This window comes from Lolium perenne, chromosome 2 (genome assembly GCF_019359855.2).
Source record: "Lolium perenne isolate Kyuss_39 chromosome 2, Kyuss_2.0, whole genome shotgun sequence".
Lineage (NCBI taxonomy): Eukaryota > Viridiplantae > Streptophyta > Magnoliopsida > Poales > Poaceae > Lolium > Lolium perenne.
The window spans coordinates 37,999,441-38,071,529 of NC_067245.2; the positions used below are offsets into that span (position 1 = coordinate 37,999,441).

Sequence of the window (72,089 nt, forward strand, 5' to 3'; positions counted from 1 at the left end):
GTGGACTCCCCCTATGGGGGCCGGCCACCCCCCTACATGGAAAGGGGGAATCCCACCCCAAGTGGGATTCCCACCTTGGGTAGGTTTCCCTATCACATGGAAGGTTTTGGGTTCGGGTCTTATTCGGAGACTTGTAGTCCAACACTTGGGGCTTCCACCTATATAATGAGGGGCCAAGGGGAGGGGGCTGGCCACCCAAGAACCACCAAGGTGGCCGCACCCCTAGTGGCCGGCGCCCCCCTCTCCCAAACCCTAGCGGCCTCTCTCCTCCACCACATCCCGCACGCTTAGCGAAGCTCCGCCGGATTTCTCCACCACCACCGACACCACGCCGTCGTGCTGTCGGATTCAAGAGGAGCTACTACTTCCGCTGCCCGCTGGAACGGGAGGTGGACGTCGTCTTCATCAACAACCGAACGTGTGACCGAGTACGGAGGTGCTGCCCGTTCGTGGCGCCGTGATCAAGATCTTCTACGCGCTTTTGCAAGCGGCAAGTGAACGTCTACCGTAGCAACAAGAGCCTCATCTTGTAGGCTTTGGAATCTCTTCAAGGGTGAGACTCGATAATCCCCTCGTTGCTACCGTCTTCTAGATTGCATCTTGGCTTGGATTTCGTGTTCGCGGTAGGAAATTTTTTGTTTTCTATGCAACGTTATCCTACAGTGGTATCAGAGCCAGGTCTATGCATAGATGGTTGCACGAGTAGAACACAATGGTTTGTGGGCGTTGATGCTTATGTTTTCTTTAGTTTGAGTACTTTGCATCTTTGTGGCATAGTGGGATGAAGCGGCTCGGGCTAACTTTACATGACCGCGTTCATGAGATTTGCTCCACGCTCGACATGCAACTTGTATTGCATAAGTGGCTTTGCGGGTGTCTGTCTCTCCTACTATAGTGAAGATTCAATTTACTCTTCTATTGACAACACTAGTATCACCGTTGTGGTTCATGTTCGTAGGTAGATTAGATCTCTCTCGAAAACCCTAAACCACGTGAAATATGCAAACCAAATTAGAGACATCTAACTTGTTTTTGCAGGGTTTGGTGATGTGATATGGCCATAATGTGATGATGAATATGTATGAGATGATCATTATTGTATTGTGGCAACCGGCAGGAGCCTTATGGTTGTCTTTAAAATTCATGTTGAGTAGTATTTCAAAGAAGTTGTAATAGTTGCTACATGGGAGAACAATCATGAAGACGGCGCCATTGACCTTGACGCTATGCCGACGATGATGGAGATCATGCCCGATGATGATGGAGATCATGTCCGTGCTTTGGAGATGAAGATCAAAGGCGTAAAGACAAAAGGGCCATATCATATCACATATGAACTGCATGTGATGTTAATCCTTTTATGCATCTTATTTTGCTTAGATCGCGACGGTAGCATTATAAGATGATCCCTCACTAAAATCTCAAGATAATAAAGTGTTCATCCTTAGTAGCACCGTTGCCAAGACTTGTCGTTTCGAAGCATCTCGTGATGATCGGGTGTGATAGAATCAACAAGTGCATACAACGGGTGCAAGACAGTTTTGCACATGCGGATACTAAGGTGGCCTTGACGAGCCTAGCATGTACAGACATGGTCTCGGAACACGTGATACCGAAAGGTAGAGCATGAATCATATGGTTGATATGATGAACACTTTGAGTGTTCGCCATTGAAATCACACCTTGTCTCGTGATGATCGGACTTAGGTGCGATGGATTTGGTTCGTGTGATCACTAAGACAATGCGAGGGATATTGTTTTGAGTGGGAGTTCACCTAGATTTTTAATTATGTTGAATTAAAATTTGAACTCAATTTGTCATAAACTTAGTCTAAACTTTTGCAAATATATGTTGTAGAGATGGCGTCCCCAATCAATTTTAACCAGTTCCTAGAGAAAGAAAAGCTTAAGAGCAACGGTAGCAACTTCACCGACTGGTTCCGTCATGTGAGGATTTTCCTCGCTGGCGGAAATCTGCAATATGTGCTTGATGCACCGCTAGGTGACCCTCCTGCAGAAACTGAAATCGATGAAGTAAAGAATGTTTACGCGACTCGAAAAACTCGGTACTCTCAAGTTCAGTGTGCCATCCTATGCAATCTGGAAGTCGATCTTCAAAAACGTTTTGAGCACCACGATCCACATGAGTTGATAAAAGAGTTGAAGACTATTTTTGAAACTCATGCGGCCGTGGAATGCTATAAAGCATCGAAACACTTCTTCAGTTGCATGATGGAAGAAGGTAGCTCCGTTAGTGAGCACATGCTCGTTATGACCGGGCATGCAAAGAAACTCGGTGACTTGGAAATAGTTATTCCTAACAGACTGGGGATTAATCGTATCCTTCAATCACTGCCACCTAGTTACAAGAACTTTGTGATGAACTACAATATGCAGAACATGAACAAAGAGTTACCTGAACTCTTCTCCATGCTTAAAGCTGCTGAGATTGAGATCAAGAAAGAGCACCAAGTGTTGATGGTCAACAAGACCACCAGTTTCAAGAAACAGGGCAAGTCTAAAGGCAAATTCAAGAAGGGTGGCAAGAAAGCTGCCACGCCTCCTGTGAAACCTAAGACTGGCCCTAAACCTGATGCTGAATGCTATTACTGCAAGGAGAAGGGACACTGGAAGCGTAATTGCTCCAAGTATTTGGCGGATCTGAAGAGCGGCCTTGTCAAGAAGAAGAAAGAAGGTATATCTGATATACATGTTATAGATGTTTATCTTACTGGTTCTCGTACTAGTACCTGGGTATTTGATACTGGTTCGGTTGCTCATATTTGTAACTCGAAACAGGAACTAAAGAATAAATGAAGACTACTAAAGGATGAAGTGACGATGCGCGTTGGAAATGGATCCAAAGTCGATGTGATCGCTGTCGGCACACTTCCTCTACATCTACCTTCGGGATTAGTTTTAAGCCTAAATAATTGTTATTTTGTACCCGCGTTGAGCATGAACATTATATCTGGATCTTGTTTAATGCAAGACGGTTATTCATTCAAGTCTGAGAATAATGGTTGTTCTATTTTTATGAATAATATCTTTTATGGTCGAGCACCTGAAAAGAATGGCTTATTTCTGTTAGATCTCGATAGTAGTGATACACATATACATAACATTGATGCTAAGCGAATTAAATTGAATGATAATTCTACTTATATGTGGCACTGTCTTGGTCATATTGGAGTGAAACGCATGAAGAAACTCCATACTGATGGATTACTTGAATCACTTGACTTTGAGTCACTTGATAGATGCGAAGCATGTCTAATGGGAAAAATGACTAAGACTCCATTCTCTGGTATTATGGAGCGAGCTACTGACTTATTGGAAATCATACATACCGATGTGTGCGGACCAATGAGCGTAGCATCACGCGGTGGTTATCGTTATGTTCTAACCTTCACAGATGATCTGACTAGATATGGGTATATCTATTTCATGAAACATAAATCTGAAACTTTTGAGAAGTTTAAGGAATTCCAAAGTGAAGTAGAAAATTAACGTAACAAGAAGATCAAATTTCTATGATCTGATCGAGGAGGTGAATATCTGAGTTATGAGTTTGGCATGCATTTAAAGAAATGCGGAATACTTTCACAATTGACACCGCCGGGAACACCACAACGTAACGGTGTGTCCGAACGTCGTAATCGAACTCTCTTAGATATGGTTCGTTCTATGATGTCTCTTACTGATTTGCCGTTATCATTTTGGAGTTATGCATTAGAGACATCCGCATTCACTTTAAATAGAGCACCATCAAAATCCGTTGAAACGACACCGTATGAATTATGGTTTAAAAAGAAACCTAAGCTGTTGATACGTCCAATTTGCATCACTATTTTATATCATAATTTGCTGTTATTCATTGATATATTTCATGTTTGGACATAATACTTATGTTATTTTATCTATTTTGCATGTTTCATGATTATTGGAGGATCGAGCACCGGAGCCAGATTCTGCTGGAAAAAGCACCGTCAGAATGCAATATTTTGGAAGATCAACAGTCGAAGGAAATTATACCAAAAATCCTATTTTTCCAGATGACGAAGGAAGCCAGAAGGGGAAGCTGAGGGGGCCTGAGGTGGGCCCACCCCATAGGCTGGCGCGGCCCAGGGCCTGGCCGCGCCGCCCAGTGAGGAGGGGGGGCCACAGCCCCTCTTGCCTCCTTTTCTTCGCGTACGCCTTCATCCCGAAGACCTAAGCCACAGAGGGTACCTCGCGAAGAGTTACAGCCGCCTCTGCGGGGCGGAGAACACCAGAGAGAAAAGCGCTCTCCGGCGGCTGAGATCCGCCGGGGAAATTCCCTCCCGGAGGGGGAAATCGACGCCATCGTCACCGTCATCGAGCTGGACATCATCTCCATCATCATCACCACCATCTCCACCATCATCACCGCCGTCTCCACCGCTGCACATCGTCACCGCCGTAGCAATTTGGGTTTGATCTTGATTGTTTGATAGGGGAAACTCTCCCGGTATTGATTTCTACTTGTTGTTGATGCTATTGACTGAAACCGTTGAACCAAGGTTTACGTTCAGATTGTTATTCATCATCATATCACCTCTGATCATGTTCCATATGATGTCTCGTGAGTAGTTCGTTTAGTTCTTGAGGACATGGGTGAAGTCTAAATGTTAGTAGTGAACCATGGTTGAGTAATATTCAATGTTATGATATTTAAGTTGTGGTGTTATTCTTCTAGTGGTGTCATGTGAACGTCGACTACATGACACTTCACCTTTATGAGCCTAGGGGAATGCATCTTGTACTCGTTTGCCAATTGCGGGGTTGCCGGAGTGACAGAAACCTGAGCCGCCGTTGGTATATCGATGCAGGAGGGATAGCAGGATCTCAGAGTTTAAGGTTGTGGTTAGATTTATCTTAATTACTTTCTTGTAGTTGCGGATGCTTGCAAGGGGTATAATCACAAGTATGTATTAGTCCTAGGAAGGGCGGTACATTAGCATAGGTTCACCCACACAACACTTATCAAAACAATGAAGATTAATTAGCCGTATGTAGCGAAAGCACTAGACTAAAATCCCGTGTGTCCTCAGGAACGTTTGGTCATTATAAGTAAACAAACCGGCTTGTCCTTTGTGCTAAAAAGGATTGGGCCACTCGCTGCAATTGTTACTCTCGCACTTTACTTACTCGTACTTTATTCATCTGTTACATCAAAACCCCCTGAATACTTGTCTGTGAGCTTTTACAGTGAATCCTTCATCGAAACTGCTTGTCAACACCTTCTGCTCCTCGTTGGGATTGACATTCTTACTTATCGAAGATACTACGATACACCCCCTATACTTGTGGGTCATCAAGACTATTTTCTGGCGCCGTTGCCGGGGAGTGAAGCGCTATTGGTAAGTGGAATTGGTAAGGGAAACTTTTACTGTTAGTGCTGATTTTATTTCTGCCTGCTGCTATAATTCATTATGGAGAGATCTTCTCTCGAATATTTGTTTGGAAAATCTACTACTACTGCAAAGGTAGTGGATAAGGCGCCAGGTGAGGAAGAGATACCATACAAAATACCTATGAAAATTATTGAACGTGTAGTGGATAACCGTTATACAGGGGATGGAACTGTCCACCCTGGAGATCATTTACTATTTTTACATGAATTATGCGGTTTATTCAAGTGTGCAGGTATTGCTATGGATGAAGTGAGGAAGAAACTATTCTCTATATCGCTGTCTGGTAAAGCGGCGCATTGGTATAAATTCTTGGATAATGGGGATTCTCTTGAATGGAATGATATTGTGCCCCGGTTTTATTCTAAGTTCTATCCTCCAAGTGAAATTCATAAGGATCGGAACCGCATATATAATTTTTGGCCTCATGATGGAGAGAGTATAGCCCAAGCGTGGGGGAGATTGAAGTCTTTAATGCTCAAATGCCCCATTCATGAGCTTCCTGGTAATGTTATTATTGATAATTTCTATGCAAGACTTTCTTTCGAAGACAAGACCTTGCTGGATACTTCTTGTTCTGGATCATTCACGCGCAATAAGGAAGAGTTTAAAAGGGACCTTCTTAATCGGATCCAGGAAAATACTGAAGGATGGGAAATCGACAAAGAAAGAGAATCAGGTATAAATTATGATTACAAATGCATTGAAGCTTTTATGGATACTGATAAATTTCGTAATATGAGTGCTACTTATGGTCTTGATTCTCAAGTTGCTGCAAATCTTTATAAAGCTTTTGCCTCTCATTATGAATTGCCTAAGAAGAATTTTGATAAGTATCATGAACCGTATAAAGATAAAATTGATTCATCTATTAATAAATGCGTTGTAGTTGAAACTGTTGATCATGTTATTCCTGAAGCCTATATTGAAAAAACTCCTTTCCCTGCTAAAATGAAGGAGTACTCTATTATAAATAGTGCAGTTCATAAAAGTGAAAAGAAACCTATAGAACCTGAAGAACAAATAAAAGTTGAACCTGTTGTTGCAATAGTTAAAGATCTTGTGACTGAAAATGTGGAGGATGGTCATATTATTTTCTGTGAAGATGCTTCTAATATTGTTTCACATCCTAATAAACCCAAACAAGTTAGTGTTCCTATGCTATCTGTTAGAATTGGTGATCATTGCTATTATGGTTTATGTGATATTGGTGCAAGTGTTAGTGCTATTCCTTATGAGCTTTACACGGAGATTATGCACGAAATTGATTCTTGTAAACTTGAAGATATTGATGTGGTTATTCAGCTGGCTAATAGAGAAACTATTTCTCCAATTGGTATTGTTCGAGATGTGGAAGTTCTATGTGGTAAGATTAAATATCATGCCGACTTTTTGGTACTTGGTTCTGCTGCTAGTGATTATTGTCCTATCATTTTTGGTAGACCTTTTCTAAACACTTGTGGAGCTATTATAGATTGCAAGAAAGAGAAAATTTTGACTAAATTTGCTGGTGAATCTTATGAGTTTAACTTCTCTAAATTTACCAAAACTCCTTATAAAGCTGATTTGCCTAATGATGATTTTAAATTTGAAAAGTGTGCATCTATTGTTCTTGTTCCTAATAATCCTTTGCAGCAACATTTGGAGAATAGCGAGAGTGAAGTTTTTAGGAAAGAAAGAGATGAGCTTGAGGAAATTTTTCTTCGCCAACCTATACTTAAGCATGATTTACCGGTGGAAGATCTGGGTACAACACCGCCACCAAAGGAAGATCCTGTCTTTGATTTAAAACCTTTGCCTGATAATCTTAAATATGCTCATATTGATGATAAGAAAATATATCCTATTATTATTAGTTCTAAGCTTACAGAGTTTGAAGAAGAAAGGTTATTGGAAATATTGAAGAAACATCGAGATGCTATTGGCTACACTCTTGATGACTTGAAGGGGATTTCTCCCTCTATTTGCCAACACGCCATTAATATGGAAGATGATGCGAAGCCTGTTGTTGAACCTCAGCGTCGTCTAATTCCTAAGATGAAGGATATGGTAAGAAATGAGGTATTACGACTTCTTGAAGCTGGTATTATATATCCTATTGCTGATAGTAGATGGGTTAGTCCTGTGCATTGTGTTCCTAAGAAAGGAGGAATGACTGTTGTGCCTAATGATAATGATGAGGTCATACCTCAAAGAGTAGTTGTAGGTTATAGAATGTGCATTGATTTTCGTAAAGTTAATAAAGTTACTAAGAAAGATTATTATCCTTTGCCTTTTATTGATCAAATGTTAGAAAGGTTATCCAAAAATACTCACTTTTGCTTTCTTGATGGTTATTCTGGGTTTTCACAAATTGCTGTTAAAACTAAGGATCAAGAGAAAACCACTTTCACTTGTCCCTATGGAACCTATGCTTATAGACGTATGCCTTTTGGTTTATGTAATGCTCCTGCTACTTTTCAAAGATGCATGTCTGCTATTTTTCATGGCTTTTGCGAGAGTATTGTAGAGGTATTCATGGATGATTTTTCTGTCTATGGGAATTCTTTTGATAATTGTTTGCGGAACCTTGATAAAGTTTTGCAGAGATGTGAAGAAACTAACCTTGTTCTTAATTGGGAGAAATGCCACTTTATGGTTAATGAAGGAATTGTATTGGGACATAAAATTTCCGAGAGAGGTATTGAAGTTGATAGAGCTAAAGTTGAAGCAATTGAGAAGATGCCCTATCCTAGGGATGTTAAAGGTATTCGTAGTGTTCTTGGTCATGCTGGGTTTTATAGGAGGTTTATTAAAGACTTCTCTAAGATTTCAAAGCCTCTTACTAATCTTCTTCAAAAAGATGTACCTTTTGTTTTTGATGATGATTGTAAGGAAGCTTTTGAAACTCTAAAGAAAGCCTTAACAACTGCTCCTATAGTTGAACCTCCTGATTGGAACTTACCATTCGAAATTATGTGTGATGCTAGTGATTTTGCTGTAGGCGCTGTTCTTGGACAGCGAGTAAATAAGAAATTGAATGTTATTCATTATGCTAGTAAAACTCTTGATGCTGCTCAAAGAAATTATGCTACTACTGAAAAAGAATTGTTAGCTGTAGTCTTTGCTTGTGATAAGTTTAGATCTTATATTGTTGATTCAAAAGTTACTATTCATACTGATCATGTTGCAATCGGATACCTTATGCAAAAGAAAGATGCTAAGCCAAGGCTTATTAGATGGGTGCTTCGTTGCAAGAATTTGATTTACATATTGTAGATAGGAAAGGTGTTGATAATCCTGTTCTTGATAATTTGTCTAGATTGGAAAATATTTCTTATGATCCTGTTCCTCGTTAATGATAGTTTTCCAAATGAACAATTGGGTCGTAATAAAGGTGAGCTCGCGAGACAGTCTTTGGTATGCTTGATTATGCTAACTTTATCGTTTCCAAGTACTTGCCTCCGACCTTTTCAGCTCAGCAAAGGAGGAAATTCTTTTATGACATGAGGCATTATTTCTGGGATGACCCACACTTATATAAAGAAGGAGTGGATGGTATTCTGCGAAGATGTGTTCCTGAATATGAACAAGCAGGAGATATTGAGTAAATGTCATGGGAGTGCTTATGGAGGACATCACGCCGGAGATAGAACCGCGCAAAAGGTTCTACAATCAGGTTTTTATTGGCCAACTCTCTTCAAAGATGCAAGGAAGTTTATTTTATCTTGTGATGAATGCCAAAGGGTTGGTAATATCTCCAGACGCAATGAAATGCCTATGAATTATACTCTTGTTATTGAACCATTCGACTGTTGGGGATTTGACTTCATGGGACCTTTTCCCTCTTCAGAAGGTAACACTCATATACTTGTTGCTGTTGATTATGTTACTAAATGGGTGGAAGCCATACCTACAAAAAGTGCTGATGGTGAGACCTCTTTAAGAATGCTTTTAGATATTATTTTTCCTCGATTTGGAGTTCCTAGATATATTATGACTGATGGAGGTTCTCATTTTATTCATGGTGGTTTTAGAAAAACTCTTGCTAAATATGGCATTAATAATAGAATTGCTTCTGCTTATCATCCTCAAACTAGTGGGCAAGCAGAACTATCAAATAGAGAAATTAAATCTATCTTGCAAAAGACCGTTAATAAAACTAGAAAGAATTGGGCTAGTAAATTGAAGGAAGCATTATGGGCTTATAGAAATGCTTATAAAAACCCCATGGGAATGTCACCTTATAAAATGGTTTATGGGAAAGCTTGTCATTTACCCTTAGAACTAGGGCACAAAGCTTATTGGGCTGTTAGAGAATTAAATAAAGATCCTAAACTAGCTGGTAATAAGAGGTTGCTGCAATTGAGTTCTCTAGATGAATGGAGGAGTGAAGCTTATGAAAATGCTAAACTCTTTAAAGAGAAAGTTAAAAAATGGCATGATAGAAGGATTATCAAAAGAGAATTTAATATTGGGGATAAAGTCCTATTGTATCGGTCTCGTCTCAGATTCTTTGCAGGGAAATTGCTCTCGAAATGGGAAGGACCATATGTTGTTGAGGAGGTGTATCGTTCAGGAGCAATTAAAATTAGTTCTCTCCAAGGCAATGCCACGCAAGTGGTGAATGGACAAAGGCTCAAGCATTATATCTCAGGTGATTCTTACAATGTAGATGTTGATGTTATTCGAGTGGAAACACCGGAGGCTTTCATCAAAGGACAAATTGACAGTCCGCCAGAACTCGACTTTGAATAGGTAACAGTACTGGTAATGAAAAGTTCGTAATTTACTTTCCAAACAATATTTTTGCTGTTTTTGGAAAATATGAAAATTTACGAGATCGAAACGGAGTGGAAGAGACGCACGAGGGGGCGCCCCCATAGGCCGGCACGGGCCCTACCCTGGCCGCGCCGCCCTATGAGGAGGCCGCCTCGTCGCCTCTTTCCGACTCTGGTTCGAACTGGTACTTTCCTTTTGACATAAAAATTCATGTTATATAATCCCCCGGACCCCTGGAGGTCCGTATATCATTTTCTCGACGTGTTTTGTTTTGAGCTATTTCTGCCAGGTTCTGCTCTGGATCTAGATCCATCATGTCTTCGTCGGAAGCTCCGAAGGACAGCTCCTACAAGGATGTCGGCAACTTGTACATGGAGGAGTTGAGGATGCACCCCAAGGAGTTGCTGCTCGTTGAGGGAGAACTGCAGATCAAGGATGTCCAGGGTCCTAAAGGAAAAGGAAGCTTGGAAGACAGGATGGAGAAGCTAGAACAAGAGGTCTTCAAATACAAGAAGATGGCTGAGCGTGAGGTGGATATCTTCCACAAGATTGTGTCTGAACTCATTGCTGAACACGAGAAGGAAACTGCAAAGCTTTGGGGCGACATCCTCTCACTTCACGACACCACCAACAAACTCCAAGCACAACTCTATGATGTTCAGAATCAGAACTGTGAGTATGAAAACAGGTTTAAATACATAAGCCGTGCTGCTAGTTTCAGGATCCCCGAGACCAAGATGTCGTTTCTTGATGGAGAGCCTCTTCCCTGGAAGTTTGATGACGGGAGTTCATCACCACCATCGCCAAAGGAGTAATTCATCATCGGTATTGGCATCCCCTTGGTTTGTTCCAAGCTTGGGGGAGTGCCACGGTATCACATCATCACTACCTTTTACTTTTTACTATCAAGTAGTGTCATATCATGAGTAGGGAAGTTATCATATAAGATGGGTTGCAGTGTGGAAGTATCTCTCCTTTAGTTGGTTGTCTATGTATCCCTTGGTGTGAGTTATCGTTATGAAATATTAATGAGAAGTCTTATCATTTACATATTGCACACCTTATTTTAGTTTGCAATTCTATTATATGATTTACCTTGTTCTTAGTATTGGTATCACTTTGGGAGCATCGAATAAATCTATTTGGTTTTGGCAAACTTAGCATTGGTCAATAGCAACAACACTTTGAGGTTTAAGTAGAAAAGAGAAATACATGTAGTTGTTTCATTGTCTTTCTTTCTTGTTAGCTCATAGCTTATTATTCTGAAGTTAAAATTGTTTGTGCTTACAAGGAAGATGCATGATTGTTTCTATCACATGTATATTTGTTTGTTTCCTTCAACTCTTATGCTTGCTAATTAACCTTGCTAGCCAAAGACCTGTACTGAGAGGGAATACTTCTCGTGCATCCAAACCTTAACCCAAACCTATGTCATTTGTGTCCACCATACCTACCTACTACATGGTATTTTCTGCCATTCCAAGTAAATACTTCGTGTGCTACCTTTAAATAATTCAAAATTTAGTATCTCTTATTTGTGTCAATGTTTTATAGCTCATGAGGAAGTATGTGGTGTTTTATCTTTCAATCTTGTTGGGCAACTTTCACCAATGGACTAGTGGCTTCATCCGCTTATCCAATAATTTTGCAAAAGGAGCTGGCAATGGGATTCCCAGTCCCAAATTAATTAAACTAATTAGACACTCCTCCATTGTATGTGATTGATGGACGGCACCCGAGGATTCGGTTAGCCATGGCTTGTGTAAGCAAAGGTTGGGGGGAGTGTCATCATAATAAAACTAAAATAAAAGGCACTCCTTCATGGTATGAGATTGTTGGCAGGCACCCGAGGATTCGGTTAGCCATGGTTTGTGAAAGAAAGGTTGGAAGGAGTACCACACAAAATGAAAATAAAATGGGAGCCGCTCTTTGAAGGTTTGTCTGGCAAGGGGGTTAGAGTACCCGCTACCAGTCGTTGACAACAACAAACACCTCTCAAAATGTTACTTTTATTCTCTTTATATGATTTCAAAACTGAAAAAGCTCTAGCACATGATTTAATCCCTGCTTCCCTCTGCGAAGGGCCTGTCTTTTACTTTATGTTGAGTCAGTAAACCTATTTCCCTCCATCTCAAGCAAGCATTTGAGTTGTTATGATCAAACCATTATATTGTGATTTACTTCATCATGTCTTTACTCTTCCTTGTTTAGTACAAGTTTTATCTGAATGAATACAACTTTGCAAGTTATCAATGATCATTATGATTGAGTATGCAAGTTTACCATAAGCTTTAACATAAGAGCGCTGCTCAATAGATAAGTATAATCTGTTAACTGTTCTCTGACCAAGAACGAAGTTTGCCATCACCAACTATGATTTCTTATGCACCTTTGTTTGTGATTACCTTATACTTGTTTCAAGTTGAATTATATGAGGGAGTTGTTTACTAGAATGATTTGTGTGAATGAATATGATGCTTCTTGTCCGTATTTTATTTATCGACTCTTCACTCCATAAACATGTGGTCCTGTTTACCGAGTTCAGTTTCGCTTGGGGACAAGCGAAGTCTAAGCTTGGGGGGAGTTGATACGTCCAATTTGCATCACTATTTTATATCATAATTTGCTGTTATTCATTGATATATTTCATGTTTGGACATAATACTTATGTTATTTCATCTATTTTGCATGTTTCATGATTATTGGAGGATCGAGCACCGGAGCCAGGATTCTGCTGGAAAAAGCACCGTCAGAATGCAATATTTTGGAAGATCAACAGTCGAAGGAAATTATACCAAAGATCCTATTTTTCCAGATGACGAAGGAAGCCAGAAGGGGAAGCTGAGGGGGCCTGAGGTGGGCCCACCCCATAGGCTGGCGCGGCCCAGGGCCTGGCCGCGCCGCCCAGTGAGGAGGGGGGCCCACAGCCCCTCTTGCCTCCTTTTCTTCGCGTACGCCTTCGTCCCGAAGACCTAAGCCACAGAGGGTACCTCACGAAGAGTTACAGCCGCCTCTGCGGGGCGGAGAACACCAGAGAGAAAAGAGCTCTCCGGCGGCTGAGATCCGCCGGGGAAATTCCCTCCCGGAGGGGGAAATCGACGCCATCGTCACCGTCATCGAGCTGGACATCATCTCCATCATCATCACCACCATCTCCACCATCATCACCGCCGTCTCCACCGCTGCACATCGTCACCGCCGTAGCAATTTGGGTTTGATCTTGATTGTTTGATAGGGGAAACTCTCCCGGTATTGATTTCTACTTGTTGTTGATGCTATTGAGTGAAACCGTTGAACCAAGGTTTACGTTCAGATTGTTATTCATCATCATATCACCTCTGATCATGTTCCATATGATGTCTCGTGAGTAGTTCGTTTAGTTCTTGAGGACATGGGTGAAGTCTAAATGTTAGTAGTGAACCATGGTTGAATAATATTCAATGTTATGATATTTAAGTTGTGGTGTTATTCTTCTAGTGGTGTCATGTGAACGTCGACTACATGACACTTCACCTTTATGGGCCTAGGGGAATGCATCTTGTACTCGTTTGCCAATTGCGGGGTTGCCGGAGTGACAGAAACCTGAGCCCCCGTTGGTATATCGATGCAGGAGGGATAGCAGGATCTCAGAGTTTAAGGCTGTGGTTAGATTTATCTTAATTACTTTCTTGTAGTTGCGGATGCTTGCAAGGGGTATAATCACAAGTATGTATTAGTCCTAGGAAGGGCGGTACATTAGCATAGGTTCACCCACACAACACTTATCAAAACAATGAAGATTAATTAGCCGTATGTAGCGAAAGCACTAGACTAAAATCCCGTGTGTCCTCAGGAACGTTTGGTCATTATAAGTAAACAAACCGGCTTGTCCTTTGTGCTAAAAAGGATTGGGCCACTCGCTGCAATTGTTACTCTCGCATTTTACTTACTCGTACTTTATTCATCTGTTACATCAAAACCCCCTGAATACTTGTCTGTGAGCATTTACAGTGAATCCTTCATCGAAACTGCTTGTCAACACCTTCTGCTCCTCGTTGGGATCGACATTCTTACTTATCGAAGATACTACGATACACCCCCTATACTTGTGGGTCATCAGCTGTCGTTCCTTAAAGTTTGGGGTTGCGAAGCCTATGTATAGAAGTTACAACCGGACAAGCTAGAACCCAAAGCGGAGAAATGCGTCTTCATAGGATACCCTAAGGAAACTATAGGGTACACTTTCTATCACAGATCTTTGTTGCTAAGAATGGAACCTTTCTTGAGAAAGAATTTCTCACTAAAGAAGTGACTGGAAGAAAAGTAGAACTCGATGAGATTGATGAATCTTCACTAGTTGATCAGAGTAGCGCAGTACCGGAAGTTGTTCCTGTGCCGCCTACACCGACAACAGAGGAAGCTAATGATAATGATCATGAAACTTCAAACGAGATAGCTACTGAACCTCGCAGATCGACAAGGGAACGTGCCACTCCTGATTGGTATGATCCTTGTCTAAATGTCATGATTGTGGACAACAATGATGAGGACCCTGCGATGTATGAAGAAGCGATGATGAGCCCAGATTCCAACAAATGGCAAGAAGCCATGAAATCCGAAATGGGATCCATGTATGATAACAAAGTATGGACTTTGGTAGACTTACCTGATAGCCGAAAGGCTGTCGAGAATAAATGGATCTTCAAGAGAAAAACAGATACTGATGGTAATATTACTGTCTATAAAGCTCGACTTGTCGCAAAGGGTTTCCGACAAATTCAAGGTGTTGACTACGATGAGACTTTCTCACCTGTAGCGAAGCTAAAATCTGTGAGGATTTTGTTAGCAATAGCTGCATTTTTCGATTATGAGATTTGGCAGATGGATGTCAAAACGGCGTTCCTTAATGGAGACATTGAGGAAGAGTTGTATATGGTACAACCCAAAGGTTTTGTCGATCCTAAAAATGCTGACAAAGTATGCAAACTTCAGCATTCAATTTATGGACTGAAGCAAGCATCGAGAAGTTGGAACCGACGCTTTGATAAAGTGATCAAAGACTTCGGGTTTATACAGTGTCATGGAGAGGCCTGTATTTACAAGAAAGTGAGTGGGAGCTCTATACATTCCTGATATTATATGTAGATGACATATTATTGATTGGGAATGATATAGAACTATTAAGCAGTGTAAAAGGTTATTTGAATAATAGTTTTTCAATGAAAGACCTTGGTGAAGCATCGTATATATTAGGCATCAAGATTTATAGAGATAGATCAAGACGCCTAATAGGGCTATCACAAAGTACATACCTGGACAAGATTCTAAAGAAGTTTAGAATGGACGAAAGTAAGAAATGATTCTTACCTATGTTATTGTGCAAGGTCTTGAGTAAGACTCAAGGACCGGCTACTACAGAAGAAAGAGAAAGGATGAGTCGGATCCCTATGCCTCGGCAGTAGGCTCTATCATGTATGCCATGCTATGTACTAGACCAGATATAGCACATCTTTGTCGGTTTGACTAGCAGATATCAAAGTGATCCAGGGATGGAACACCGGACAGCGGTCAAGAATATCTGAAGTACTTGAAAAGAACCAAGGATATGTTTCTTTGTTATGGAGGTGACCAAGAGCTCGTTGTAACCGGTTACACCGATGCAAGTTGGAACACCGATCCCGATGACTCTAAGTCACGATCTGGGTACGTGTTTATATTGAATGGTGCTGCAAGATGCTGGGCAAGCTCAAAGCAGTGCACGGTGGCGAAGTCTTCAACAGAATCGGAGTACATAGCGGCTTCAGAGGCTTCATCAGAAGCGGTATGGATGAAGAGGTTCATTGTAGAGCTCGGTGTGGTTCCTAGTGCATTGGACCCATTAGTCATCTACTGTGACAACATGGGTGCCATCGCCAATGCACAAGAACCAAGGTCACACAAGAGGCTGAAGCATATCAAGCTGCGTTATCATTCGATTCGCGAATACATCGAAGACGGAGAAGTAAAGATTTGCAAAGTACACACTGATCTGAATGTAGCAGATCCGTTGACTAAAGCTCTCCCTAGGGCAAAGCATGACCAACACCAGAGTGCCATGGGTGTTAGGTACCTTGCAATGTAATCTAGATTATTGACTCTAGTGCAAGTGGGAGACTGTTGGAGATATGCCCAAGAGGCAATAATAAAAGTGGTTATTATATATATCTTTATGTTTATGATGAATGTTTATATACCATGCTATAATTGTATTAACCGAAACATTGATACATGTGTGATATGTAAACAACAAAGAGTCCCTAGTATGCCTCTTAACTAGCTTGTTGATTAATAGATGATTAGTTTCATAATCATGAACATTGGATGTTATTAATAACAAGGTTATATCATTATGTGAATGATGTAATGGACACACCCGATTAAGCGTAGCATAAGATCACGTCATTAAGTTATTTGCTATAAGCTTTCGATACATAGTTACCTAGTCCTTATGACCATGAGATCATGTAAATCACTTATACTGGAAAGGTACTTTGATTACATCAAACGCCACTGCGTAAATGGGTGGTTATAAAGGTGGGATTAAGTATCCGGAAAGTATGAGTTGAGGCATATGGATCAACAGTGGGATTTGTCCATCCCAATGATGGATAGATATACTCTGGGCCCTCTCGATGGAATGTCGTCTAATGTCTTGCAAGCATATGAATAAGTTCATAAGAGACCACATACCATGGTACGAGTAAAGAGTACTTGTCAGGAGACGAGGTTGAACAAGGTATAGAGTGATACCGATGATCACACCTCGGACAAGTAAAATATCGCGTGACAAAGGGAATTGGTATCGTATGTGAATGGTTCATTCGATCACTAAAGTCATCGTTGAATATGTGGGAGCCATTATGGATCTCCAGATCCCGCTATTGGTTATTGGTCGGAGTGAATACTCAACCATGTCCGCATAGTTCGCGAACCGTAGGGTGACACACTTAAAGTTGGATGTTGAAATGGTAGAACTTGAATATGGAATGGAGTTCGAATATTTGTTCGGAGTCCCGGATGAGATCCCGGACATCACGAGGAGTTCCAGAATGGTCCGGAGAATAAGATTCATATATAGGAAGTCATTTTATGAGATTTAAAATGATCCGGAAGGTTCTATGGAAGGTTCTAGAAGGTTCTAGAAAAGTCCGGAAGAAACCACTATGGAAGGCGAAGTCCCAAAGGGACTCCACCTCCATGGCCGGCCAACCCTAGAGGGGGAGGAGTCCCAAGTGGACTCCCCCTATGGGGGCCGGCCACCCCCCCACATGGAAAGGGGGAATCCCACCCCAAGTGGGATTCCCACCTTGGGTAGGTTTCCCTATCACATGGAAGGTTTTGGGTTCGGGTCTTATTCGGAGACTTGTAGTCCAACACTTGGGGCTTCCACCTATATAATGAGGGGCCAAGGGGAGGGGGCCGGCCACCCAAGAACCACCAAGGTGACCGCACCCCTAGTGGCCGGCGCCCCCCTCTCCCAAACCCTAGCGGCCTCTCTCCTCCACCACATCCCGCACGCTTAGCGAAGCTCCGCCGGATTTCTCCACCACCACCGACACCACGCCATCGTGCTGTCGGATTCAAGAGGAGCTACTACTTCCGCTGCCCGCTGGAACGGGAGGTGGACGTCGTCTTCATCAACAACCGAACGTGTGACCGAGTACGGAGGTGCTGCCCGTTCGTGGCGCCGTGATCAAGATCTTCTACGCGCTTTTGCAAGCGCCAAGTGAACGTCTACCGCAGCAACAAGAGCCTCATCTTGTAGGCTTTGGAATCTCTTCAAGGGTGAGACTCGATAGTCCCCTCGTTGCTACCGTCTTCTAGATTGCATCTTGGCTTGGATTTCGTGTTCACGGTAGGAAAATTTTTGTTTTCTATGCAACGTTATCCTACACATTCATCTCGAAGCTGTCGTTGTACTTCTCAACACCAAGTCCCTTGACCCTTACTCTAAGAGCACCAAGCCTTGCATAAGCATCGGCCACGGATTCTCCTTCTCGAATCATGAACTGATGAGCCTCTTGCTTTGCGGTCTCGTAAAGACCTGATTGGATCAAATCGGTTCCCTCTTGGAGTACTATGATTCGATCCCACAACTCTTTAGCGGAGTCTATGTCATTGACTTGATCAAGGAGCTTGCGGTTTATGCCACTCCTAATCTTGTCACGAGCGGAGGCATTGAGTTGACGGTTGTAGAATTCGGTGGAGGTCAACCGAATGGGATCTTGTGGCACTCGGTGTCCATGAACAATGATCTCCCATAACTCCACACTGCAGCCGCGAATATGAGATTCCATAGAAGATTTCCAAAAAGGAAAGTGAGTTCCATCAAAATGGGGAACGTTCCCACTATGGTTTATATGAGGCATGGGTGAAGTGTTTTTGGGATAGTCATGGTTGACTTCATGAAAACTCCCTAGAGAGGCCGAAGCCCCACTAGGAGGCCCACTAGTCAAGTTCTTAAGCATGGCGGACATCTCCGCCATTTGGCTTTGTAGTTCATCCTCCTTTTTCTTCTTCTCGGCATCATATGCCAAGAATCTAGATTTCATCTCTTTAACCGAAAGGTTAGAGTTTTCATCTAGACCCTCGAATAGTTTTTCCATCTCACTCTTAAGGCGGTGAAGCCCTTAATAAGAGTCCAGGCTCTGATACCAATTGAAAGTATAGAGATGGTAAACCTAGAGGGGGGGTGAATAGGTTTCTACATATTTTAATTCTTTCTTTGCAATATTAGGCTTTGCGGAATATAAATATGAGCCTAATGCAAACTAGGTGAAACAACCTATATGAGGATACAACTAACTCGAGCACGAAGGCTCTCACAAGCAGTTAAATCACAAGTAAGGAGTTCGGTTAGAGATAACCGATAGCACGCGGAGACGAGGATGTATTCCCGTGTTCCCTTCCTTTGCAAGAAGGTACGTCACGTTTGGAGGGGTGGAGGTCCCACGAAGGATTCCCCACGCCACGAAGGCTCATCCTATTCTCCGGAGCCTATCCCACGAAGGAATAGCTCACTCACTTGTGGTAGACTTTGAGGTAGCCTCCAAACCTTCACAATCTTGCCCGGAGCAAATCCACAGTCCGGATGCTTCCGGACCACTCTTGCCCACCTAGGGTTTCCAAAGAACCCTAGGAAGCAAGTTTCTCGATGAATACAAGGGGGAATGAGATTTGGCTTGGTAGAACAGTAGATCGGGTCCTCCTATAACGTTTCCCCGGAGGGATTTGAGTTTGGGTGGAGGAGGAGGGAGATCTGAGGCTATTGGTGTTTCTAGCAATGGAGTATGAGAGAGAGAGAGAGAGCTCAAGAACAACTTGTAGTATAGTGCCTACTGTTCAGAGGTAGGAGAAGGCCTATTTATAGTGTACTTCGAAATATGGCCGTTGGTCACTTGCCACCTCATCTTTTCTCTCGACAAACCCGGTCAACCGGACCCCTGACCGGATTGTCCGGTGCAGAGGCCGGTCAGACCGGACCAGTGACCGGACCTGCCGGTTGTGACCGGATGGTAGACCGGATCCAGACCGGAGACACTTTTTCGACGTCCAGGAAGCTCCTCCGGTTGGCGCCCGGTTGGCGCCCGGTCGACCGGACCGTGCGCCGGACTCACCGGTCTGCAGGCCGGCTGACCGGGCCGAAGACCGGACCACTTAGGCGCTGATTTGGGGGCTGGTTGGCGCCCGGTTGGCGCCCGGTCAACCGGACCGTGCACCGGACTCGCCGTTCTGGAGGCCGGCTGACCGGACGGCAGACCGGATCTCTGCTGTAGACCCCTTTTCGATTGTTATTGAAGTGGGGGGTCTCCTTTAGCCTTCTTGTTCCTCTGATACACCATTTATGCCTCTATACCTGGGATAATCCTTGTAAACGTATTATGTCAAATACTCTAGCACGGTGTCATTGTTACCAAAATAATGGATAAGGGTAAAATACCCTTACAAATAGTACACATGCAATTAGTCACTAGGGTTCGGAATTAAAACGGAATGGATGGAAAAATCATTAGCTAAGATGTACATGATGGTGATGTGATGTGATGATAAGATTGATGTCGTGGCCTCGAAGATACAAGTTATTGAGGATACATATTCCCTCCCGTGGATTCCCTCTCGATATCTCTTCAGGGGGTGAGATCTCTTGTACTATTTTGGGTGTTGTGGCTTCCCTATTTGCATGATATCGGATCAGCCACATAGGGTGAAAGTATTTGGCGAGACGGAGCCGCTGGCACATGATTTGGCCGCACGGTACGGTCAGGTGCGGCCGTACCACAAATCGTCAAAGTTCATGTAAGAATTTTTTGTGGAAGGCTTTTATTGGTCCCAATCGACATATTTGTGTAAAAAATGAACACTTTCCTTAGCTTGACTCTTCCCCTCTTTATTTTTGGTATCTTAGTGAAATCAGCGGAATAGGTGGCACGTAAGAGATAACAATCCTACTTATGCAAAACACTAAATAGAACATGATGCAGAATGCACTCGTAAGGACATGTAAGCGTGGAGACAATACAATACTAGTGTAACACCAAAACACAATGTCCTTGTTAATGCCTCACCTCAACTAGCACATAAAGACGCGCCTCGGGTATTAATCTTGGCATCGAGAAGGAGTGTGATGGCGGCTCGAAGTGGACGAGCTCTACAATTTCAATAACTATCAACACATTTTGGTCGCCAGCGCAGCGGGCACGTCACACCTCATTTAGTGCCAACCTCCTCGTATCTATGTGCTCAATCGTGGCCTCGATAAGGACATGATGATGCCATCCTTGTACAAGGACACATCGATAGCACGCATGGCCACTCACCGGTCCACCCCAAGCCCGACAGGAAGTCGAGCACAATGGGTGGTTCGCGTAGGACGTCGAAGTCCGAGATGGGTCACATGACACGACGGATGGACCTGTACCCCACGCGTGGGGGCAAAGGAAGATTACCCTTTCATCGCCGCGACAAAGATGGGTGAGGAAGGCACCTCCAAATGGCCAGCTTTGTTGTTGAGGACCGCTAAAGTGAATAGGAGCGCGAATGCGGTGTAGAATAAGGGCCGTTGCACGTTGGAGGAGAGGGCGGCATCGGGTCATGGTCCACACATGCATGCGAAGGACAAGCCACATGACAGCCAAGACTAGGACCAACGAGAGAAAATCGAGAGGCCTGTTTGGATACTCGCACCTTTTTTTGCATCTAGGGAGATTTGTCCTTGGAGCCATTTTCTACTAAGCCAAGTATAAATCATATTATGCATTTATTTTTTGGCACCGAGGGAGAACATAATCTTGTTCTTTGGCCCACATTTTGTGTTTTCGAAAAATACTTGTCTGTTTAGTTACATACACATAGATAGTTTCTCACATCTAATATACCGCAATAGTTCACTAACAACATGATGTTCATATCTGTTGTGGATGCTCCATGACGCCAAGTGCCGCGTCCTTACCGCCGGTGAAGGATGAACACACGGATCCCAACACGAGCATTGACGCCGTCAATGCCACCGGTGCTCACTATTTATAGACATTGCGACATCAGCATGCTTCAAACAGAAACAACATTCACGGCATTAGCTCTTACCTAACGCTTCACCTAAAACGTGCAAGCACATACAATGATGTAGAATCTAGAATGTCCAAACGCAAGTACAATATTACCATAAAGCCTTGCGCCCCCAAGGCAGCAGACCATGGCTAAAACCATAGGAGATTGTCGTGGGCGCACGTCGTGTCTGTGACGGACGATACACGCCGCCCGGTGGCCGGCGTGCGGGCATTGTTGCCCGCCTTAGGCGAGTCCCCGGCTAGGATAGGTGCAGGCGCGGACGCTGGGGACGGCGCCGGCTTGAACAACTCCATCGGCTTCACACAGATCCCACAGGGAAATGCAACGACAGAGGCGGGGGACCACCATATGCCAGCTAACCAGGAGGGGCTCAACCGCATCATTCTTCATGACCGCTCTGCAGGAATTTCATGCGCGGAAGACAACCAATCGTCTAATTTTTGGCTCTAAATGCGAGACGAGTATCTAAATATACCCGAAAATGCTTCAAAGACATAGAGTACAAAACAGTCAATTCATTTGACAATAAGGGCTCACCTAATTTGCATTCAACTAAACGGAAATTTAATTCGGCTCCCGGGTACATATTCTCCCTTTGCCAAAAAAATCATGGGCGCGTTTGGTAGCCTATCCTCGCCTTGGCTCGCATCGGCCCAACAATTTTCGATCCGTTTGGTTGGCTGAACTCACTCGTGTTCTTGCATGGCACAGGTCAGCCTGGAGGAACGCCCAGTTTGGGCGTTCCTACTTCCTAACTGTCATGTCTTGTTCTCGCGACTCCTTGGCTCGAGGGATGCAACTGATGCACGTGTTTTTGCTTATGCTCACTCTCCCTTACACTACTTGATAAGGTCTAAGACCCCGTGTGTGGCTCGATCTCGCGGATTGACTTCGAAACCAAGGGGGAAGATGGGAAAACGCGAGGAACACGAAGAACGCGACGAACACGAGGAACTCTGAGACTCACGCACACACACAACCCGATACACCCGATGCTTACCTCCGTGGCTCGATGGACCACGCCAATAGAATCTCCGAGGAAGAGACACGCGGTAGAATTCCCCGGGGAGAGATTGGAGTTGGAGAGGAAGAACTTGGTGAGGGAGAGAGAGTAGCTTGTACTAGAATCTCACTCAACAAGTTCAAAGTCAACAACTAAGGTGCCTTGATTACAGAGGGATGATACCCAAGGGAGACTAAGCTCAAAGGTAGGTTTGAGTTCAAAACAAGTCTAAAGAGCTAATGAGGGGTCCCAGCTACTTATATAGGTACACATGGCCAGCAAGGGCGAACAGGTACGCGAAGGGATAAGTTAAGGCAGTTTGGTGGGACATTCTCGTCAGATCCGGTTTGGGTCCGATCTGACCGGGCCTGGGACCGGGCTGTCCGATCAGGGGTCCGGTCTGACCGGGCCTGTGACCGGGCTGTCCGGTCATGGGTTCGGTCGACCGGGCGCAAACCGGGAAACTGCGAAGTTTCCGGTCCTGGGTCCGGTACGAGGGAGCTGGCCCGGTTTGCGCCCGGTCGACCGGGCCTATGACCGGGGCGTCCGGTTGTAGGTCCGGTCTGACCGGGTCCTGGACCGGCCAGCGTCCGTCTCTTCCTTGGAGCGCTTCGTGCGACGTCGGCTTCGGCTTCATGATCATCTCCATGTCCAGTTGCTTCTCTCCCTCCCTTGACCATGGTGTGTCCTCCTCTTGGTGACCTTGATGCTCCTTGTACCTAATGACACATAACACGTCGGCATGAGGTAGCAATCCATCCAAAGGGGTACCAAGATCAAGGGTGGTGAGGAGCGAGTTCACCTCATCATGTAGCGCTTTGACTCGGGCTCGTGTCATCGGTCCACTTGGGGGACTTGTTGGTCTTGGTGTAGCGACGTCGGTGACCGGGGCTACATCACTACTTCACACACCCTCTCTTCAAATCAACACAAACATACTCCAAATCAAAATAAGTTGTACACGAAAGAGATACATGTCGATGATATGAATCAATTATCATAATCGGAATCGAGTTTCGTCAGTCGTAAATCGTCAATTTCATGTATGAAGTTTTAAGTGAATTTTGCCAAATTCGTCGCACGCTCAACCGTTTGAAATTTCCTTTGAGCAGTAGGTTCACCTCACCATTCCGCATGACTTTCATATTGATAGGTTTTTGTTTCGGTGTACATAGACGAATAGATAAATCTCGCTAGTATATTGTAATGTGTATGTATGTGTGAGTATAGTTTGGAGTACTTTTTCTCAACTCCTCGCTTGCCATCTTTATGGACGGCGACGCGGTGATGATGTGTGAGAAGTGAGAGGTGATAATCCATGGTGGTGGCGGCTTGGTGATGTTCGTCTTTGTAGTCGACAACGTGGATGCTTGTGACCGGCGTGACCGACGATGTCATGGTGGTATTCAACTTCGTCGTCGGCGACATGGTTATGCTTGTGACGAGCGTGAACGGCGGTGTCATGGTGGTGTTTGTCTTCATGGTCGGCGACGTGGTGATGCTTGTGACCGGCGTGACCGGCGGTGTCCTGGTGGTCTTCATCTTCGTGGTCGATGACATGGTGATGCTTGTGATGGGTGTGAACAACAGTGTCATGGTGGTGTTCGTCTTCGTGGTCGGCGACGTGGTGGTACTTGTGACCGGCATGAACGACGGTGCCATGGTGGTCTTCATCTTCGTGGTCGGCGACGTGTTCATACTTGTGACCGGCGTGAACGACGGTGCCATGGTGGTCTTTATTTTTGTGGTCGGCGACATGCCCATACTTGTGACCGGCGTGACCGACGGTGCCATGGTGGTATTCGTCTTCGTGGTCGGCGACGTGCACATGCTTGTGACCGGCGTGATCGAAAGTGTCATGGTGGTCTTCCTCTTCGTGGTCGGCGACGTGCTGATGCTTTTGACCGGCGTGACCGACGGTGCCATCGCTGACGTGCCAAAGCTTGTGAACGGCGGTGCCATGATGGTCTTGTGATAGGTGAGGTAAGGTCACCATGTTGCCATATAGGTGAGGCTAGGAAAAAACATGCGACCAACCAATCAAAATTCGCTTGGGTACCAACCGATGGAACCCAGACTATTTTAAATAGAAGGCCCTCCGGCCCAGCTTTATATATAAAACCACACAAGGTTCGATACAACTCCACCCACACATAGAAGACATCATAACTTCGAATACAAATCCATACAAAGCTCCCGCCCCTCATGAAAGGGTCTAGCGCACACACCATGGACCCCCTGATAACACAAATACGTCGCATCCTCCAACACTGCATATGTATAAACTATCAAACGAAGTGTGTTTTGTGTACCGAAACTTGTCCGGACCAAGATGTGAGTTCCATGTCACTGGCGAGCCACGAATTGCATGCTACAGTACCAAACACGCGCCCCACATTTTGAAACCAAATTTCACGAAAAACCTCGGTCCAAAAGATCAATTACATTCAGCTTGGTCCTCTATCCTCAAGTGCCACTCAGTTCTGGAACCAAAGGTCGAATCCCCCAATCCATGGCGACCAATACCCTCCCATCTTGCTCCCTCCTTGCTCCAGCCCAGCACCCTGCCCTACGCCTCCGGAGCTCCCTCCGCCTCCGCCTCTGCCTCTGCCTTTCCCTCTCCCACCACAACCAGCCTGCCGCCGACACCAAGCGCCGCCGAGCTCCGGTGCCCGCCCACCCGGCCTTCTCGCGCAGCCACCGTCCAAAGAAGATCCCCGTCCCCGACACCGGCGAGCCCGCCGCCGGCGTCCGCGTCACCGACCGGGGCCTCGCCTACCGCCTCGAGGGGGCGCCGTTCGAGTTCCAGTACAGCTACACGGAGGCCCCGCGAGCCCGCCCCGTCGCGCTCCGCGAGGCCCCGTTCCTGCCCTTCGGTCCCGAGGCCACGCCGCGCCCCTGGACCGGGAGGAAGCCTCTCCCCAAGAGCCGCAAGGAGCTGCCTGAGTTCGACTCTTTCGTGCTGCCGCCGCATGGCAAGAAAGGGGTCAAGCCCGTGCAGTCGCCGGGGCCATTCCTCGCCGGGATGGAGCCACGGTACCAAGCGGCGTCCCGGGAGGAGGTCCTTGGGGAGCCGCTCACCAGGGAGGAGGTCGCTGAGCTCGTCAAGGGAAACCTCAAGGCCACGCGGCAGCTAAATATGGGTGAGTGACTTCCCTCTCCTCAGCTTTCTAGCAGAAATGTAGGCAAGATAGTCCAATTAAACAGAGTACTTGATTTTTGTGTTGCGCATATGACTGAGTATTGAACAGTGTGAAATAAGGAAGAATATGTATAAACTAGAAATGAAAAATTAAGAAGAAGAATTGGGAAACAAATGAAGTATTTGCTCCAGCTTAAAATTTTCTTTCGTTTCAGTTCTCATGTCAGTAAGCTAGCTAGGAGCTATTCGTATGGTGTTGCACTGTGGTCCTTTTAGTCTGAATGCGCCCCTTCTGCAGGCAGGGATGGTTTAACACACAACATGTTGGAGAACATCCATGCACATTGGAAGAGGAAAAGAGTTTGCAAGATAAGATGCAAAGGTGTATGTACAGTTGACATGGATAATGTCTGCCAACAGCTTGAGGTAACTATGCTACCACTCTCTATTCAATTCTTCGTGCTGCTACATCTTGCTTCATATACTAGCCATGCTATTTAGATATTTTTATATTGTGCACAGTTAGTGCAACTGTCATAGACTCATAGTAACTTCCGAGCACATTTTTTGTATTTAGGATATATGCTATCCTAGTGAACTAGTTCGTCATCTTAAAAGAACTAAACTAAAAGCTGTCTTAGTTAGTTAGTTACAGCTTTGCTGATTATAAACTCCTTGTAGTTGCTTTTTTCTTTCTTGTTCTCTTGTCTGCTTGCGGTTTGTCTATAGAAAGCTTTCTGATGACTTACGCCACATACTTGAGCAGGAAAGAGTTGGAGGAAAAGTAATTTACCGTCAGGGGGGTGTTATATTTCTTTTTCGTGGTAGAAACTACAATTACAGGACTCGCCCAGTTTTCCCACTTATGCTCTGGAAACCTGCTGCGGCAGTGTACCCTCCCCTGGTCAAAAGGGTGCCAGATGGCCTAACTCCGGAGGAGGCAACACAAATGCACAAGAGAGGACGTCAATTAACACCAATTTGCAAACTTGGTAAAGATATTTTTATTTCATGTAATTGTTGCTTTGGAATATACTTTAAACATCGGATTCAATACATACATTGGTGAGGAGAAATAAAACCCAAATAACAAGGTTATGGATGTTGCATGGCACACAAATGTACCAGGCAATTACTGTAGTATGATATAGTATTAATTGTTAAACAGTAGATTAGAAAGAACATCTGTAACAAGGCTGAAGTAGTTATTGTCGCAAAATTGTGTGTTTCTATTTTATTTGTTCTACTTAGTACGTATCTTCATGAAAATTAAAACTGTAATGCCTGTGACCAAAAGCAACATAGATATTCATACTTGCTTTGTCTAAACTGGTTCCCTACATCTATAATTTCGCCTATTTGCTACAGTAAGCTAATAGCCCTGTTCCATCTCTCTGACTTTTGTTGGTGGTGCATAATGTATAAGTGTATACAACATTACGATCTTCCCATGTCTGTATTTTATGGTTCAGAGATTGGACCATATCCTATTGCTCCTACCGTTATCAGCTCGTTTCATTTGTTTACAGGAAAAAATGGTGTTTATACTCACCTTGTGAAAGAAGTTAGAGAAGCATTTGAAGCGTGTGATCTTGTCCGGATTGATTGCTCAGGTCTCAACAAAAGTGATTGCAGAAAAATTGGAGCTAAACTAAAGGTTTGATTAATCTGTCATATTGTTTAGTTATGTGGTTATTTTGTTCAAAAGTTGATTGACTGTACCTTTCAGGATCTAGTTCCATGTATCTTAGTGTCTTTTGAGTTTGAACATATACTGATGTGGAGAGGAAATGTTTGGAAATCATCTCTTCCTCCGCCTGACGAAAATAGTTTTGAAGTTGGAAGTGATCAACATCCGTTCACTAGTGAAGAAATTTTGAATAAGAAAGGAACAGCTTCAGGAACTGGTCTGACTTCAATTGAGGCAGTGAATAATGCAGGATATGTGTACAACAGCAACTTGAACCCTGAACTTGTCAATGATGTCATGCTGAATTTGCCATGTATAGTCCCTGGATCGTCTAATCCTAAGGATGTAGCTGGAATCGAGAACTCAGCTGTCACTCCATTTGAACTTTCTACTTCAGATTCAGTAATTCCATCTCCTAAGTCGGCACTTCATGGCCAAAGTGTCATATCAGACGACAGTGAAAATGGAGATCCAGATGACAGATCTCCTTTTGGGTGCAAAAAATCTGTACAATGTCCAAATGAGCAGGAAGCTTCCGTTCGTCCATTGGGCAGGAGTTATGAGATTGGCGAATTGGAGACTACCAAGAGAAATACTGAAGGTTTGAATGGCCAGGATGGTGCAAAGACTGATTCAACGTCATTATCCTATATGGAGGGAGTGTTACTTCTCTTGAAGGAGGCCACTGGAAGTGGCAGGGCACATGTTCTGGACGAAAATGAGTTTGTTGATGCTGATGTGATTTATCAAAAGTCTGTTGCCTTTGCCAAGAAAGCTCCACGAGGTCCGGTTTTCAAGAATACACTAAGGAAGTCTGGTATCCGGAAAAACGAGCCAAATAAGAGCGGAAGAGTAAAGAATCATCCTGTAGAAAAGCAAGTACCTAACAATGTTGAAAAGAAAGATGATGTCAACAGAGGATTGATAAAGCAGAGAAATGATCTTGCGCAAGAGTTCCTGTCGGATGTGGTTCCACAAGGTACATTGAGAGTGGATGAACTTGCGAAGTTACTTGCTTAGAGATGCCAGCTCTCTTAGTTAGAACTAGAAACATTCACGTGGGGGCATGCTGTTTAGCCACACAAGTTTACCGTGAAATTAAAGGATAATGAGTGTACCATAGGAAACAGTGATTATTATTGTAGCCATAAGTGTGGAGCATTTTTATGTGAATAGTTCAGTTATGTGTTTCATATATCCATTTTTTGGGAGAAAACCAGGAGATGTAATAGCTAGTTAGATTTCCCCAAACTGTGGAACCTCATCAGATCATGTATGTTTTTTACACGATATGGTGACATTCAGAAATTTGTTTGGATTCTGAACGAAACTGTTATAATAATAATAGTTAAATAGAGGGAGAGGATGCAAATGCCTTTGGTAGCAGATGGGAAGCAGGTAACAGCGGAGGAGCAGCAATGATAAAAGGCCTGGAGTACAAAAACATGTACTGACTGATTCTTCTCTTGTTCCTGATTTGTTCTTACAGTCATGTAGGCTTATATTTCGGAATTCCTCTTCTTCTGCAGAATAGGTTTAGCACGGAGCAGTATCTATCGTTTTGGAAAATTTATGTTCCCTAAAAACTCAACCCCATACGTTAACACGAATCAGGTATTTTCCTTTGTAAAAGGTGATTTTGTGACAAAGTACCATCTTATTCTGGCACTTATATTCTTGGGAACCTGAACTGCTGTCTTAGGAAATCATCCAAAATGTTTCGCATGCTAACACTTGCTTTGCCAATTCATCGTCTGGCCTCCATTAGAATTAACACAGGATCAAGATGCAGAGCAGACTCTTGATGGATGAAGCAAAGAGGGCAGATGGGATTATGTACGATGCGCCGCTTTGCTAGGTTATCAACGGTAAGACATCTTCCAAGGCCTGCTAGCAATACAATGACTCCAGGTGCCGTCTCTACTCGCTTGTTACAATTGTTTACTGAGAGTTTTCGTAGGAATCGAATGATCGTATTTCCAACCAGCGTGCTTCACCTGCTACCTGGGTTTTCGACAAGATTGTTGACACTGCTTCAGACTGGTGTGAAGCTGGGAAGTTGCTGGTGCATGATCTGCTGAATAGACCAAGAGAGCCAGACCGATAAACAATATTCAGGCCTACACCTAGCTTGTAGTTTTTCTGTGTCTTTTTTGCTGCGTTTTTCTGTTACTTTGTGCTTAGGCACGCTTGTACTGTAACTCTGTTTTTCTCTCTTCTATGATCAATGAAAGCAACAAATTTGACTGTCGTAAAAAAAAGACAAGATCACCGACAACAGGACAGTTTGAGTAGGTAAACGTGCATTAACATTTAGACTGCATATATCTTGCAGACAACCTAAATCAGAACAACACACGAGTAGTACAGGTACACTTTTTCTTATTTCTATATACCACACCTAGTACCCGAGCTTTGCACTGGTTCACCTAGCTCGAGTACAATTACAACGTACACAGTGACACACATACATCTATACGTACACACCGATTGTTCTTACATAGTAGTAATATATCACACAAACTACTACACGTATACACCAGCTGCAGGCCCAAACGATCGAGACCACGCATGCAGTCAAGACTGATGGTGAAGGTAAATCCGTAACTCGGCAAAAGATCGATGAGGCATCTTGATTTGCTTACTTACCAGTTGCCAGTAATGGCGATTGATTCTGAAGTGTCTGTGTACGTACGTTACGTAGCCGTAGACTGTAGACTGTAGCTTCGCTTCTGCTGCATGCGAGCTTGGCGCCATGAACGCCCGCATGCTAGAAGGCGCGGCCGCCACCGCACCTGTAGGTGATCTTGCAGGAATGGCCGACCCTGACGGTGTACTTGTGCTGCGGCTTGACGAGGAACATGGGCAGGCGGAGAAGCGTCTCGCACACGCACCCGGGCTCCACCTCCTTCAGCCAACGGCAGCAGTCCCTGTACGCGCGGTGCTCGTCGTCGTGCTCGTCGTCGTCGTCATCATCATCGTCGTCGTCGTCGTCATCCTCCTCATCATCGTCGTCCTTGTCGTCGTCGTCGTCGTCCTTGTCATCGTCATCCTTGCCGTCGTCCTGGTCGTCGTCGTCCTCGTCCTCGTCCTCGTCGTCCCCGCGCACGCGGTGGCGGCGGCGACGGCGGTGACGGCGGTGACGGCGCCTGCGACGGCCGCCCCGGGAGCGTCTGCTGCCGGCGCGGACGGCGGTTCCGTTGCGATGGGAGACGGCCACGGACAGCTTGGGATCGGCGGTGATCAGCGACGTCGCGTTCCCGCCGCCGCCGCCGCCACCACCACCACCACCGCCGCCTCCTCCTCCTCCACCGCCCCCCTTGTCGTCGTCGTCATCGTCGCCCTTGTCATCGTCGTCCTTGTCATCGTCGTCTTTGTCATCGTCGTCTTCATCCTCATCTTCGTCGTCGTCGTCATCGTCGTCGTCGTCGTCATGGTGGTGATGCTCCGGGCTGGTCGGGGGGAGAATGGCGCAGGCCTGGCTGGCGATGGCGAACTGGCTGGCGCAGTACTTCTTCACTTGCCCCAGCTGCGCCTCCACCGCCGGCGGGCCGAGGAAAGGGACCAGGAGGACGGCGGCGAGGATCGCCGCGTGAAACACCGAGCCAGCCGCCATGGCTGGCTAGCTATGGCAGACAGGGGAGAGCTCGATCAATGGAGATCGATCTAGCTACTTCTTGGATCGATGGTGTGAGCCTGGTGCGGTTGCTCGGCACCTTCTTATAGATGCGTGGTTGGTTATCGTTCGAGGAGTGGATGCAGCGCGTGGGGTATTTCTTGGCATGTTTGCCGGATTGCTGCGAAGAACGGGAGTAGGAATGTAGGTGATGAGTTGTAGGTGCTTCATGCTCGTGGCGTGAGAGCTCCACTGGTCGAGCCCTGTGTTTTTCTTTTCTGTAGAACATTCGATCGATCGTTCTGTGTCTGTGGTGTTCATTCTGCAAGTGTGACTAGCAACTCTTTGCGTGACTTGCTTAATTTACGTGCAAAGTTGACCATATTTTTAATGTTTATGCTGGATGCTCTAGCGTAATTAGAACATAAGAGTGTTGTTAATTAATTGCTTAAAATATTTTTGTAATCGCTTGGAGCTAAATGAAACTAATAGGAAAATAGGTGGATTGTGTGTTAGATGAAACTAAATTAGGTGGATTTCGCACACCGTCCCATTTCCGTTGAGATATGTGCCCTAGGCTTCGTCTTTCCTCCGAAAAGGGATACCCAAAACACCTCATAAAAATGATTTTTTGGAAAACTATATTAAGCAAATGTTTGAATTTTAACACAAAAAGCGAATGAGGTGTCAGACATTAGACTTCTTGATCGATGGTGGATGATAAATGTCAGGATGAACCATTGTCACATGGCACATTCTAGATGCGTCCGCTCCGCGGAACAACCGCTCTATATTGGAGTCCTTTTTTTGACGTAAGTCTTTGCATCTCTGCTTTAAATTAAGAAAGAAAAAACCCGCCAAACCATACATGTTGATGGTAAAATCCTGTTATAAAACACATCAAAATTTGCCAAACAAAATAAATTTGATGTATTTCACACGCCATTGGATTTCCTTCGAGATATGTGCCCTATGCTACTTCCTCCTTTCTAAGGGGACACCAAGAAAACCTCGTCCACTTGGACATAAAATATAGAAATGAGATATTTTTAAGATAAAAGGCTCTGTAGCCCGGATTTAAGGTAATAAAGCTAAATCTGTCAAAAAATATCAAGTGTCGAGAAAATCGTCTTACAAAGCATACCAAGATCAAGCAAAAATAAGATCCACAATTTTTTTTTACTTCCTCAATTTCAAGATTCAATCCGCCGGCTCAGTCTTCCGGAGATGCTCGTAGGGGTAGGGTGTGCGTGTGTGGGTTCATAAGGGGTGAGTGTATGCGCGTGTATGTGAGCGTCTACGTTTGTAGTGTATTTCTCAAAAAAAAAAATTAGGGCAAGACTATCCCATTGATTTCTTCCTGATGAATACTAGTGGAGGCCATGATTTTCACGGGGATGGTATTCCAGCTGGAGGATAGTTGTGGAAGTAACAAAATCACTTATGATGTTTTTAATAAGAGTTTTTGAGAATACTTTGGTACATTTCTAATCATAAGTAAATGTGATACTTTTTCATAGAACTTATGATTATTTGTCTTGGAACTTGACGATAATAGTGCTCGTTTCACTTGAGTGGGAGTAACATTTCCCTTTGGCGTGTGTTTCAACTTCGCCTCTTGATTTCTCCGATGACACCTCATTGTTGATCAAATCTTGATGAAACCTTTGCTACTAGCAGTCTTTCGTTTTGAAAGCTGCAGGTTCCAAAGACAAGACCATAAAGATTTGATAACAAAGGTATGGCAATGAGTCTTTACAGGGCAAAAAACATTGATTGATGGCAGGAGAGGCTGAGAAAAAAGAGAAAACGTCTAACATGATGGAACATAAATGTTGAAGGGGAGTAAAAAAGACGAGAAATGTCTCAAAAAACTTGCGTTATTGATAGAAAAGGAGAGGATTCAGGTCTAAGTGCAGCTGATAGATCAACACAGATCTAAATCAAAACCCAACCTTTAAAAATCTGCAAGGAAGAGGAGATTAAGTGGTTACATAGGTCAAAACAAACTGGCCTTTTTGAAAGGAATGATAATACTAAATACTACCATGCTAATGCTGATGGTAGAAAGAGGAAAACCACAATCGTAAAGTTAAATAAGGAGGAGGGGTTAACTGAAGAGAAGTAGAACTTTAAGTACATCACTATATTCTACAAAACACTTTTTGGACATCTTCACAACTCCAGTATCCATTTGGATCCTATTAGAGACATACTTTCCGACGAGGGTAGTAGTTTCCTAATAAGAAACTTTTCTATGGAAGAACTGAAAGAGGCATTTGTTTTGTATGGTAACAAACAAACTGCTAGCATAGATTGGTATAGTGTTTAATTTTATCAATAAAATTGGACTTGGTCAAAAATTACCTCTTGGATTTTTTTACTGATTTTCTTAAGGGAGAGTTAGATGTGTCTAGGTTAAATTATGGGGTGATCACTTTGGTACCAAATGGACCTGATGTTGACAACATTTTGAAATTCACAATTTTCTTGCTTAATGTGACTTTGAATCTCTTAATTGAAGTTTTGGTTAACATATTCAAATCATTAAGAGTGCGATCAAGCTTTCCCATGTTGCCTTTGTGTGTTCACAAATCATTAAGATTTTGAAAATCTTAATTAAAAGCTCCATGAAGTTTTACATGATTTTCAAAAAAACGAGGGGTACCATGAAATATTTAGGTGCTCCTATAGAAATAAAAAGGGTTAAAATTATCTTACTAGAGACCCAGTGAACAGAAAATGGAGAAAAAGTTGTGCCTGTGGCAGGGGAAAATGTTGGTAATGGGTGGTAGTGTAATTCTGACCAATTATTCTATATCTAGTGTGCTCTTGCACATGCTTTATTTTTGTAGGTTGCATGTTGTCTCTAGAGAGGAAATGGAAGTGATTAGAACAAACTCTTTATGGGTAGAAGCATAGCGAAGAAATAATACAACATGTTAAATGGAGTATTATTTGTTTACCGAAAGATCAACGGGGGCTCAAAATCCTTGATGTAGATGTAATGGAAATTGAACAATGGTATAAATTATTGTGGAAACTTTTCAATGAAAATGGAATATGGGAGAAAATTATTTCTAACAAATATTTTCAAAAGCTTAACTTGTGTCAGGTTTCAGCTAGGCATGGAGATTTGCATTTCTGGCAGGGCTCAATGGAAATCAAACGGCTGTTATGGAAGTGTGTTATAGTTTAGGTAGGTGAAGGTTTCAAAAAATCAACAACTTTATAAGATCATTGGCTGGTTGACTCAAGCCTAGACGAGAAATTCCCTATAATATTTTATATTTCTATGGATAAAAATATTGTCAGAGAGTTGTATAATACTACCTCCATCCCAAGGCTTAAGGCTTATATTTTTTTGGAAAAGACAAAGCAAGTAAAGTTTGATCAAAATTTTAGAATAAATCTATCAATAAATATGATATTTTGTAGATAGCACATGAAAATATATATCATTATCCATCTAATAATATTAATTTTGTATTTGAAATGTTATTGATTTTTTATTTAACTTAGTCAAACTTAACATAGTTTGACTTTGTGGAAAAAAAATATAGGCATTAAGCCTTGTGATAGAGGTAGTAAAGCGCAAGTTTGGAAGTAATAGTAGGTTCTTTAAGAGAAGATTGGTTGGATCTACAACAGATGATAGCAAACTTTGAAGTTGTTGAGCAGCCTAACCAATTGGTTTGGAAATTGAGCAGCTCAAGAATATCCTTAGTCAAGTCTTTTTTATTCAGAAAGTAAAAATTCCACTAAAAACAAAGCCTTCATTTGGTTGATGCTTAAGAACAACATTTTGACCAGAGATGTATTGTTGCATGCGCGCATTTATCTTAGTAAAGCAATGCATTTCAAATTTGGTTGAGACAATATAAGAAACCAAAAAGGAATGTGATAGCTGTATGTCTTGCTTCTATCTTCTAGAGCATCCGGAAAGCTGTAAACCTTGCATATTTTCAAGGGAAATGGCGTGCTGAACCATGTTCGGTTATTTTCCAAATTTGATATGGTATTCAATGGTGGTCTAAATTTCACGCAAAGCAGGCAAACAAAAAAAATCAAACTACCATTTCATGTTAGGTGCAGAAGGAGAGTAACTAGTGAAGTTTTTAGTTCTAGAGGAAGATGGTGTTCATGGGTACCAAGGTTGACATGGTAAACAAAAGAGAATCTCAGGTGAAGAAAGGGTAGATGAAGAAGGCTGGGAAAAATAAGAAAATAAATAAAAGGTAGCAAAAGATAAAGAGGAAAGTCGTGTGCAAGAAACAAAATGGACATGATGGTTGGACGATTGGGAAGAAGAATAGAGCCGAAGACTTGTAGTGGACTGCCATTCTATGATTAGCTTTCTTAAGTTTCCATTTTGTCTACTATAACTTTATTTCAGTAGTCTGCTTCTGAACTTTATCTTACTCTTAGCCGTTTTGTGCTCAGTAATTTTTTTCACTTGGTGAATGGTTGTGTTTCTAAGGATCTTGTAGTATGATTTTTTTTGTATAAATTATAAAATAAGAGCCCAAACCAACTACTCCAAACAAGCACATGATCCCCCAAAACCCACCACCATTTGCAAAAATAGCTCACTAGGCGACCCTATGCACCCCTAACGAGGCCATCACAGGTGTTGACCCCTAGGAGCAACTTTAGGGCATGATCATTCGAACAAATGACATCAAATGGGCCAACTTTACTCTATATGAAGTAACATTCATCTCGAGGAACCAACTTGATATCTAACCGAGAGTGCATGAGAGGAGGAACAAGAGTTTGAAGCAGCAAGGGAAGCCAAAGGTAGGCATGCCCACATTATCGATCGCTTGATGGCCCCAGTCGCCACGTCTAAACAAGATCGTTGGTAGAGAGGGCACATGTCCTTTATCTCCGTATCGAGGGATGCCAATCCTTTCAGAAATTCAATCCTTGGAGTCTACGACAACTGCAGATGAAGTCACTAGAATAGGGCTACCGCCCCACAAGCTTCGCCATTGCAACAAGAGCTCGCCCATTCCGACCTATGCTCCATATGTGTTGAAGCCAAGAGGAAGCAGACCTCCCCTATGGTGCTCCTAAGGAGGGAATAACGACCCGCGTCGCAACCTCTATCAAACATATCAAACAAGGGTTTTCACCTAGAGGCTGACCATGGAAAAGACGATGCCATGAAGACGCCCCTAAAAGGGACTGTTATTCTCACGGACACACATCAGGCTTTGATTTCGCTCGTTGCCACCTTTGTCCACGTCAAAGTTCCCTTGTGCGAAGTGTCGGGCCCAGATCTAGATCTAAACTGAGACGAACGCCGGTGCCGAGCCTCACGCCATGGCTTGGGAAGGGGGAGAGGGAAGAGATGGTGTTGGCTAGGGATTGAGTTGCCCGAGAGAGAGAGAGAGAGAGAGAGAGAGAGAGAGAGAGAGAGAGAGAGAGAGAGAGAGAGAAAGAGAGAGAGAGGTGATCATAGATCAAAAAACCCTTTTTAGTACGAAATGGGATATCATGGCATGTTGAGTCATACGAGAACTAGAATCGAATAAAAATATAAATTGTTAGTGGCATCATATAAAAGAACACAAAAATGTTGTCAAAGATATAGAAAAATTATAACATTTGATGCAGTAGAAAAATATATCATTGATATCGTTTAATCTCAGCCACCCTACCCCTATCCCCGAACAGGAATCGTTTAATATCAGCCATTTTTGCGTTTTACTCAGAAAAGCCGTTTCAGTCTTGGAGGTTTATGGAAGCACAAGCCTCTATATCATTTGAAAATCGCATGCAAGGTCCACAACTCCGATCCACATGTTCATATGGTTTTCAATCCTACACATCAAGAAAAATCTATATAAAAATATCAAAAGGAATACTATTCTTGAAAACTCCTCTTCTGAATGAGAGAGACCCATAGATAGTTTCCAATGGTTGAAATTCTCAAAATGTTCCTACTAGTACAATAAGCATACTCCTTTCTGTATTTTGTTGGTTACCCCGAAACCTCAACATCTTCTTCCATTGCATCGGATTGATAATGAACCTGAGTACGCGCATCTCGGTTTATTTTGGTACTCCCCTCCTAGCAAGCCGGCTACTACCACGGTTGGTTGGATAGCCAACCGTCGTCGATGAACCTGATGTCCACGAATCGCTGCACCTCTCTGTAGCTCAGGTGCTTCTCCCATGGCACTCTCCCGGCAGTGTAGGATCCGGGCCCTCTGCATCCAACTTCCGTAAACGTCACTCGTGACCTGCCAAAGAAACACCGTGCGTCAGCATTTAAACGTCAGCAAGAAGCCAAGAACAGCACATAATATGTTGTAGTATTAGCAAAAATTTCGCACTACACGACTAGGAAAGAAGCTGGTGTATTGTTGTTGCTTTGTTAGTTACTGTATTTGCTCTTACACGTCTTGGGCGGAGTTCCACTTGTCCCAACCCTGCGGGACGACGATGCCAGCCATGGTCACTTGGAAGAACACGACGGTGGCCTCCGTTTTCCACGGGCGGCCGAGGAACTGGCGGCCGGAACCCACGATCCGGCCACCCTTGAACACCAGCCCGGCGTAGCTGCCGGGTTCGGCTGCGTGGGCAGTCACCCAGCCGGGCTGCCGGGACGACGCCGGCATGTTGGACAGCAGGGTGCAATCCTCGTAGATAGACCTGCCGAAGCCGAAGATGAAGTCGACGGCGCCCTCGATGATGCAGCGGCGGAAGTGGTGCCGGCCGGTGAAGTCGCAGAGAGTGTCCTGGTAGCCGCGGAAGGCGCAGTCGTAGAAGGCGCTCCGGTCGCCGCCGACCAGCGCCGCCACCGCCGGGCTGTCGAAGCCGCCGTACGTGTTCTGCGCTCGTGCGCGCGCGCACGTCGGAGAATCGTCAATCAAAGGGGGAAATGAAGAACGACGTGCGATGTGTACTAGCTAGGTACTACCTTGAAGGAGATGCTCCGGGCGATGAAGTCGTCGGCCTGCGCGGTGAAGGTGGCGCTGGTGTACGTCGACGAGTAGTCCGTGATGTTGGCGATGCCAAGCATGTCGTAGGCGTGCGCGTCGAAGCTGATCTCCGTATTCCAGTGGCCGTCGCCTTGGAGCATGATGAAGCCTTTCTGGCTTGGGATCGTCACCTTCTCCCTGTAGATCCCTTGCTTGACGTAGATCCTGACCCACCGGCTGTTGCCTTCCGGCACGGCGTCCACCGCCGCCTGCACCGTCCTGTACTGCCCTCCTCCGCGCTGGTCCACGGTGATGGTTCTGGACACCGGGGCCAACGCGAGGCTCGGCACAGGCGCCCACCGGAGCAGCAGCAGCGGCAGAACTAAACCGGCGACGAGGAAGAGCGGCCGCATTTCGTGTCTACCTTACTCGACCTGGTCGTGAAAATTTTAAGTTTCCTGACGTCGGTCCTGACCTCTCGACACGTATATGTATTAATAGGCGTTTCGTACCAGGTGCGTCCCAGAGATACGTACGTATCTACTCCGTGGAATCGACGTGCACCTTTGCATATCTCACTGCAATTCATTTTGTGATCGAAGACGATCCACCTTTTAGATTATTCTAGCTACTAGCTCACATAAGAAAAACTTAGGCCGAAGATATGTCTGTTTTCCTTACATTAACTGAGAGATTTTGTATGGTACTTGACCTTAATGTGAAGATCGAAATGCATTGATGTATGGTGATCCAGCTAATATATGGCCAGATAAATGGAGCACTTAGCAGATTTTGGATTAACTTAATGCATATATTTTCATAGATCTAGCTAATATTAGTGCAGAAAACATTTTCAAATGCAACGTTGCAAATCAGTACTAACATTATGCTCTTACAAAATCTGAAGCAATCGAGTGTGTATCCTTCGAACATTACTCAGTGATACTGTCGTTCTTTTCTTATAAGTCGTAGTAATGTCGTTTGTAGCTAGCCGGTCAATAACTTGCCGTTCTTTCTTCTTTTGTTCTGATCCTGTTCCCGACAGCATGGCCACCTTTACTCCAACTACTATCATAGTATCATTTTTTTTACAGTAAGTATCATAGTATTGCCATTATGATACTATCTCTACAATATATGATATCATGAATAGTATCATCATCATTCTATGATCAGGGCGATGACGACGTGTGTGCATTAATTATTTCCTTCTTGAAGGTGTCGCATTTGGAGAAGATGGATTTCTTGTGCTATCTTGGTGGTGTTTGGTTCGTTGCTACAAGGAACAGATCTCTGTGGCGGGATTTTTCTTTTTCTGTAATTGTTCTTTCTTTTTTGGTTGTATGTATCTGTATTGAGTCGGTTGGGATACGAGTCGATTGCGTAGCCGCCAAATCCTGATCGTGTGTTTCACATCGTTCCTTGTCGTCCATTTGGGCCTCCGAGTCAGCCCACTTCCTTTTATGTGCAAGATGACCCACTTCCTTTATGTGTAATCCCATCTGAGAGGCAGCCATGATATAGTCATGGACCACTTGGGTCCAGTGGGTCCGACCTAACTCCTTAGGCCTACCCAGTTGGATATTCCCATGTCAGGTTGTGTGTGGGAGGCAAGAGATGCTGGAGATTGACCGACGAGGTTGAATATGTTGGTTTTAGAAAAAACAAGATTAGATGGTTTGACGCGTCCAATCGAATGGTGGAGAAAAAGCTTCATCCATTGCACCGCCAATGGCCAGCATACGACTATATATATTAGGTAGGACAAGGCACAACAGTATTGAAGTGTCAAATAATTTATAGACTTCGAATTTCACAAGTATCCTTCCCTCCCCACACCCTGGCCCCTCCCGCCTTCTCGTATTCCTCATCCACTTTCTGCTCGCTCTTCGACCTTCTGATTCACAAAAACAGACATCGTTGGTGCCATCTTGAGAAGCCTTCCTCCTCCAATCGTCCTTCCTATTTTTCCCTAGCCCTTCACCGTCATCACGCCATGTTGGCATGACACATGGATTGTGCTCTACCGCCCCTCCTAATGGATTGTCCTCCATATATGGTCTTCCCTTCAACACAATGACTATCTTCTAAACCCGGGGTTGTCGACAAACCCCCGTAGGCATTACCATCATGGAGGCGAAGGAGCTCGAAGCACTTTAAAGTTTACGAACCTTATGCAGTTCGATCATAGCGTCACATTTTGTTTTAGGGGATCAAAACGTGGCGCCCAGATTCCAACAGTGAGGCTATGATCGAACTGCCTAAGGTTGTAAAATATCTTTTTTTTACTCACAATATCGCTAGTATATTTGTACAGTACAGTAATCAATGTCTAAATATTCTCATACGGAAGAGCAAAAACCTTCCACGAATTGCCTTTTAAATTTAGGAAGGAAGTTAAAACGAAATATCTTTCACGTCAAAAACGAAATATCTTAAATCTATATCCATCCAGCTCGCAACACGAGCGTGTTTCTTCTTTCTATAAAAAAGACAAGCTACCGTGTTTTGTTTCTACAAAAAAGTCCTTGGAAAGATACATCTAGAGCTGATCGACTCAATCTATTTATACGCCATTCTCACGAGCATCAGCATTCACCAAACATACGGCCATCACCAAGATACACACGAAAAAAAGCAATAATGGAGCCGCCGTGCAGCCTGTGCCGCTGTGCTGCCATTGTTATCGGCGTGCACCTGCTTCTGCTCCTGCCGCCGTCGACGCTGAGCTTCAGATTGGCGCCGGCGCTGTCGCCGGCCCCGGCCCCGGTCCCGGAGGCGTTGAAGACCATCACCGTGGACCAGCATGGAGGAGGGGACTTTAGGCATGTCCAGTCGGCGGTGAACTTCGTGCCGGACGGCAACCGCGAGTGGATCCGGATCCACGTCAAGAGTGGCAGCTACAGGTATATACGCATGTGTCCTCTCTTCAAACATATACCATGTCGTATCGTACGTGGAAACTTGCGCTTGCGTGATGCTCGTGGATGGCAACAGCGTGAAGTCGTATACTATCCAAAGTTTGTGCTCACGATTTGCTATAACGAATCATTCCACGTCAGGCTCCCTTTGCCGGTGCGGTGCAGTAACTAAGTTTAGCAAGTCAACAACACATCTAACACAGATTGGCAATTTCGATAGATAATTTTGTAACGGTGAACTATAGATAACTGGCTTGATTTTCTTAAGAATCTAGTCGAATTTCTAATCTTGCCATTTGATTTACAGCAACAATTGTCTTTCCTCTGAGATATGTTTTGTTCATTCATATTACTCCATATATAAAAGATTTGGTCAAAATCAAACCTTCCAAGTTTGATCAATATATGTAAACATATACTATTTAGAAAATCAAAATGATATCGTTAGTAACCGTAATGAAATAATATACTATATCATGTCATTTACATTCAATTTTGTACAGTTGGTGTGAGTGTATGCGCGTGTATGTGAGCCTAAGCGTTTTTACTATGTTTCTCAAAAAAATAAAAAGATTGCAAAGTTTGATTTTGACTAAACATGCGAAGTAATTAATATGGAATGGAGGGAGTAGTCTGCAACTTTTTAGGTGACAGAGAATTCTGGCACGAGGTAAATTTAAGTTGAGATAATGGTTCCTAACGATACATAGGCTGAGCAAATTTGTTGGTACGTGGACGTGTGGTTTTGCAGGGAGAAAGTCAGCATCCCAAAGGAGAAAGGCTTCATCTTGCTGGAAGGCGACGGGTCGTGGAACACGGACATCAACTACAACGACCACGCCCACGGCGACATAAACGACCTGATGAGCAACGGCGGCGGAAGCGGCAACTGGTCGCCGACCGCGGAGAGCGCCACCTTCACGGTCCTCGCGGACAACTTCGTGGCCCGGAACATAGCCTTCAAGAACATGTACAACGCGGTGGACAAGAGCAGGCCGGACCAGGCGGTGGCGGCGCTGGTGGGCGGCGACCGGAGCGCCTTCCACGGCTGCGCCTTCTACGGGTTCCAGGACACGCTGTGCGACCTGGCCGGCCGGCACTACTTCCGCGACTGCTTCATCAAGGGCGGCGTGGACTTCATCTTCGGCTACGGGCAGTCCATCTACGAAGGGTGCACCCTGGAATCGGACGTGCCGTCGTGGTATGGCCGGCAGCCCGGGTGGGTGACGGCGCACGCCAGGTTGACCGCCGGCAGCCCTGGCGGGCTGGTGTTCAAGGGCGGCGAGGTGCGGGGCTCCGGCCGCCTGTACCTCGGCCGCGCGTGGAACCAGTACGCCACCGTCGTCTTCTATCACGTGAACATGACCGACGTCGTGGTCCCGCAGGGATGGGAGGCCTGGAACGCCGGCCAAGATGTGTAAGTGCACCTTAAGAGAATAAGTTTCACTGATGAATCGAAGTTGTCCGAGATTTCGTTGTGTCTAAGTGCATTTGTATGCATTTTCTTGTAATAACGCGCATGTTTGTTTGGCAGGTCACAAGTGACGTTCGCGGAAGTTGGATGCAGTGGCCCAGGATCCAACACTGCCGGAAGAGTTTCATGGGAGAAGCATCTCAGCGAGGGAGAGCTGCAGAAATTCGTGGACATGAAGTTCATTGATCATGATGGTTGGCTATCCAGTCTACCTAATTAGTTGCAGCTGGCTACTACTATATATGGCTAAAAAAGCACTCCCTCCGTTTTATAATTCTTATCGTGGGAACTAAAACCACAACAAAAAATTATGGAACAGAGGAAGTATGTACTAAGCAAAATCGGGATGTATTCAAGGTTAATTGCACAATGCAATTGAAGAAAGGCTACGGAGTAACCGACAGAACAGATACAAAGGAGTAAAAGTAGGAACTTACTAGTAGAAAATTACTGGCCTGCCCCCTCTACATTGTTCAACAACCTCTATTCTTTTCACTATTATTAATATGCTGAAGTGGCAGATAATATGGCGCATATGATGTTGAAAATCATCACACGCTAAACGTGATGTGAAAACTGAATGGAACCAACGAAATCCGTTTTAGCACATAGGTGTAGATGCAAGTATGCAACCATTATCCAACAAACATATTTCAAAATGTCTAAAAGTTCCAAAAAATATTCGGGTGTAAATTCAGATATTATGTATTCGCACCAAAGTCTCAAGGAAATAAACATTTTTTGTGGTACAAAATATCTTTTTTAAATACTTTTGTACTTGCAACGCATGGGTGTGTGTGTTTTCCTGACCGTCCGTTTTGTATGAGACTCGGATAAAATATGCAAACATAGAATGCCAGGAATTTCTTCTGAAATATTTTAATTTTTTAAAATACATTTGCATAATGGGTGCATGAGATCGATGAGGCAAAATACCATGTTCATCGGACCAAAATGTAATTTTACTCAAGTACCGTACCGTTGCTCATCTCTGAACCGTATACAACATGTGCACCGATTATGCATCACTCGGTGAACAAGTACGGGTAGTAATCTCTGGCGCCCCGTAGAATGACCATGAACATGTCCCTTAACATCCTGTACCGTCGCTGACACAAATTTTTTTGGGTACACCAGATCGGTGCGGCCGAAGTAGTCCTTGTAGAGCCGGAGATACCCATCCACTATGTTGTGCGGCAGGTTTTTTGAGTGGCCATTTGTAGAGCCCCGGTGCACCAGCTGGCTGGCATTGTGCTCGTGGAGGATGAGGCCGCAGCAGAAGCCATGTTCTTGTCATCTGCTCAGACTAATCGTCGGAAGAGGAGTCAATGACCCCACTGCAAAACTTTGCGAGCGACTTTCACATGACGTCCGTCTGTCTGGGTAGCAACTACGGATCAATGGTCACCCACAATAGCGCCCAAAATGAATTAGGGAACCTACCGGCGCAATTGATCGAATAGGTCATGGGCGGGGATGAAAGGACGAGATGTCGCCTAGAGGGGAGTGAATAGGCATTTTAAAAACTATTACGGATTTGGCATGTAAGAAAGCGGAATTAAACTAACGTTTATTTTACAAGCACATAACCTAAATATGCTAGACTTAACTAAGTGCAACAACAACAGAACTAATCGTAATAAGTAAACTCGAGTATAGAGATAACCGAGGCACGTAGAGACGGAGATGTATTCCCGTGTTTACCCACACAAGGTGAGGTATGTCACGTTGGAGAGATGCGGGCTACCACGAAGGTTTCCCGAACGCCACGAAGGCTCACCTTCTTCTCCAAGCCAATACCACGAAGGACAAATGCCTTTCCCTTATGCCTAGCTTTTTCTCCACTCCGGAGATGGCAAGCTCCACAATCACTTCACAAGCCCCACGAAGGAGAAGCCCAGGCCTCTTGACAATCTTGCACGAAGAGATCACCGAAGCACCAACCGCCAAGCCAACTAGGAGGTAACCCCTCCAAGAGTAACAAGCTCACGGTCCCTCACTCGAACTAATCGTAATGGAGAGATCAACACTTACGCAAGGATGCAAAAGCAAGAACACCAAACGTGGTCAAATCCTTCACACTCCAATTCCACCAAAGCAAACAAAAATCTATGGAGAAACTAGAGAGGAAGAACAATGATGGAAATCAACAAATGACTCCAAGATCTAGATCTCAAGAGTTCCTCTCACTTGGAGGAGGAACTGATTGGTGGAGGTTGTAGATCTAGATCTCCTCTTTCAAATCCTTCAAGAATATGCAAGAATCATGGGAGGAAAGGGATAGAAAAGCAAGCACAAGTTCAATAATGGTGGTCAAAAACATGCTCAAGAACTTAAAAAAACAACGGGGAAGAAGGCCCCTTTTATACCCCTTCAAGAGAAATGACCGTTTGAGCTAAAATCGAGGCACCCGATGCTGAGCCCGGCAGGACCGGCCAGGGTGCCAACCTACCCGGCATAGGACCCGGTGGGCCGGACCTGGTGCCGAGTAACTCGGTAGCAGCACCCGGCATGCTGGCCCAGGTGCCGGGCAGTGATACGTCTCCGACGTATCGATAATTTCTTATGTTCCATGCCACATTATTGATGTTATCTACATGTTTTATGCACACTTTATGTCATATTCGTGCATTTTCTGGAACTAACCTATTAACAAGATGCCGAAGTGCCAGTTGCTGTTTTCTGCTGTTTTTGGTTTCAGAAATCCTAGTAACGAAATATTCTCGGAATTGGACGAAATCAACGCCCAGGGTCCTATTTTGCCACGAAGCTTCCAGAAGTCCGAAGAGGAGACGAAGTGGGGCCACGAGGTGGCCACACCCTAGGGCGGCGCGGCCCCCCCTTGGCCGCGCGGCCCTGTGGTGTGGGGCCCTCGTGCCGCCTCCTGACCTACCCTTCCGCCTACTTAAAGCCTCCGTTGCGAAACCCCCAGTACCGAGAGCCACGATACGGAAAACCTTCCAGAGACGCCGCCGCCGCCGATCCCATCTCGGGGGATCCAGGAGATCGCCTCCGGCACCCTGCCGGAGAGGGGAATCATCTCCCGGAGGACTCTACGCCGCCATGGTCGCCTCCGGAGTGATGTGTGAGTAGTCTACCCCTGGACTATGGGTCCATAGCAGTAGCTAGATGGTTGTCTTCTCCCCATTGTGCTTCATTGTCGGATCTTGTGAGCTGCCTAACATGATCAAGATCGTCTATCTGTAATTCTATATGTTGCGTTTGTTGGGATCCGATGAATAGAGAATACTTGTTATGTTGATTATCAAAGTTATGTCTATGTGTTGTTTATGATCTTGCATGCTCTCCGTTACTAGTAGATGCTCTGGCCAAGTAGATGCTTGTAACTCCAAGAGGGAGTATTTATGCTCGATAGTGGGTTCATGCCTCCATTGATATCTCGGGACAAAGGATGTGAAAGTTCTAAGGTTGTGGATGTGCTGTTGCCACTAGGGATAAAACATTAGTGCTATGTTCGAGGATGTAGTTACTAGTTACATTACGCGCAATACTTAATGCAATTGTCTGTTGTTAGCAACTTAATACTGGAGGGGGTTCGGATGATAACCTGAAGGTGGACTTTTTAGGCATAGATGCATGCTGGATGGCGGTCTATGTACTTTGTCATAATGCCCAATTAAATCTCACTATACTCATCATAATATGTATGTGCATGGTCATGCCCTCTTTATTTGTCAATTGCCCAACTGTAATTTGTTCACCCAACATGCTGTTTATCTTATGGGAGAGACACCTCTAGTGAACTGTGGACCCCGGTCCAATTCTCTATACTGAAATACAATCTACTGCAATACTTGTTCTACTGTTTTCTGCAAACAATCATCTTCCACACAATACGGTTAATCCTTTGTTACAGCAAGCCGGTGAGATTGACAACCTCACTGTTTCGTTGGGGCAAAGTACTTTGGTTGTGTTGTGCAGGTTCCACGTTGGCGCCAGAATCTCTGGTGTTGCGTCGCACTACATCCCGCCGCCATCAACCTTCAACGTGCTTCTTGACTCCTACTGGTTCGATTAAACCTTGGTTTCTTACTGAGGGAAACTTGCCGCTGTGCGCATCACACTTTCCTCTTGGGGTTCCCAACGGACGTGTCAACCACACGCATCAAGCAAATTTCTGGCGCCGTTGCTGGTGAGATCAAGACACGCTGCAAGGGGAGTCTCCACTTCTCAATCTCTTTACTTTGTTTTTGTCTTGCTTAGTTTTATTTACTACTTTGTTTGCTGCACTAAATCAAAATACAAAAAAATTAGTTGCTAGTTTTACTTTATTTGCTATCTTGTTTGCTATATCAAAAACACAAAAAAAATTAGTTTTGCATTTACTTGATTCATCATGTTTCCTTTTAATTTTACCACGAAAGATATACCGGTAGGACATGGGTCTATAATTGGGAGAAATAATATAGAGGAATTTTTCAACCATGTCAGTACCGTTGACGATTTTGAGGATAGACACTTGGTAGACCTTGCCCCTACCTATGAAATTGATGCTGCTGCTTTAGTTCGCATGTTGGAAACTAAATTTGTTAATCTCAATCCTATAATCCAACACATGTTTCTCACAGTTGGTGATATGGAAGAAGGGGAAAAGAAAGATTTTGTTTTAGAAACCCTTCTTAGAGAATTTGGTGGTATAGCGAGAGAGGCTAGAAAGGTCTTTGCTAAATTTAATATGCTTGGTTCTTACACCAATTTTGTTAGTCTCCTTGAAAAGATGGATATGGATAGAATAAAGTACACTAATAATATTAATGATGGAGGGGAGATCAAAGCACCAATACCATGTAAACTCTTAGCTATGAATGATGCACTAGAAAATAACTATGCTTGGCTTGTTCCTGAAAATTTGTTTGATGAGAGTAGCACGCCTAAGACTAATGAAAAGGGAGATGCTAAAACTTATGTATCTAATATACTATGCCTGGTTGAGAAAACTCCGCACCCCGCTGAGAATGCACCACCCTTCGATAATACTTGATACACACTTTCTGCGCCTAGCTGAAAGGCGTTAAAGAAAAGCGCTTATGGGAGACAACCCATGTTTTTACCTACAGTACTTTGTTTTTATTTTGTGTCTTGGAAGTTGTTTACTACTGTAGCAACCTCTCCTTATCTTAGTGTAGTGTTTTATTGTGCCAAGTAAAGTCGTTGATAGAAAAGTTCATACTAGATTTGGATTACTGCGCAGAAACAGATTTCTTTGCTGTCACGAATCTGGGCTGTTTTCCCTGTAGGTAACTCAGAAAATTATGCCAATTTACGTGAGTGATCCTCAGATATGTACGCAACTTTCATTCAATTTGAGCATTTTCATTTGAGCAAGTCTGGTGCCTTGATAAAATTCGTCAATACGAACTGTTCTGTTTTGACAGATTCTGCCTTTTATTTCGCATTGCCTCTTTTGCTATGTTGGATGAATTTTTTTGATCCATTAATGTCCAGTAGCTTTATGCAATGTCCAGAAGTGTTAAGAATGATTGTGTCACCTCTGAACATGTTAATTTTTATTGTCGCTAACCCTCTAATGAGTTGTTCTAAGTTTGGTGTGGAGGAAGTTTTCAAGGATCAAGAGAGGAGTATGATGCAACATGATCAAGGAGAGTGAAAGCTCTAAGCTTGGGGATGCCCCGGTGGTTCACCCCTGCATATATCAAGAAGACTCAAGCGTCTAAGCTTGGGGATGCCCAAGGCATCCCCTTCTTCATCGACAACATTATCAGGTTCCTCCCCTGAAACTATATTTTTATTCCGTCACATCTTATGTGCTTTTCTTGGAGCGTCGGTTTGTTTTTGTTTTTTTGTTTTGTTTGAATAAAATGGATCCTAGCATTCACTTTATGGGAGAGAGACACGCTCCGCTGTAGCATATGGACAAGTATGCCCTTAGTTTCTACTCATAGTATTCATGGCGAAGTTTCTCCTTCGTTAAATTGTTATATGGTTGGAATTGGAAAATGATACATGTAGTAATTTGCTATAATGTCTTGGGTAATGTGATACTTGGCAATTGTTGTGCTCATGTTTAAGCTCTTGCATCATATGCTTTGCACCCATTAATGAAGAAATACATAGAGCATGCTAAAATTTGGTTTGCATATTTGGTTTCTCTAAGGTCTAGATAATTTCTAGTATTGAGTTTGAACAACAAGGAAGACGGTGTAGAGTTCTATAATGTTTTCAATATGTCTTTTATGTGAGTTTTGCTGCACCGGTTCATCCTTGTGTTTGTTTCAAATAAGCCTTGCTAGCCTAAACCTTGTATCGAGAGGGAATACTTCTCATGCATCCAAAATACTTGAGCCAACCACTATGCCATTTGTGTCCACCATACCTACCTACTACATGGTATTTTCCGCCATTCCAAAGTAAATTGCTTGAGTGCTACCTTTAAAATTCCATCATTCACCTTTGCAATATATAGCTCATGGGACAAATAGCTTAAAAACTATTGTGGTATTGAATATGTAATTATGCACTTTATCTCTTATTAAGTTGCTTGTTGTGCGATAACCATGTTTACTGGGGACGCCATCAACTACTCTTTGTTGAATTTCATGTGAGTTGCTATGCATGTTCGTCTTGTCTGAAGTAAGAGTGATCTACCACCTTATGGTTAAGCATGCATATTGTTAGAGAAGAACATTGGGCCGCTAACTAAAGCCATGATCCATGGTGGAAGTTTCAGTTTTGGACATATATCCTCAATCTCATATGAGAAGAATTATTAATTGTTGTTACATGCTTATGCATAAAAGAGGAGTCCATTATCTATTGTCTATGTTGTCCCGGTATGGATGTCTAAGTTGAGAATAATCAATAGCGAGAAATCCAATGCGATCTTTCTCCTTAGACCTTTGTACAAGCGGCATAGAGGTACCCCTTTGTGACACTTGGTTAAAACATGTGCATTGCGATGATCCGGTAGTCCAAGCTAATTAGGACAAGGTGCGGGCACTATTAGTATACTATGCATGAGGCTTGCAACTTGTAAGATATAATTTACATGATACATATGCTTTATTACTACCGTTGACAAAATTGTTTCATGTTTTCAAAATCAAAGCTCTAGCACAAATATAGCAATCGATGCTTTTCCTCTATGGAGGACAATTCTTTTACTTTCATTGTTGAGTCAGTTCACCTATTTCTCTCCACCTCAAGAAGCAAACACTTGTGTGAACTGTGCATTGATTCCTACATATTTGCTTATTGCACTTATTATATTACTCTATGTTGACAATATCCATGAGATATACATGTTATAAGTTGAAAGCAACCGCTGAAACTTAATCTTCCTTTGTGTTGCTTCAATGCTTTTACTTTGAATTATTGCTTTATGAGTTAACTCTTATGCAAGACTTATTGATGCTTGTCTTGAAGTGCTATTCATGAAAAGTCTTTGCTATATGATTCACTTGTTTACTCATGTCATATACATTGTTTTGATCGCTGCATTCACTACATATGCTTTACAAATAGTATGATCAAGGTTATGATGGCATGTCACTCCGAGAAATTATACGTGTTATCGTTTTACCTGCTCGGGACGAGCAGAACTAAGCTTGGGGATGCTGATACGTCTCCGACGTATCGATAATTTCTTATGTTCCATGCCACATTATTGATGTTATCTACATGTTTTATGCACACTTTATGTCATATTTGTGCATTTTACGGAACTAACCTATTAACAAGATGCCAAAGTGCCGATTCTTTGTTTTCTGCTGTTTTTGGTTTCAGAAATCCTAGTAACGAAATATTCTCGGAATTGGACGAAATCAACGCCCAGGGTCCTATTTTGCCATGAAGCTTCCAGAAGTCCGAAGAGGAGACGAAGTGGGGCCACGAGGTGGCCACACCCTAGGGCGGCGCGGCCCCACCCTTGGCCGCGCGACCCTGTGGTGTGGGGCCCTCGTGCCGCCTTCTGACCTGCCCTTCCGCCTACTTAAAGCCTCCGTTGCGAAACCCCCAGTACCGAGAGCCACGATACGGAAAACCTTCCAGAGACGCCACCGCCGCCGATCCCATCTCGGGGGATCCAGGAGATCGCCTCCGGCACCCTGCCGGAGAGGGGAATCATCTCCCGGAGGACTCTACGCCGCCATGGTCGCCTCCGGAGTGATGTGTGAGTAGTCTACCCCTGGACTATGGGTCCATAGCAGTAGCTAGATGGTTGTCTTCTCCCCATTGTGCTTCATTGTCGGATCTTGTGAGCTGCCTAACATGATCAAGATCGTCTATCTGTAATTCTATATGTTGCGTTTGTTGGGATCCGATGAATAGAGAATACTTGTTATGTTGATTATCAAAGTTATGTCTATGTGTTGTTTATGATCTTGCATGCTCTCCGTTACTAGTAGATGCTCTGGCCAAGTAGATGCTTGTAACTCCAAGATGGAGTATTTATGCTCGATAGTGGGTTCATGCCTCCATTGATATCTGGGACAGTGACAGAAAGTTCTAAGGTTGTGGATGTGCTGTTGCCACTAGGGATAAAACATTAGTGCTATGTTCGAGGATGTAGTTACTAGTTACATTACGCGCAATACTTAATGCAATTGTCTGTTGTTAGCAACTTAATACTGGAGGGGGTTCGGATGATAACCTGAAGGTGGACTTTTTAGGCATAGATGCATGCTGGATGGCGGTCTATGTACTTTGTCGTAATGCCCAATTAAATCTCACTATACTCATCATAATATGTATGTGCATGGTCATGCCCTCTTTATTTGTCAATTGCCCAGCTGTAATTTTTTCACCCAACATGCTGTTTATCTTATGGGAGAGACACCTCTAGTGAACTGTGGACCCCGGTCCAATTCTCTATACTGAAATACAATCTACTGCAATACTTGTTCTACTGTTTTCTGCAAACAATCATCTTCCACACAATACGGTTAATCCTTTGTTACAGCAAGCCGGTGAGATTGACAACCTCACTGTTTCGTTGGGGCAAAGTACTTTGGTTGTGTTGTGCAGGTTCCACGTTGGCGCCGGAATCTCTGGTGTTGCGCCGCACTACATCCCGCCGCCATCAACCTTCAACGTGCTTCTTGACTCCTACTGGTTCGATTAAACCTTGGTTTCTTACTGAGGGAAATTTGCCGCTGTGCGCATCACACCTTCCTCTTGGGGTTCCCAATGGACGTGTCAACCACACGCATCAGGCAGCCCGGCAACAGCACCCGGCATGCTGACCCAGGCACCGAAAATGCGACAAGTTTTGCATCCGGACTCCAATTGAGATGAAACCAATTTTGTTGGAAAGATAACGACGAATAGAACCCCAACAGAATGATTTTATATGATTTTAGAGAGGGAGCCTCCCAACGTCAAGAAACGGTAAAGATTTCCAAACTCGAAAACACAATAGAAGATGCATAGGGATTCATTTTCGATGAACTTGGGCTTCTTTGTTTGAGAGTAGCTTATCACGTGTACCACATGATATGAACTTGGGCTTGTTGAAAAGCTAGCAATAAGCTCAAGAACCTCACATAGAGAAACACCAATAAGCAATAAGAATATATGGATACAAAATATGCAAAGGATTGAGCTCCCTAAGACGACACGATCAAGTTACCCAACCGAAAGCCCCTCTTGATAGTGCGGCTATCTATCCTATAACCCGGTCTCCCAAAAACCACCTTCAGACCGATAAAAGGAAAGTCTAGCAAGGCCATACCTTTGCCTTGTGCATCCCGCTTGATCTTGACGACAACTCTTCAAGCTTCACTTAAGCTGGATTGCATCACTTGATCGTTGTTGCTTCATGAAGACTCACAATTTATCCCCATACACCATTATGGGATAGCTTCATTGCGGCACATCTTCAGATTTCCATTATCACCAAATCTACGGCAAGATTCAAGCATGATATCTTCGATATTCTCATCTTGAACTTGCCCTTCTCAAACTTAATGACATCCAAGCTTGATGCCATCCTCTCATGGGATATATGAGATCATACTATGTATGCATGCCCATGCCAAGATACCTAACCCACATAGACAACACAAATGCACACATATATAGTGGGTTAGCTCATGAAGCATAATTTACAAGTCTTACCGCCCACAAGATCACATGATCCAAAGTGGTACAATCTTTATGCTTCATGTGTTGACCAACTTGAATTTAATCTTCACTCTTAGTCTTGGTCAACCTTGTATCTCTTCATGATCTATCATAATATGTTGATCATTCATTGCTTAACACATAAGCTAGAGCATGGCTAACTTGAGTTTCACACAAGAACTCCATCTTCATTTCTTCTTCTTGATCATATCATATTCTTCTCTTCAAATCGATGATCTTGATGTCAATATCAAAGGTATAACATTATATTCATGGCATCCACACTTGAATCTGACATATGGACTTTAAGTAGTACATATGAGATGTTCTTTAATATAAACACAATAAAAACATTAGTCCATAAAGGACTGTCATTAATTACCAAAAACATACTTAGGACCAATGTACCCTTATAGACGAGGCCGGTCGGCGCAACCGGCAGATGTTTGGCCCCCGAAGACGCGACAAATGCGGTCAAGAAATCAACCCCGATTGTAATCCAGCTCTGGTGCAGCGAGGCCCGAACATACGGCGGGTACTACGGTGATGCGGCGAGGTGGGGTTGGGGTGGCGGAATCGCCCTAGGGTAGCAAAGAAGGGGAAGAAGAAAGCAAATCTGCGTGATTGATTTCGATGTCCCTGACGTGCAGGCCCGGGTTAGAATACGAGGACACTCGGCGCGACCGCGTAGCGTCCGCCAAGACGCATCCAAGGCGCATATGTGGACCGCGTTTGCGTCTCCGCAGATAGCCGGTCACCATGCGTCAGGCCGCTAGGCCTAGGTGCAGGAGTATTTTTTGACCATGCGGTTGCAAACGGTCTCCACGTCCGTTTGTTGCGCCATGCCCTTAGGCTGGTGCCAACGCAGGCGGTAGTCTGGGCGCTACCGCCCGAGGCGGGGCGAGAGGCGGGCGACAGCGGGGCGAGACGAGAGCGTGGGGCGGTGGCGCGGGCGCCCGGCGGTATCGCCCGCTACCGCCCAGCTACCGCCCGCGCTGGGGGCGAGAGGGAGGCGAGAGGCGGGCGAGAGTGGGGCAGCAACGTTTGCAGCACGGGGCGGTAGCGCTGGGGGCGAGAGGGAGGCGAGAGGCGGGCGAGAGAGAGAGGCGACTGGCGGGCGAGAGGCGGGCGAGAGAGAGGCTATGATACGTCTCCGACGTATCGATAATTTCTTATGTTCCATGCTACATTATTGATGATATCTACATGTTTTATGCATACTTTATGTCATATTTATGCGTTTTCTGGAACTAACCTATTGACGAGATGCCGAAGGGCCAGTTGCTATTTTCTGCTGTTTTTGGTTTCAGAAATCCTAGTAAGGAAATATTCTCGGAATCGGACGAAATCAGCGCCCAGCATCCTATTTTTCCACGAAGCTTCCAGAACACCCGAGAGTCACCAGAGGGGAGCCCTGGTGGGCCCAGGAGGTAGGCCAGCGCGGCCCAGGCCCTGGCCGCGCCGCCTTACCATCTCACCGCCTCTTCGACCCTCTGACGCCGCCTCTTCGCCTATTTAAAGGTCCCTGACCTAAAACCTCGACGAAAAAGCCACGGTACGAGAAACCTTCCAGAGCTGCCGCCATCGCGAAGCCAAGATCTGGGGGACAGGAGTCTCTGTTCCGGCACGCCGCCGGGACGGGGAAGTGCCCCCGGAAGGCTTCTCCATCGACACTGCTGCCATCTCCACCGCCATCTTCATCAACGCTGCTGTCTCCCATGAGGAGGGAGTAGTTCTCCATCGAGGCTCGGGGCTGTACCGGTAGCTATGTGGTTAATCTCTCTCCCTATGCACTTCAATACAATAATCTCATGAGCTGCCTTACATGATTGAGATTCATATGATGATGCTTGTAATCTAGATGTCATTATGCTAGTCAAGTGGATTTTACTTATGTGATCTCCGGAGACTCCTTGTCCCACGTGTGTAAAGGTGACAGTGTGTGCACCGTGTGGGTCTCTTAGGCTATATTTCACAGAATACTTATTCACTGTTATGAATGGCATAGTGAAGTGCTTATTTATATCTCTTTATGATTGCAATGTGTTTTGTATCACAATTTATCTATGTGCTACTCTAGTGATGTTATTAAAGTAGTTTATTCCTCCTGCACGGTGTAATGGTGAAAGTGTGTGCATCGTGTAGTACTTGGCGTAGGCTATGATTGTGATCTCTTGTAGATTATGAAGTTAACTATTGCTATGATGGTATTGATGTGATCTATGCCTCCTTTCGTAGCGTGAAGGTGACAGTGTGCATGCTATGTTAGTACTTGGTTTGGTTGTGTTGATCTGCCAGGCACTCTAAGGTTATTTAAATATGAACATCGAATATTGTGGAGCTTGTTAACTCCGGCATTGAGGGTTCGTGTAATCCTACACAGTTAGTGGTGTTCATCATCCAACAAGAGAGTGTAGAGTCTAGCATCTATTTATTTATTCTGTTATGTGATCAATGTTGAGAGTGTCCACTAGTGAAAGTATGATCCCTAGGCCTTGTTTCCTAAATACTGCTATCGCTGCTTGTTTACTGTTCTACCGTGTAATGTCCGCAATATTACCACCATCAACCACACGCCAGTCCTGGACCGCAAAGCACTTTTCTGGTGCCATTGCTACTGCTTATATTTATTCATACCACCTGTATTTCACTATCTCTTCGCCGAACTAGTGCACCTATTAGGTGTATTGGGGACACAAGAGACTTCTTGCTTTGTGGTTGCAGGGTTGCATGAGAGGGATATCTTTGACCTCTTCCTCCCTGAGATCGATAAACCTTGGGTGATCCACTTAAGGGAAACTTGCTGCTGTTCTACAAACCTCTGCTCTTGGAGGCCCAACACTGTCTACAAGAATAGAAGCTCCCGTAGACATCAAGCACTTTTCTGGCGCCGTTGCCGGGGAGGAAAGGTAAAAGGCACTCATACTCCGGTTCCAGTGTAATGGTACTTTCTAGGCGCCATTGTGTGTGTGCTCGAAGCTATTTCCTTTAGATCCTGCAATTGCATCTTTTTGTTTCTTGTTTACACTAGTTAGGCATAATGGAAAACAACAAAAATATGAGAGATCTTTATGAACTTTATCTTGAATTAGGACATGATGTGTTTGAAGAGAGAATTAAAAAACCCATGGAACTTTATATGCATGTTAATGGGAATGTTATTAATATGAATGCTTTGAACACTATTGTTGCTAATGCTATGGAAAATTCTAAGCTTGGGGAAGCTGGTTTTGATGAGCATGATCTTTTTAGTCCCCCGGGCATGGAGGAGAAAATTTACTTTGACGATACTGTGCCTCCAATTTATGATGATTATAATGATAGTAGTCTTTTGGTGCCGCCTGTTATGGAGGATAAATTTGATTATGATTACAATATGCCTCCTATATTTGATGATGAGAATAATAATGATAGCTACTTTGTTGAATTTGCTCCCACTACAACTAATAAAATTGATTATGCTTATGTGGAGAGTAATAATTTTATGCATGAGACTCATGATAAGAATGCTTTATGTGATACTTACATTGTTGAGTTTGCTCATGATGCTACTGAAAGTTATTATGAGAGAGGAAAATATGGTTGTAGAAATTTTCATGTTACTAAAACACCTCTCTTTTTGCTGAAAATCTTGAAGCTGCACTTGTTTTATCTTTCTATGCTTGTTGCATTATGCTTCTTGAACTTGTTTATTTACAAGATTCCTTTTAATAGGAAGCATGTTAGGCTTAATTTTTTTTTCAATTTGCCTCTTGATGCTCTCTTTTGCTTCAAATAGTATTTCTTGTGAGTGCATCATTAAAGCTGTTGAGCCCATCTTAATGGCTATAAAGAAAGAACTTCTTGGGAGATAACCCATGTGTTTATTTTACTACAGTAATTTTGTTTTATATTTGTGTCTTGGAAGTTGTTACTACTGTAGCAACCTCTCCTTATCTTATTTTGTTGCATTGTTGTGCCAAGTAAAGTCTTTGATAGCAAGGTTGATACTAGATTTGGATTACTACGCAGAAACAGATTTCTTTGCTGTCACGAATCTGGGAAAAATTCTTTGTAGGTAACTCAGAAAAGTATGCCAATTTACGTGAGTGATCCTCAGATATGTACGCAACTTTCATTCAATTTGAGCATTTTCATTTGAGCAAGTCTGGTGCCTCAATAAAATTCGTCTTTACGGACTGTTCTGTTTTGACAGATTCTACCTTTTTATTTCGCATTGCTTCTTTTGCTATGTGGGATGGATTTCTTTGTTCCATTAACTTCCAGTAGCTTTGAGCAATGTCCAGAAGTGTTAAGAATGATTGTGTCACCTCTGAACATGTGAATTTTTGATTATGCACTAACCCTCTAATGAGTTTGTTTCGAGTTTGGTGTGGAGGAAGTTTTCAAGGGTCAAGAGAGGAGGATGATACAATATGATCAAGAAGGGTGAAAGCTCTAAGCTTGGGGATGCCCCGATGGTTCACCCCTGCATATTTCAAGAAGACTCAAGCATCTAAGCTTGGGGATGCCCAAGGCATCCCCTTCTTCATCGACAAAATTATCAGGTTCCTCCCCTGAAACTATATTTTTATTCCGTCACATCTTATGTACTTTGCTTGAAGCATCGGTTTGTTTTTGTTTTTGTTTTGTTTGAATAAAATGGATCCTAGCATTCATTGTGTGGGAGAGAGACACGCTCCGCTGGTTCATATGAACACATGTGTTCTTAGCTTTTAATTTTCATGGCGAAGGTTGAAACTGCTTCGTTAATTGTTATATGGTTGGAAACGGAAAATGCTACATGTAGTAATTGGTAAAATGTCTTGGATAATGTGATACTTGGCAATTGTTGTGCTCATGTTTAAGCTCTTGCATCATATACTTTGCACCTATTAATGAAGAAATACATAGAGCTTGCTAAAATTTGGTTTGCATAATTAGTCTCTCTAAGGTCTAGATAATTTCTAGTGTTGGGTTGAACAACAAGGAAGACGGTGTAGAGTCTTATAATGTTTACAATATGTCTTTTATGTGAGTTTTGCTGCACCGGTTCATCCTTGTGTTTGTTTCAAATAACCTTGCTAGCCTAAACCTTGTATCGAGAGGGAATACTTCTCATGCATCCAAAATCCTTGAGCCAACCACTATGCCATTTGTGTCCACCATACCTACCTACTACATGGTATTTCTCCGCCATTCCAAAGTAAATTGCTTGAGTGCTACCTTTAAATTTCTATCCTCTACCTTTGCAATATATAGCTCATGGGACGAATAGCCTAAAAACTATTGTGGTATTGAATTTGTACTTATGCACTTTATCTCTTATTAAGTTGCTTGTTGTGCGATAACCATGTTCCTGGGGACGCCATCAACTACTTTTTGTTGAATATCATGTGAGTTGCTATGCATGTCCATCTTGTCTGAAGTAAGGGAGATTTACCACTCATTTAATGGTTAGAGCATGCATATTGTTAGAGAAGAACATTGGGCCGCTAACTAAAGCCATGATCCATGGTGGAAGTTTCAGTTTTGGACATATATCCTCAATCTCATATGAGAAAATTAATTGTTGCTACATGCTTATGCATTAAAGAGGAGTCCATTATCTATTGTCTATGTTGTCCCGGTATGGATGTCTAAGTTGAGAATAATCAATAGCGAGAAATCCAATGCGAGCTTTCTCCTTAGACCTTTGTACAGGCGGCATAGAGGTACCCCTTTGTGACACTTGGTTAAAACATGTGCATTGCGATAATCCAGGTAATCCGAGCTAATTAGGACAAGGTGCGGGCACTATTAGTATACTATGCATGAGGCTTGCAACTTGTAAGATATAATTTACATAACACATATGCTTTATTACTACCGTTGACAAAATTGTTTCTTGTTTTTAAAATCAAAGCTCTAGCACAAATATAGCAATCGATGCTTGATAACCCACAAGTATAGGGGATCGCAGCAGTCTTCGCGGGAAGTAAATCCCAATTTATTGATTCGACACAAGGGGGACAAAGAATACTTGGAGGCCTTAACAGCGGAGTTGTCAATTCAGCTGCACCTGGAAACAGACTTGCTCGCAAGAGTTTATCAGTAGTAACAGTTTTATAGCAGTAGCAGTAGTGAAATAACAGCAGCAGAGTAACAGAGACAGCAGTAGTGATTTTAGTAAACAACAGGATTAAAATACTGTAGGCACGGGGACGGATGACAGGCATTGCATGGATGAGAGAAACTCATGTAATAATCATAGCAAGGCATTTGCAGATAATAATAAAACGGTGTCCAAGTACAAAGCAATTAATAGGCATGTGTTCCAATTATAGTCGTACGTGCTCGCAATGAGAAACTTGCACAACATCTTTTGTCCTACCAGCCGGTGGCAGCCGAGCCTCAAGGGAAACTACTGGATATTAAGGTACTCCTTTTAATAGAGTACCGGAGCAAAGCATTAACACTCCATGAACACATGTGATCCTCACATCACTACCACCCCCTCCGGTTGTCCCGATTCTTGTCACTTCGGGGCCATTGGTTCCAGACAGCGACATGTGTATACAACTTGCAGGTAAGACCATAAACAGTGAATATCATGATGAAACAATAACATGTTCAGATCTGAGATCATGGCACTCGGGCCCTAGTGACAAGCATTAAGCATAACAAGTTGCAACAATATCATCAAAGTACCAATTACGGACACTAGGCACTATGCCCTAACAATCTTATGCTATTACATGACCAATCTCATCCAATCCCTACCATCCCCTTCGGCCTACAGCGGGGGAATTACTCACTCATGGATGGGGGAAGCATGGCTGGTTGATGGAGAGGCGTTGGCGGTGATGATGGCGATGATCTCCTCCAATTCCCCGTCCCGGCGGAGTGCCATAACGGAGATTTCTGACTCCCGCGACGGAGTTTCGCGATGTGGCGGCGTTCTGGAGGCTTTCTGGCGACTTCGACTTCTCCCCGTGCGTTTTTAGGTCGAAGGCAATTTATAGTCCGAAGGAGGGCGTCGGAGGCCGGCCGAGGGGGCCACACCATAGGGCCGCGCGGGCCCCCCCTAGGCCGCGCTGCCTTATGGTGTGGGGCCCTCGGGCCTCCACCTTACTTGTCCTTACGCTCCGTCGATTCTGGGAAAATAGGGCCTTCTGCATAAATTCCGAGGATTTTCCCGAAAGTTGGATTTCTGCACAAAAACGAGACACCAGAACAGTTCTGCTGAAAACAGCGTTAGTCCGTGTTAGTTGTATCCAAAATACACAAATTAGAGGCAAAACAATAGCAAAAGTGTTCGGGAAAGTAGATACGTTTTGGACGTATCAACTCCCCCCAAGCTTAGCTTATTGCTTGTCCTCAAGCAATTCAGTTAACAACTGAGCGATAAAAGAACTTTCACGAACACATTTTCTCATATGATGTATATATTCTCATGCTATGGCTAATACTTAAGCAGTTCATAATGAGATACATGCAAATAAGATCATCTAACAGCTATGTCAATCATGGAGAGGTACCAACAATTAATAATAAGCATCATGAATCATGTATAGAAGCAGGATTGCAATGTTCATAAGAGAGTATGATAAAGTGGTATCTCGCTTGCCCGTATTTGATCGGCAAAACATAAATGCCCAGACACCTCTGGAGTTCATAGAAAGACTAGAAGTAGTGATTGTCAAAGATAAAAGCATCAAAGTTATACCACAATCAATCATATTTTGAGACAAGCATATTATACTAAGAATGACAGTTGTGCTCTCAAGATAGTGCTCAAAGAAAGAATGGAGACACAACACAAAAATAAAAGTTTGACCCTTCGCAGAGGGAAGCAGGGATCAACATGCGCTAGAGCTTTTCATTTTTGAAATCAGGAATAAAATTATTTTGAGAGGTGTTTGTCGTTGTCAACGAATGGTAATGGGTACACTAACTACCTCGCCAACCGGACTTTCAAGAGCGGCTCCCATGAATTATTTGCATATTTATGTGGCACTCCTTCCAACCTTTCTTATACAAACCATGGCTAACCGAATCCTCGGGTGCCTGCCAACAATCTCATACCATGAAGGAGTGCCTTTTTATTTTAGTTTTATTATGATGATGACACTCCCCCCAACCTTTGCTCACGCAAGCCATGGCTAACCGAATCCTTCGGGTGCCGTCCAACAATCACATACCATGGAGGAGTGTCTATTTAAGTTAATTAATTTGGGACTGGGAATCCCGTTGCCAGCTCTTTTTGCAAAATTATTGGATAAGCGGATGTGCCACTAGTCCATATGAGAGTCCGCCAAAAGTAAATGACAAGGTTGAAAGCTAAACACCACATACTTCCTCATGAGCTATGAAACATAAACACAAATTGAGAAGCATTTTGAAGGTTTTAAAGGTAGCGCATGAGAATTTACTTGAATGGTTTGAAATGCCATGCATAGGTATTTATAGTGGACACTTTGGAACAACTTGGTTTTCAGGTGTTTGGAAGCACGAGCAGCGTTCCCGCTCAGTACAAGTGAAGGCTAGCAAAAGACTAGGGAGCGACAAATCAAGAGAGCGATGCTTGTCATAATCATGCTTGCGGCAAAATAAATTAACGGAGGCATAAAAGTGATACAAGAACTCTGAAGCAATATAAATCATCGAGGCTTAATTGACTTTGGTTCAGTCATATGCATGCGTGAGCATGTGCCAAGTCGATATAAATGAATTATTCAGAGGAGGATACCACAATGCCATACTTAGTTATGAATAAAACAATGCAAGCAAACATCCATGACATGCTACTCATATTAATAAATTGGAACTAAACATGAGAGATCATAAACTACTAGACTTTCTCAAATAACATATACCTCACATGAACCAACTAAGCATGCTCACATGGATGAGTATATGTACAAAAATAAAAACAAATAGAGTTCATACCAGCCTCTCACCACAATCCAATTGTCGTAGATCGTCATTATTGCCTTTCACTTGTGTAGCTTGGATAATATGAAATGAAAACCACGCTCCAGCCACCGAAGACCATTGAACTCATAATGAACTTTACAAACCAAAGAAGAACAGCAAATATTTTTGGTGTTTTCGAATTAGAAACAAGAACAAAGGAAAACAAGCAAACAAAGCAAAATCTTTTTGGGTTTTCTTATAGCAAACTAGCAATAGCAAATAAAGCGAAACAAATGCAAGAAACCAAAGCAAACAAATGGTGAAGATAAACAACAGAAATATTTTTTGTCTTTTTGTGTTTTGGGAAGGAAACAAAGCAAAAACAAGAAATAGCAAGCTAGAAAACTCACATAAACATAAAGCAGCAGAAATTCGTCAAACTTGACAGCAGTACAGTACCCGATTTTTAATAAATTCTTCCACTGCTCAAATCGAAAAGTGTTCAACTAATGAAAGTTAGATAACAACCTGGGGAACATTCACAAAAATTGGCTTCGCAAAATACTGTCCTGGCTATTTTTGAGAATTTTTACGGTAACAGTCCAGAATCTGTTTTCAGGCAGCACTTCCCCAAATATCATCTTCCTCTCATTAGAAAACCACCCAAACAAACAAAACAAGTATATACAAGTATCCAGCAATCATAATATGCAAAGAATGAGTGATGCCGGTATACCTCCCCCCAAGCTTAGGCTTTTGGCCTAAGTGGAGTTCAATCCCATCGAGACCATGAGGTAGTATCTCCGTAGTACGACGAAGATGGATCATATTCCGGGTATGTGCTAGAAGAAGCACCCGGATACGTGACGGTGTAGTCGTAGGAGGGCTCGGCGTCCTCGGAGTCATGCTGCTGGTGGAAGTCTTGTATCTTCATATGTTCATCCACCTCCTCCTTAGTGCGCGACCATGATTGCCTGTCAATACTGAACAAACCTGGCTGGGGAAGAGGGATTTCCTTCTCATCCCCGTCAGCAAACAACATTCTATAGACCATATTATCTAAAGTAGAATCAGCGGTAACAAAATGATGACTCTTCATAGCAGCAATATCGAGTCTCCTAGGGGTTAATGGCACATCATTAGGATCAAGAGGAAGTCTTAAATGTGTTAAAACGCGCAGTGCAATAGTTCCTCCAAAAATGGGCCCCCTATTAGACAGGCGGCGAGCAATAAGAGAACCAAGATGATAAGATGTCCGACCAGTAAGTGCAATATTCAAGAAAGCAAGATGGTAACTAGAAATATTGCTAGTGTTCTCCCTACCAAGAATGCTAGTAGCAATGTAATATGCAAAATATTTAATGGCGGGGAGTTGAATGTTCCTTATCTTGCCACGCTGAATGGTGCGACAATCATCATCGGTGATCCCTCGATAGAGCTCCAACAGGTCCCGGGGGTTGTCATCAATCCTCCTTGCTGTACCTACAGGGGCAATATCCAATGCACGACAAAAATCTTCCAATTCCATAGTAACAGGATTACCATAGATCTTGAATGCAACTGTCGGCTCATATTGCGTGTTGTTGAACTTGAAGCTCTCGACGAAAATTTTGGTGAGCATGTAGTATTGCTCCCTTTCGTCTCCCACGTAGGTGGTTAAGCCCGCCCTATTGACAAGGGTGAAGAAATCATCCAATATCCCTGCATTTCTCAGAAAATCATAGCATGGAAAAGACGAAGCATTAGGAGCCCCGTTGTCCTCTTCGGGCGCGAAGCTAGGCGCAATGATATCCTCATTGTACGATCGCCTAAGTCGGGTGGCGGCCCTAGAAGGCCTCCCGGTGCTGGTTGTTCCTCTCTTGAACAATTCTCCAAAGTTGAACTTCTTCATCTTTCTTTTCTGAAATTTTTCAACAAGTGATATAAAACTTGATTTGGTGACATATAATCAAGGGGAACTACTATAGGAACTTGCTAGAGTACTAATCATGCATCAAAACTAGTTTATACAACTTAGAACAAGCATGCAAGCTCACTAAACATGTTACCTACAGCAGCAAAATATTCAAGATATACTCAACCAAACAAAATTCTATTTGGATAGGCGGAGGAGTCACATACCGGAGAGCAAATGTGCCAAATTTCAGACAGAAATCTGGGCTGAGCAAAGAGATCAAAAAATCCTGAGCTCTTGAGCAAAAACGCGAGTGAGAGAAAGCTGGTTCGAGTTTTTTCGGGAGAGAGAAGATTCTGGGAGAAAGAGATGAAGTAGTGGGGCAAGGAGGGGCCCACACCACAGGGTGGCGCGCCCCCCTCCTTGGCCGCGCCAGCAGGTGGTGTGGAACCCTGGGGTGCCCCACAGGTCATCCTCTGGTGCTCCCAGGTGCCTCTTCGAAAAATAGGACCAACGGTATAATTTTTGTGAATTTTTGAAAACTTTGAAAAATGCACATTTCTGGGTATTAAGTTTATTATTACTGGCCAGGAAATTTTTTGAAAACTCTAATTAAGTAAGGAACTTTGCAAATCAAAAGTGCTACAGCAAATAAGACAAGTGGAGGAAGAAAGAGATGTTGTTTACCTCCTCTATGCATATAAAAGGTATTCGTTAACAAGGTTGATCAAGTCTTGCCACCGAATAAATTTTACATAGCATATGAAGAAATAAACCTCAAATCAGTCATGTTACCTTGAATTGTATTGATATGGATCCAATCATAAGATTTTGATAACCTTCTTTAGGCTCATATATAGGACAATCGATAGTTCCAACTTTGATAGTTCTCACATTAGAAATAGTATTGACTCCACATACTTTATCAATCTTCTTGGGGAAATAAACAATATGCTCCTTATCATCAACATTGAAAGTAACCTTTCCTTTATTGCAATCAATAACAGCCCCTGCGGTGTTAAGAAAAGGTCTCCCAAGAATAATAGACATATTATCATCTTCAGGCATTTCCAACACAACAAAATCAGTTAATATCAAGCAGTTTGTAGTAACTTGAACAGGAACATCCTCACATATACCAACAGGAATAGCAGTAGATTTATCAGCCATTTGCAAAGAGATATCAGTAGGTATCAACGTATCTAGATAAAGTCTCTTATAAAGAGAAAAAGGCATAACACTAACACCGGCTCCCAAGTCACATAGAGCAGTTTTAACATAATTATTCTTGATAGAACAAGGAATAGTAGGTATACCTGGGTCGCCCAACTTCTTTGGAACCTTGCCATTGAAAGAGTAATTAGCAAGCATAGTGGAAATCTCCTCATTGGGGATTTTCCTTTTGTTAGTAACAATATCTTTCATATACTTTGAATAAGGAGGCAATTTAATAGCATCAGTCAAAGGGATTTGCAAGAATAAAGATTTCATCCAATCACAAAATTTATTATAGTGTTCTTCTTCCTTTGATTTTAGTTTCTTAGCAGGAAAAGGCATTTGCTTTTGCGCCCAAGGTTCTCTTTCATTACCATGTTTCTTAGCAATAAAATCTTCTTTAGTATACTTTTTATTTTTAGCATGCTTTTCAGGTTCATCTTCAACCTCTTCTTTATCATAAGCATCATTCTTATCATTATCATTATTATTATCATGTTCATTTCCACTTTCAGTTTCAGCATCAGAAATAGAAATACTATTAGGATCATTAACAGGTTCAGAGGATTCTACAACATTTTTATGTTTCTTCTTCTTTTTCTTCTTAGAAGGAGCACTAGGTTCAATGCGTTGAGAATCTTGTTCAATTCTTTTGGGATGCCCTTCAGGATATAGAGGATCCTGGGTAGAGACACCACCTCTAGTTGTTACTTCATAAGCATGTTTCTCTTTAGAATTATTATTTAGCAAGTCATTTTGCACTTTAGTGAGTTGATCAATTTGAGTTTGAATCATTTGAAAATGTTTAACAAGCACCTTAACATCATTGGAGGTTCTCTCCACAATATCATGCAAATTGCTAATAGCTTGAGAATTTTCCATTAGATGATTCTCTACTCTCATATTAAAATTTTCTTGCTTAACAATCTAATTATCAAACTCATCTAAGCATTGTGCAGGAGGTTTTGAATACGAAATATCTTCCCTAGTAAAGCGTTGAAGGGAGTTTACCTCAATCATGGGTGAAGGGGGAATTATCTCACATATATCTTCTATGGGAGGTAGATTCTTCACATCTTCGGATTTAATACCTTTCTCCTTGAGAGACTTCTTAGCTTCCCGCATATCTTCATCATTCAATTCAATTAAACCCCTCTTCTTCAATATTGGCGTTGGAGTTGGTTCAGGTGTTTCCCAATCATCATGATTCCGGCTTATTCTAGCCAATAAATCTTCAGCTTAGTCTGGAGTTCTTTTCCTGAAAACACAACCAGCACAACTATCCAAATATGCTCTAGATTCAATGATTAGTCCACTATAAAATATATCAAGTAGATCATTCTTTTCTAAATCATGTCCAGGTCGAGCTCTGATAAGAGAACAAAATCTTGCCCATGCCGCAGGTAATTTCTCTTCATCTCCCTGGTCAAATCTGTAAATTCTCTGTAAAGCAGCATGTTGAGCACTAGCAGGAAAGTATTTTCGAAAGAAAACATCACGCAAATTAGATGGACTTTTAATAGAACCAGGAGGCAAATTATTATACCAAGTTTTAGCGTCATCCTTTAATGAGAAAGGAAAAAAAATTAGCGACAAAGTAAGTACGCATCTTGACATCATCAGAAAACAAGCTACTCATAGAAGAAAGTTCAATCATGTGTTCTACAGCACTTTCTTTTTCAGTACCACAAAAGGGTGTTTTCTCTACAGTAGCTATATGAGATAGATCAAGAGAAAAATCATAATCTTTATCCTTAATGCATATAGGAGATGTGGCAAATTCAGGATCAGGAGATAGCTTATGTTTAACAGAATATTGTGCGAGAAACTTTTTAATTTTACTTGCATCAGTAATAGAATTGCATTTATCAATAAAATCATCATTAAGCTCCACATAATCTTCATCAGGATCATCACTAGAATAATCAAGTTCAGGTGAACTAACAGGTGTAGTGGCATTTTCATTAGGAGTTTCAGCATTTTCAATTTGTCTAGACCTAGCAATTGTAGCATCTAGAAAGGATCCCAATGAACCACTATCATCAAGCACAGCAGAAACATTATCAATATTATGAGAGTTTTCAGATTCAGCAGACGTACCAGCTTGTGACGGTGAAACAAGTTGACTTATCACAGATGGTGAATCAAGAGTAGCAGAGGTACTCAGAGTTGTACCTTTTCTTGTAGTGGATGGTAATATGGCGACTTTAGAATCGCGAGCTTTACCCATGATGGAGAATTTGCAGCGAACAATATCAATCCAAGTGAACTTCCAAATAAAGCTATGCTCCCCGGCAACGGCGCCAGAAAACGGTCTTGATAACCCACAAGTATAGGGGATCGCAGCAGTCTTCGCGGGAAGTAAATCCCAATTTATTGATTCAACACAAGGGGAGACAAAGAATACTTGGAGGCCTTAACAGCGGAGTTGTCAATTCAGCTGCACCTGGAAACAGACTTGCTCGCAAGAGTTTATCAGTAGTAACAGTTTTATAGGATAGGATAGTGAAATAACAGTGAGAGTAACAGAGACAGCAGTAGTGATTTTAGTAAACAGCAGGATTAAAATACTGTAGGCACGGGGACGGATGACGGGCGTTGCATGGATGAGAGAAACTCATGTAATAATCATAGCAGGGCATTTGCAGATAATAATAAAACGGTGTCCAAGTACAAAGCAATCAATAGGCATGTGTTCCAATTATAGTCGTACGTGCTCGCAATGAGAAACTTGCACAACATCTTTTGTCCTACCAGCCGGTGGCAGCCGGGCCTCAAGGGAAACAACTGGATATTAAGGTACTCCTTTTAATAGAGTACCGGAGCAAAGCATTAACACTCCGTGAACACATGTGATCCTCACATCACTACCATCCCCTCCGGTTGTCCCGATTCTTGTCACTTCGGGGCCATTGGTTCCGGACAGCGACATGTGTATACAACTTGCAGGTAAGACCATAAACAATGAATATCATGATGAAACAATAACATGTTCAGATCTGAGATCATGGCACTCGGGCCCTAGTGACAAGCATTAAGCATAACAAGTTGCAACAATATCATCAAAGTACCAATTACGGACACTAGGCACTATGCCCTAACAATCTTATGCTATTACATGACCAATCTCATCCAATCCCTACCATCCCCTTCGGCCTACAGCGGGGGAATTACTCACTCATGGATGGGGGAAGCATGGCTGGTTGATGGAGAGGCGTTGGCGGTGATGATGGCGATGATCTCCTCCAATTCCCCGTCCCGGCGGAGTGCCAGAACGGAGATTTCTGACTCCCGCGACGGAGTTTCGCGATGTGGCGGCGTTCTGGAGGCTTTCTGGCGACTTCGACTTCTCCCCGTGCGTTTTTAGGTCGAAGGCAATTTATAGTCCGAAGGAGGGCATCGGAGGCCGGCCGAGGGGGCCACACCATAGGGCCGCGCGGGCCCCCCCCTAGGCCACGCCGCCTTATGGTGTGGGGCCCTCGGGCCTCCACCTTACTTGTCCTTCTGGCTCCGTCAGTATTCTGGGAAAATAGGGCCTTCTGCATAAATTCCGAGGATTTTCCCGAAAGTTGGATTTCTGCACAAAAACGAGACACCAGAACAGTTCTGCTGAAAACAGCGTTAGTCCGTGTTAGTTGTATCCAAAATACACAAATTAGAGGCAAAACAATAGCAAAAGTGTTCGGGAAAGTAGATACGTTTTGGACGTATCAATGCTTTCCTCTTTGAAGGACCATTCTTCTACTTTTATGTTGAGTCAGTTCACCTATCTCTCTCCATCTCAAGAAGCAAACACTTGTGTGAACTGTTCATTGATACCTACATACTTGCATATTGCACTTATTATATTACTTTACATTGACAATATCCATGAGATATACATGTTATAAGTTGAAAGCAACCGCTGAAACTTCATCTTCCTTTGTGTTGCTTCAATGTCTTTACTTTGAATTATTGCTTTATGAGTTAACTCTTATGCAAGACTTATTGATGCTTGTCTTGAAGTACTATTCATGAAAAGTCTTTGCTATATGATTCAGTTGTTTACTCATGTCATTTACATTGTTTGGATCGCTGCATTCATTACATATGCTTACAATAGTATGATCAAGGTTATGATGGCATGTCACTCCAGAAATTATCTTTGTTATCGTTTACCTGCTCGGGACGAGCAGAAACTAAGCTTGGGGATGCTGATACGTCCCGACGTATCGATAATTTCTTATGGTCCATGCCACATTATTGATGATATCTACATGTTTTATGCATACTTTATGTCATATTTATGCGTTTTCTGGAACTAACCTATTGACGAGATGCCGAAGGGCCAGTTGCTGTTTTCTGCTGTTTTTGGTTTCAGAAATCCTAGTAAGGAAATATTCTCGGAATCGGACGAAATCAACGCCCAGCATCCTATTTTTCCACGAAGCTTCCAGAACACCCGAGAGTTGCCAGAGGGGAGCCCTGGTGGGCCCAGGAGGTAGGCCGGCGCGGCCCAGGCCCTGGCCGCGCCGCCTTACCATCTCACCGCCTCTTCGACCCTCTGACGCCGCCTCTTTGCCTATTTAAAGGTCCCTGACCTAAAACCTCGACGAAAAAGCCACGGTACGAGAAACCTTCCAGAGCCGCCGCCATCGCGAAGCCAAGATCTGGGGGACAGGAGTCTCTATTCTGGCACGCCGCCGGGACGGGGAAGTGCCCCCGGAAGGCTTCTCCATCGACACCGCTGCCATCTCCACCGCCATCTTCATCAACGCTGCTGTCTCCCATGAGGAGGGAGTAGTTCTCCATCGAGGCTCGGGGCTGTACCGGTAGCTATGTGGTTAATCTCTCTCCCTATGTACTTCAATACAATAATCTCATGAGCTGCCTTACATGATTGAGATTCATATGATGATGCTTGTAATCTAGATGTCATTATGCTAGTCAAGTGGATTTTACTTATGTGATCTCCGGAGACTCCTTGTCCCACGTGTGTAAAGGTGACAGTGTGTGCACCGTGTGGGTCTCTTAGGCTATATTTCACAAAATACTTATTCACTGTTATGAATGGCATAGTGAAGTGCTTATTTATATCTCTTTATGATTGCAATGTGTTTTGTATCACAATTTATCTATGTGCTACTCTAGTGATGTTATTAAAGTAGTTTATTCCTCCTGCACGGTGTAATGGTGACAGTATGTGCTTCGTGTAGTACTTGGCGTAGGCTATGATTGTGATCTCTTGTAGATTATGAAGTTAACTATTGCTATGATGGTATTGATGTGATCTATGCCTCCTTTCGTAGCGTGAAGGTGACAGTGTGCATGCTATGTTAGTACTTGGTTTGGTTGTGTTGATCTGTCATGCACTCTAAGGTTATTTAAATATGAACATCGAATATTGTGGAGCTTGTTAACTCCGGCATTGAGGGTTCGTGTAATCCTACACAATTAGTGGTGTTCATCATCCAACAAGAGAGTGTAGAGTCTAGCATCTATTTATTTATTCTGTTATGTGATCAATGTTGAGAGTGTCCACTAGTGAAAGTATGATCCCTAGGCCTTGTTTCCTAAATACTGCTATCGCTGCTTGTTTACTGTTCTACCGCATCTGTACTGTCCGCAATATTACCACCATCAACCACACGCCAGTCCTGGACAGCAAAGCACTTTTCTGGTGCCGTTGCTACTGCTTATATTTATTCATACCACATGTATTTCACTATCTCTTCGCCGAACTAGTGCACCTATTAGGTGTGTTGGGGACACAAGAGACTTCTTGCTTTGTGGTTGCAGGGTTGCATGAGAGGGATATCTTTGACCTCTTCCTCCCTGAGATCGATAAACCTTGGGTGATCCACTTAAGGGAAACTTGCTGCTGTTCTACAAACCTCTGCTCTTGGAGGCCCAACACTGTCTACAAGAATAGAAGCTCCCGTAGACATCAGGCTACTGGCGGGCGAGAGGGTGTAACGGCTAGCTGACGTGGCGCGATCTGATTCGTCCACATCAGCTAGCCGTTGGGGTAGCCGTTGCTGGTTCAAAAAATCCGAAAAAGGCCAAAAAACCCTAAAATTTCATCCCCACCCCCTATAAATACCCCCCATATGGTTTCACTCACTCCACACCCATTTCGTCTCATTCATCTCCTTCAATCTCTCAAATCTTCTCCACCATGTCCGGTTGGACTCCACCAGATATGACCACGTTCACGGATCTCTTGCAGCCCGACGGGTCACCAATACACCTAGATGATGTCTCTCCGACACATCGTCGCTCCAATGTCGGTTCTTCGCCGCTTCCTCGAGTTTTATACTCCTCCGGCACACCAGCTCCGGGGCCATATGGGCCATACGCTCCACCTCCGGCGCCATATGGTTCATACCCTCCGCCTCCGTATCCATACCCCCAACCACCTCCACATGCTCCACCTACAGGTAGCGGGAGTGGCACTGTACCTCCTTACCCACCACCTTCGTACGGTTCATACCCTCCACCTCCGTATCCATACGCGCCATATGGTCCGTACCCTCCACCACCTCCTGAAGCTAGTGCTCCAAGCTCCGAGTCCAATGCCGCGGAAACAATCGTACCACCGCATGCAAAGAGGCTTGACTGGACACCTGCGGAAGAGGAAAAACTGGTACTTTACTTACCCATCACATATTTATTTTGGGGTTGGTTCTTGCTTGGATTTTTCACTTACAATATCTATTTCGGGGTAGGTTCATGCTTGGATTATTAACTCCAAGGACTCTATCGCCGGTAATTGCAAGACCGGCACTAGTTTTTGGGGTCAGATAGCTGAAACCTTCAACTCTACCTCCGAGCCTGCCCGTCGTCGGACCTCCAAGCAACTGAAGGATCATTGGAACTCCTACAACAAGAAGGTGTCCCTGTTCAATGCATACTACATCCAAGAAGAATCGTTACGTCGGAGTGGAGCAGACGATGCAATGGTCATGAGAGCGGCAATGGAGAGGTACGCGAACGACAAAAGAGTGACTCAGCCGTTCAGACGGCACCACTGGTGGGAAGCTGTTCGCAATGAAGCGAAGCGGAAAGGACAACATGGTCCTGGTAGTGGAACCGATTTCACATCCAAGAGAAGCCGTCTGGGAGTTTCTGGTGAGTACAGCTCTGGCGACGCGACGACGGAGGAGGAGTGATGTCTACGCACGCTTCTATTCCTGTAGACAGTGTTGGGCCTCCAAGAGCAGAGGTTTGTAGAACAGCAGCAAGTTTCCCTTAAGTGAATCACCCAAGGTTTATCAAACTCAGGGAGGTAGAGGTCAAAGATATCCCTCTCAAGCAACCCTGCAATTACGATACAAGAAGTCTCTTGTGTCCCCAACACACCTAATACACTTGTCAGATGTATAGGTGCACTAGTTCGGCGAAGAGATAGTGAAATGCAAGTGATATGGATGAATATGAGTGGTAATAACAATCTGAAATAAATA

General features: G+C 43.6%; 4 protein-coding genes across 4 annotated transcripts; 2 read left to right on the forward strand and 2 right to left on the reverse strand.

Moving 5' to 3' along the window:
• The first annotated feature begins 25,208 nt into the window (after window positions 1–25,208).
• Window positions 25,209–28,944, forward strand: LOC127331831 (CRS2-associated factor 1, chloroplastic). Its single transcript, XM_051358038.2, has 5 exons — window positions 25,209–25,925; window positions 26,223–26,350; window positions 26,691–26,916; window positions 27,454–27,581; window positions 27,654–28,944. Exons 1-5 carry the CDS (start codon window positions 25,295–25,297, stop codon window positions 28,632–28,634), a joined length of 2,094 nt encoding a protein of 697 aa, XP_051213998.1. The 5' UTR covers window positions 25,209–25,294; the 3' UTR covers window positions 28,635–28,944.
• A 1,158-nt stretch (window positions 28,945–30,102) lies between these two features.
• On the reverse strand, window positions 30,103–38,575 carry LOC127328379 (probable pectinesterase 66). Its single transcript, XM_071825303.1, has 4 exons — window positions 38,162–38,575; window positions 37,701–38,072; window positions 37,386–37,481; window positions 30,103–30,705 (listed from the first exon to the last, which is right to left on the reverse strand). The coding sequence occupies exons 1-4, from the start codon at window positions 38,573–38,575 to the stop codon at window positions 30,385–30,387; spliced, it is 1,203 nt and encodes a 400-aa protein (XP_071681404.1). The 3' UTR covers window positions 30,103–30,384.
• LOC127329884 (uncharacterized) lies at window positions 30,886–31,364 on the reverse strand (the record flags this gene model as incomplete). Its single annotated transcript, XM_051356296.2, has 1 exon — window positions 30,886–31,364. A coding segment is annotated over exon 1 (345 nt), but the record flags the coding sequence as incomplete, so codon positions are not given.
• Window positions 38,576–40,805: 2,230 nt separating the features above from the next.
• On the forward strand, window positions 40,806–42,777 carry LOC127328380 (probable pectinesterase 66). Its single transcript, XM_051354984.2, has 3 exons — window positions 40,806–41,068; window positions 41,835–42,500; window positions 42,618–42,777. The coding sequence occupies exons 1-3, from the start codon at window positions 40,806–40,808 to the stop codon at window positions 42,775–42,777; spliced, it is 1,089 nt and encodes a 362-aa protein (XP_051210944.1).
• The last annotated feature ends 29,312 nt before the right edge of the window (window positions 42,778–72,089 follow it).

What these genes read in the sequence shown, in the direction of transcription:
- LOC127331831 (XM_051358038.2), top strand. Translation starts at nt 25,295, where the DNA reads ATGGCGACCAATACCCTCCCATCTTGCTCCCTCCTTGCTCCAGCCCAG. An exon ending in CACGCGGCAGCTAAATATGG is followed by an intron (nt 25,926 to 26,222) that starts GTGAGTGACTTC and finishes CCCCTTCTGCAG; the next exon opens with GCAGGGATGGTTTAACACAC. An exon ending in ATGTCTGCCAACAGCTTGAG is followed by an intron (nt 26,351 to 26,690) that starts GTAACTATGCTA and finishes ATACTTGAGCAG; the next exon opens with GAAAGAGTTGGAGGAAAAGT.
- LOC127328379 (XM_071825303.1), bottom strand. Translation starts at nt 38,575, where the DNA reads ATGCGGCCGCTCTTCCTCGTCGCCGGTTTAGTTCTGCCGCTGCTGCTG. An exon ending in CCCGGAGCATCTCCTTCAAG is followed by an intron (nt 38,073 to 38,161) that starts GTAGTACCTAGC and finishes GCACGAGCGCAG; the next exon opens with AACACGTACGGCGGCTTCGA. An exon ending in CACCTGAGCTACAGAGAGGT is followed by an intron (nt 30,706 to 37,385) that starts GCAGCGATTCGT and finishes GGGGACGACGAG; the next exon opens with GACGAGGACGAGGACGACGA.
- LOC127328380 (XM_051354984.2), top strand. Translation starts at nt 40,806, where the DNA reads ATGGAGCCGCCGTGCAGCCTGTGCCGCTGTGCTGCCATTGTTATCGGC. An exon ending in GTCAAGAGTGGCAGCTACAG is followed by an intron (nt 41,069 to 41,834) that starts GTATATACGCAT and finishes GTGGTTTTGCAG; the next exon opens with GGAGAAAGTCAGCATCCCAA. An exon ending in TGGAACGCCGGCCAAGATGT is followed by an intron (nt 42,501 to 42,617) that starts GTAAGTGCACCT and finishes TTTGTTTGGCAG; the next exon opens with GTCACAAGTGACGTTCGCGG.